Source organism: Tachysurus vachellii, chromosome 10, assembly GCF_030014155.1.
Source record: "Tachysurus vachellii isolate PV-2020 chromosome 10, HZAU_Pvac_v1, whole genome shotgun sequence".
Classification (NCBI taxonomy): domain Eukaryota; kingdom Metazoa; phylum Chordata; class Actinopteri; order Siluriformes; family Bagridae; genus Tachysurus; species Tachysurus vachellii.
The window spans coordinates 28,147,547-28,219,635 of record NC_083469.1 but is presented as its reverse complement, the minus strand read 5'-3'; the positions used below and the strand labels follow the sequence as shown (position 1 = coordinate 28,219,635).

General features: G+C 42.9%; 1 protein-coding gene and 1 pseudogene across 1 annotated transcript; one reads left to right on the top strand and one right to left on the bottom strand.

Moving 5' to 3' along the window:
• Positions 1 to 37,309: 37,309 nt before the first annotated feature.
• Positions 37,310 to 42,439, bottom strand: LOC132851936 (piwi-like protein 1; annotated as a pseudogene).
• Positions 42,440 to 55,610: 13,171 nt separating this feature from the next.
• On the top strand, positions 55,611 to 67,872 carry LOC132851935 (NACHT, LRR and PYD domains-containing protein 3-like). The gene is made up of 8 exons (XM_060878914.1): positions 55,611 to 55,629; positions 56,066 to 57,851; positions 59,893 to 60,066; positions 60,810 to 60,983; positions 66,123 to 66,296; positions 66,635 to 66,808; positions 67,041 to 67,217; positions 67,374 to 67,872. The coding sequence occupies exons 1-8, from the start codon at positions 55,611 to 55,613 to the stop codon at positions 67,408 to 67,410; spliced, it is 2,715 nt and encodes a 904-aa protein (XP_060734897.1). The 3' UTR covers positions 67,411 to 67,872.
• The last annotated feature ends 4,217 nt before the right edge of the window (positions 67,873 to 72,089 follow it).

Genomic DNA, 72,089 nt, shown 5'->3' with positions numbered 1-72,089 from the left:
TCCACTTCACACAGCAGGTGCACTTCATCTACATGCAGCGAAACCACTTGCCTCCGCAGTTCTGCCTCCTCTTTACCAACATCACTCACTTTACTTTGCAGCTGCACCACCTCTGTATGCAGCTCATCTGCTTTACTCCGCAGCTGCCTCTCCTTTTGTTCCAGCTCATCCAATTTACACAGCAGCTGCTCTTCCGTTTTCTTCTTCATACATGCTTGAAACCGCAGCACCACAAAATCTTCATGCAGAGTTTCCCCTTCATTCCGCAGCCGCTGCTCATTTAAACGCAGCGTATCCGCTGTACTTAGCAGCTGCTCCTCCTCTATACGCTGCGTATTCACATCACACAGCAGCTTCACCTTCTCTGTCAGCAAGTCACCCGCTTTGCTCCGCAGGAATGCGACCTTTTGATGCTGCTCATCTGCTTGCATCCGCAGTTCCGCCTTCTTTTCATGGATCTCCTTTTCTTCTCTCTGCAGTTTCACCTTCTCTCTTGCCATCGTGTGACTTGTATTGCAAGAGAATGAGTAACAGCAGCTTAACATTAACATTAAAATTATGTACAAGAGAACAAATGTGTTATTGGTCATAATCCATCTTCCTCCTGCTCCTCCTACACACTTATTGGTTAAGATCCTTGTGACGGAAGAACCAATCCGAAACACGCCGTAAAATTACAGCATCAGTCCGTCATTCTGTTCTACGCCACATAATTATTATTATTAAATAATAATTAAGTGGTAAAGAATCCACTAAAGTGGATTTAGTGGATCATTTTGTTTATCATGTTTATCAGAATAGGAAACAATAGGTTACTTTCGTAACCCCGGTTCTCTGAAACATCGAGTGGAGAGATCCACCTATGGGGAAGGGCATCCGTTCCTGACCTCTACAGAAGCATCCAATTGCACCAAGTCTGGCTTGACAGACAGGAGCACGTGCCAAAGGCAGGTAACGCCCCTTACCCGAGTGCATAATGCACCTGCACGCGCTACCTTTCCTCAGTGAGCATATTCGCTTCTCGTGCAGCAAGCGGGGCAAAGTTGGTGGATCTCTCCACTCGATGTTTCAGAGAACCAGGGTTACGAAAGTAACCTATTGTTCTCTTTCATCTCGTGTTCGAGATCCACCTATGGGAGATATAGACAACTCCCTGGTTGCCCAATACACTCACAGTGAGGCCCTGTAAGCCAGAGGACAGCCAAAAAGGTGGTGCTCGGCACGTCACAAAGCAGCAGACATAACATACTGCGCGGGGTAAACAACCCAGCCAAGGAGAAACACGACATGTGGTAACATGCATGTTAGAACCCCATGTCCAACAAGCGAGCCGCCTGCAGGAAAAAAAACATGTATATAAACATGTGAATGGACCAACCTGGGCGTCAGGAGAGGAGGAGACTACATGCTTGAAACATGCACAACCAGGCCGGGCAGACAGGGTTGAAAGGAGTGCGGGCCTAGTAGCACGTGGCTACGAAGAGCCCACACTTAAGTCCGCATGAGCCACCGTGGTACTGATAACATCAAGCCGGTAGTGCCTGACAAAGGTGTGTGGAGAGGACCAGCTCGCAAGAAGCAGCCAAGCCTCTAGTGGAGTGAGCTCTGAGGCCACCTGGAGGCTGCACACCCCTAGATTCATACGCTAAGGAGATGGCTCCCACAAGCCAGCGAGAGAGGCGTTGCTTAGAGATGGGTTTCCCCGTGTTTGGCGGGGCCCAAGAGACGAAGAGCTGGTCGCTCCTTCGAAAAGAGTTAGTCCTGTCCATATACGCCCGTAGGGCACGCACAGGGCACAAAGCATTCAACCTCTGATTCTCCGGAGAAGAAAAGGGAGGAGGGTGAAAAGCGGAGAGCTCAATCACACCAACAGTGAAGGCTGGAAAGCACTTAGGCATGAAAGCCAGGTTAGGCCTAAGCAAAACCTTATCTCCACAGAGCGAGAATTTGGTGCACGAGGAATGAACCGAGAGCGCATGCAAATCACTGACACGTTTGGCGGAAGCCAAAGCCAGGAGCAGAGCCGTCTTGAAGGACAGCAGATTGAGGGAGATATCCCCCAGTGGCTCAAAAGGCTGTTGGGCCAGCACCTCAAGCACCATGGAGAGATCCCAAGAATAAGATTTATGCTGCCCCACCGTAGTGTTGCCGAAACCGGTGTGACACGCAGCGATAGCTGCCAAGTAGACCTTAATCGTTGGAAAGGTTCTGCCACGATCGATAAGGTCCTACAAAAAAACCCAGAATATCAGCAACGGAGCACAGATACGAAACGAGCTGGCGCTCCTCGCACCACTCCTCAAACACACGCCATTTGCAATCATAGAGCGAACGTGTGGAAGAGGCCCTGGCATTCTGAATAGTGGCAATAACACACGGGGGGAAGCCCCAGAGTGTCTAAATTCACCCTCTCACGGGCCAGGCCCAGAGAGCCACCCTGTCTGGGTGATGATGAAAGATTTCCCCGTTCGCCTGGGCCAGGAGGTCCGTGCACAATGGGAGGCGTCCGTGCACCGTGCACGCCGATAGGTTCCCAACCTCTCCCAAAGCAGCCTCACTATCTGAGGTTGGAGCCGCCACTCTCCGTAGAGCGGGTTCCCCCACGACAAAAGGTCTGCACCCCTGTTCAAAACGCCCGGGACGTGAGTCGCCCGTAACGACAGGAAATGCCGTGCGCTCCACACCAACAGCCTGTGAGCCAGAGCGTGAAGCTTGGAGGAGCGCATGCCGCCTTGGCGGTTGATATGTGCTACAGCTGTCGTATTGTCGCAGCGCACCAGCACATGATGTCCCTGCAGGCAGGGCAAGAAATGCTTTAGAGCCTTCAACACAGTGAGGAGCTCCAGGTAATTTATATGGGCTGAATGAAGTGAGTCCGGCCACACACCGTTCACTGATCTGACCTCTTGAGTGGCTCCCCACCCTGTCAAAGAGGCATCTGTCATTACCACTTTCCGCAGCATGATCGCCCCGAGAGGGGTTCCACGCACGCGCACGCATCGTAACGGAATTCAGCTCCAAGCCCAAGAATATAACTTCCTGAGCGGGAGTGACATTGCTCTTTGACACATGAAACCGAGCGCAGAGATGTGTGAGAATCTCAAATCGGCTATAATAATCCAATCGTCTATATAAGCCAGGATCCTGAGACCCGCTGTTCTCAGCGGTGCAAGCCCCGCCTCCGCACACAGACAGAACGTCCTCGGACAGAGTGAGCCCAAACGGGAGAACCATGAATTCGTAACATACGCCTTGGTGGGCGAAACGAAGGAATTTCATGTGTGGAGGGTAGATGCTTATGTGAAAAAAGCATCGCTCAGATCTACTGAGCAAAACCAATCGTTCTGCTTTATCGAGCGTATGAGAGAGCCGTGTGCTAACATTCTGAAGTTGTATTTACTCACACACACACACAGAATACTCACACACACAGACAGAATACTCACACACAGACAGAATACTCACACACGCACACACACACACGCACACAGACAGAATACTCACACACACAGACAGAATACTCACACACACACACAATACTCTCTCACACACACAGAATACTCACACACAGAATACTCACATACACACACACGGACAGAATACTCATACACACACACACACTCACACACACACACACACAGACAGAATACTCACACACACACAGACAGAATACTCATACACACACACAGAATACTCACACACACAGACAGAATACTCACACACAGACAGAATACTCACACACGCACACACACACACGCACACAGACAGAATACTCACACACACAGACAGAATACTCACACACACACACAATACTCTCTCACACACACAGAATACTCACACACAGAATACTCACATACACACACACGGACAGAATACTCATACACACACACACACTCACACACACACACACACAGACAGAATACTCACACACACACAGACAGAATACTCATACACACACACAGAATACTCACACACACACACACACACACCCGGACAGAATACTCATACACACACACAGACAAAATACTCACACACACACACAATACTCACACTCACACACACACTGAATACTCACACACGCACGCAGAATACACACACAATACACACACTCACACACACACAGAATACTCACACACAGACAGAATAATCACACACACACACACACACAAAATACTCACACACACGTGCACACACACACACACAGAATCCTCACACACACACACAATACTTACACACACATTACTCACACCCACACACACACGGACAGAACACTCATACACTCACACACAGACACACACAGACGGAATACTCACACACACAAACAGAATACTCACACACACAATACTCACACTCACACACACACAGAATACTCTCACACGCACACAATACACTCTCTCTCTCTCTCACACACACACACACACAGAATACTCACACACACACACACACAGAATACTCACACACACACAAACATACACACACACACACTCACACGGACAGAATACTCACACACACACACACAGAATACTCACAAACACACACACAGAATACTCACACACACACACACACGCACAGAATACTCACACACACACACACACACAGAATACACACACAATACAGAATACTCACACACACAGACAGAATAATCACACACACACGCAGAATACACACACAATACTCACATACACAGAATACTCACACACACACACACACAGAATACTCACACACAAAATACTCACACACACACACACGGACAGAATACTCATACTCACACATACAGAACTCATACTCACACAGACAGAATACTCCTACACACAGGCAGAATGCTCACACACACACACACAGAATACTCACACTCACACACAACCAGAATACTCACACACACACAGACATACACACAGAATACTCACACACAGACTTACACACAGAATACTCACACACACAGAATACTCACACACACACAGAATACTCTCACACAAACACACAGAATACTCTCACACACACACAGAATACTCACACACACACAGAATACTCACACACAGACAGAATACTCACACACATACATACGCACACACGCAACACTCACACACAGACACGCACAAAGACGGAATACTCACACACACAGACAGAATACTCACACACACACAGAATACTCACACACACAGAATACTCACACACACACAGAATACTCACACACACACACACACACACACAGAATACTCACACACACAGACACACACACACACAGAATACTCACACACCCACAGAATACTCACAAACACACCCACAGAATACTCACACACACACAGACAGAATACTCACACACACACAGAATACTCACACAAACACACACACACTCACACACACACAGAATACTCACACACACAGACATACACACACAGAGACAGAATACTCTCTCTCACACACACTCACAGAATACTCTCTCTCTCACACACACACACACAGAATACTCACGCACACACAGAATACTCACACACACACAGAATACTCACACACACACAGAATACTCACACACACACACACACACACACACAGAATACTCTCACACACACACAGAATACTCACACCCACACACGGACAGAATACTCATACACACACAGACAGAATACTCACACACACACAGACAGAATACTCACGCACATACATACGCACACACGCAACACTCACACACAGACACGCACACAGACGGAATACTCACACACACAGACAGAATACTCACACACACACAGAATACTCACACACACAGAATACTCATACACACACACAGAATACTCACACACACACACAGAATACTCACACACACACACACACACACACACACACACACAGAATACTCACAAACACACTCACAGAATACTCACAAACACACCCACAGAATACTCACAAACACACAGAATACTCACACACACACAGACAGAATACTCACACACACACAGAATACTCACACAAACACACACACACTCACACACACACACACTCACACACACACAGAATACTCACACACACACAGAATACTCACACACAGACAGAATACTCTCTCTCACACACACTCACAGAATACTCTCTCTCTCTCACACACACACACACACACACACACACAGAATACTCACACACAGAATACTCACACACACACACAGAATACTCACACACAGAATACTCACACCCACAAACACACACACACACACACACGGACAGAATACTCATACATACAGACAGAATACTCACATACGCACACATACACAATACTCACACACACACAGAATACTCACACACACACACACACAGAATACTAACACACACACACAATAGTCACACACACACAGAATACTCACACACGCGCACACACACACACGGACAGAATACTCATACACACACACACACACACACAGACAGAATACTCACACACACAAAATACTCACACACAGAATACTCACATACACACACAGACAGAATACTCACACACACAGAGACAGAATACTCACACACAGACACACACACAGACAGAATACTCACACACACACTGACAGAATACTCACACACACTGACAGAATACTCACACACACACAGAATACTCATACACACACACAGAATACTCACACACACACACACACACACACACACACACCCGGACAGAATACTCACACACACACACACACACACAGAATACTCACACACACACAGACAGAATACTCACACACACACTGACAGAATACTCACACACACACTGACAGAATACTCACACACACACAGACAGAATACTCATACACACACAGACAGAATACTCACACACACACAGACAGAATACTCACACACACACTGACAGAATACTCATACACACACACAGACAGAATAATCACACACACGCAGAATACACACACAATACTCACACACACACAATACTCACACACGCACGCAGAATACACACACAATACACACACTCACACTCACACACACACAGAATACTCACACACACACACACACACACACACATAATACTCACACACACAGACAGAATAATCACACACACGCAGAATACACACACAATATTCACACACACACACACAGAATACTCACACACACACACACACACAGAATACTCACACACACGCACACACACACACATACACACAGAATCCTCACACACACACACACAGAATACTTACACACACAATACTCACACCCACACACACACATGGACAGAACACTCATACACTCACACACAGACACACACACAGACGGAATACTCACACACACAGAATACTCACAAACACACCCACAGAATACTCACAAACACACCCACAGAATACTCACAAACACACCCACAGAATACTCACAAACACACAGAATACTCACACACACACAGAATACTCACACAAACACACACACACTCACACACACACACACACACACACACTCACACACACACAGAATACTCACACACAGACAGAATACTCTCTCTCACACACACTCACAGAATACTCTCACACACACACACACAGAATACTCACACACACAGAATACTCACACACACACACAGAATACTCACACACAGAATACTCACACCCACAAACACACACACGGACAGAATACTCATACACACAGACAGAATACTCACATACGCACACATACACAATACTCACACACACACACACAGAATACTCACACACACACACACACACACACACACACACAGAATACTCACACACACACACACAATAGTCACACACACACAGAATACTCACACACGCGCACACACACACGGACAGAATACTCACACACACACTGACAGAATACTCATACACACACAGAATACTCATACACACACACACACAGAATACTCACACACACACACACCCGGACAGAATACTCACACACACACACACACACACACACACACACACACACACACACACACAGACAGAATACTCACACACACACAGACAGAATACTCACACACACACTGACAGAATACTCACACACACACAGACAGAATACTCATACACACACACAGACAAAATACTCACACACACACAGACAGAATAATCACACACACGCAGAATACACACACAATACTCACACACACACAATACTCACACACGCACGCAGAATACACACACAATACACACACTCACACTCACACACACACAGAATACTCACACACACAGACAGAATAATCACACACACACGCAGAATACACACACAATATTCACACACACACACAGAATACTCACACACACACACACACAGAATACTCACACACACGCACACATACACACAGAATCCTCTCACACACACACAGAATACTTACACACACAATACTCACACCCACACACACACACGGACAGAACACTCATACACTCACACACAGACACACACACACAGACGGAATACTCACACACACAAACAGAATACTCACACACACAATATACACACTCTCTCTCTCACACACACACACACACACACACACACACAGAATACTCACACACACACACTCACAGGGACAGAATACTCATACTCACACAGACAGAATACTCATACACACACACAGACAGAATACTCACAAACACACACACAGAGAATACTCACACACACACACACACACACACACACACGCAGAATACACACACAATACACACACACAATACTCACACTCACACACACACAGAATACTCACACACACAGACAGAATAATCACACACACACGCAGAATACACATACAATACTCACATACACAGAATACTCACACACACACACACACACACACACACAAAATACTCACACACACACAACCAGAATACTCACACACAAACAACCAGAATACTCACACACACACAGACATACACACAGAATACTCACACACACACACACACAGAATACTCTCACACACACACAGAATACTCACACACACACACACACACACAGAATACTCACACACATACATACGCACACACGCAATACTCACACACTCACACACAGACAGAGTACTCACACACACACAATACTCTCACACACACACACACACACACACACACAGAATACTCACACACACACAGAGACATACACACACACAGAATACTCTCTCTCTCACACACACACACACAGAATACTCACACAAACACACACACACTCACACAATACACACACACACACACAGAATACTCACACACACACAGAATACTCACACAAACACACACAGAGACAGAATACTCTCTCTCTCACACACACACAGAATACTCACACACACACAGAATACTCACACAAACACACACACAATCACACACACACAGACACACACACCCGGACAGAATACTCATACACACACAGACAGAATACTCACACACACGCAGAATACACACACACAAACAGAATACTCACACACACACAGAGAATACTCACACACACAGAATACTCACACACACACACACACACACAGAATACTCACACACACACAGAATACTCACAGAGACAGAATACTCACACACACACAGACAGAATACTCACATACACAGAATACTCACACACACACATAGAATACTCACACACAGAATACTCACACCCACACATAGACACAGAATACTCACAAACACACACAATACTCTCACTCACACCCACACACACACACACACACACGGACAGAATACTCATACACACACACACACAGAATACTCACACACACACACAGAATACTCACACACACACATAGAATACTCACACACAGAATACTCACACCCACACATAGACACAGAATACTCACAAACACACACAATACTCTCACTCACACACACAGACACACACAGACGGAATACTCACACGCACACAATACTCACACACACACACACTCACACACAATACACACTCTCTCTCACACACACACACACAGAACATGTACACACACACAGAATACTCTCTCTCACACACACACACACGGACAGAATACTCATACACACACAGACAGAATACTCACACACACACGCAGAATACACACACAATACTCACACACACAATACACACACTCACACACACACTGAATACTCACACACACAGACAGAATAATCAGACACACGCAGAATACTCACACACATACAGAATACTCACACACACACACACACACACACAGAATACTCACACACACAATACTCTCACACACACAGAATACTCACACACACAGAATAATCACACCCACACACACGGACAGAATACTCATATACACACAGACGGAATACTCACACACAGACAGAATACTCACACACAATACTCACACTCACACACACACAGAATACTCTCTCTCTCTCACACACACACACACACACACACACACAGAATACTCACACACACACTCACACACAGAATACTCACACACACACACACACACACAGAATACTCACACACACACAGACAGAATACTCACACACACACAGAATACTCACACACACAGACATACACACACACAGACAGAATACTCTCTCACACATAGACACAGAATACTCACAAACACACACAATACTCTCACTCACACCCAAACACACACACACACACGGACAGAATACTCATACACACACACACACACAGAATACTCACACACACACACAGAATACTCACACACACACATAGAATACTCACACACAGAATACTCACACCCACACATAGACACAGAATACTCACAAACACACACAATACTCTCACTCACACACACAGACACACACAGACGGAATACTCACACGCACACAATACTCACACACACACACACTCACACACAATACACACTCTCTCTCTCACACACACACACACACAGAACATGTACACACACACAGAATACTCTCTCTCACACACACACACGGACAGAATACTCATACACACACAGACAGAATACTCACACACACACGCAGAATACACACACAATACTCACACACACAATACACACACTCACACACACACTGAATACTCACACACACAGACAGAATAATCAGACACACGCAGAATACACACACAGAATAATCACACACATACAGAATACTCACACACACACACACACACACACAGAATACTCACACACACAATACTCTCACACACACAGAATACTCACACACACAGAATAATCACACCCACACACACGGACAGAATACTCATATACACACAGACGGAATACTCACACACAGACAGAATACTCACACACAATACTCACACTCACACACACACAGAATACTCTCTCTCTCTCTCTCTCTCTCACACACACACACACACACAGAATACTCACACACACACAGAATACTCACACACACACTCACACACAGAATACTCACACACACACACACACACACACACACAGACAGAATACTCACACACACACAGACAGAATACTCACACACACACAGAATACTCACACACACAGACATACACACACACAGACAGAATACTCTCACACACACACAGAATACTCACACACACACACACACACACAGACACACACACACAGAATACTCACACTCACACACACACACGGACAGAACACTCATACACTCACACACAGACACACACAGACGGAATACTCACACACACAAACAGAATACTCACACAGACAATACTCACACTAACACACACACAGAATACTCTCTCACACACACACACACACACACAATACACTCTCTCTCTCACACACACACACACACACACAGAATACTCACACACACCCAGAATACTCTCACACACACACAGAATACTCACACACAAAATACTCACACACACACACACGGACAGAATACTCATACACACACAGACAGAATACTCACAAACACACACACACAGAATACTCATACACACACACACACAGAATACTCACACACACACACACAGAATACTCACACACAGACACACACACTGACAGAATACTCATACACACACAGACAGAATACTCATACACACACACAGAATACTCACACACACACACAGAATACTCACACACAGACACACACCCGGACAGAATACTCATACACACACACACAGACAAAATACTCACACACACACAGACAGAATAATCACACACACGCAGAATACACACACAATACTCACACACACAATACTCACACTCACACACACACACAGACAGAACACTCATACACTCACACACAGACGGAATACTCACACACACAAACAGAATACTCACACAGACAATACTCACACTCACACACACACAGAATACTCTCACACACACACACAATACACTCTCTCACACACACACACACACAGAATACTCACACACACACAGAATACTCACACACACACTCACACGGACAGAATACTCATACACACACAGACAGAATACTCAAACACACACACACAGAATACTCATACACACACACACAGAATACTCACACACGCACAGAATACTCACACACGCACGCAGAATACACACAAACAATACTCACACACACACAGAATACTCACACACACACAGAATACTCACACACACACAGTATACTCACACACACACACACACACACACACAGAATACTCACACACACACACAGAATACTCACACACACACACAGAATACTCACACCCACACCCACACACACACACAGACAGAATACTCACACACACACAGACAGAATACTCACGCACACACGCAATACTCACACACTCACACACAGACACAGACACAGACAGAATACTCACACACACACAATACTCACACTCACACACACACAGAATACACTCTCACACACACACACACACACACACACACACACACACACACACACAGGCAGAATACTCACACACACAGACATACACACACACACAGACAGAATACTCTCTCACACACACACAGAATACTCACACACAGACACACACACACACAGAATACTCACACACACACACACACACAGAATACTCACACACACAGAATACTCACACACACACACACACACACACAGAATACTCACACACACACAGACAGAATACTCACACACACACAGAATACTCACACAAACACACACAGAATACTCACACACACAGAATACTCACACACACACACACACTCACACACACACACACACACTCACACACACACTCACACACTCACACTCACACACACACACACAGAATACTCACACACACACAGACAGAATACTCACACACACACAGAATACTCACACACACAGACATACACACACACAGACAGACTACTCTCTCACACATAGACACAGAATACTCACAAACACACACAATACTCTCACTCACACCCAAACACACACACACACACGGACAGAATACTCATACACACACACACACAGAATACTCACACACACACACAGAATACTCACACACACACATAGAATGCTCACACACAGAATACTCACACCCACACATAGACACAGAATACTCACAAACACACACAATACTCTCACTCACACACACAGACACACACAGACGGAATACTCACACGCACACAATACTCACACACACACACACTCACACACAATACACACTCTCTCTCACACACACACACAGAACATGTACACACACACAGAATACTCTCTCTCACACACACACACGGACAGAATACTCATACACACACAGACAGAATACTCACACACACACGCAGAATACACACACAATACTCACACACACAATACACACACTCACACACACACTGAATACTCACACACACAGACAGAATAATCAGACACACGCAGAATACACACACAGAATAATCACACACATACAGAATACTCACACACACACACACACACACACACACAGAATACTCACACACACAATACTCTCACACACACAGAATACTCACACACACAGAATAATCACACCCACACACACGGACAGAATACTCATATACACACAGACGGAATACTCACACACAGACAGAATACTCACACACAATACTCACACTCACACACACACAGAATACTCTCTCTCTCTCTCTCTCTCTCTCTCTCTCTCTCTCTCTCTCTCTCTCACACACACACACACACACAGAATACTCACACACACACAGAATACTCACACACACACTCACACACAGAATACTCACACACACACACACACACACACAGACAGAATACTCACACACACACAGACAGAATACTCACACAGAATACTCACACACACAGACATACACACACACAGACAGAATACTCTCACACACACACAGAATACTCACACACACACACACACACAGACACACACACACAGAATACTCACACTCACACACACACACGGACAGAACACTCATACACTCACACACAGACACACACAGACGGAATACTCACACACACAAACAGAATACTCACACAGACAATACTCACACTAACACACACACAGAATACTCTCTCACACACACACACACACACAATACACTCTCTCTCTCACACACACACACACACACACACAGAATACTCACACACACCCAGAATACTCTCACACACACACAGAATACTCACACACAAAATACTCACACACACACACACGGACAGAATACTCATACACACACAGACAGAATACTCACAAACACACACACACAGAATACTCATACACACACACACACAGAATACTCACACACACACACAGAATACTCACACACAGACACACACACTGACAGAATACTCATACACACACAGACAGAATACTCATACACACACACACAGAATACTCACACACAGACACACACCCGGACAGAATACTCATACACACACACACAGACAAAATACTCACACACACACAGACAGAATAATCACACACACGCAGAATACACACACAATACTCACACTCACACACACACACAGACAGAACACTCATACACTCACACACAGACGGAATACTCACACACACAAACAGAATACTCACACAGACAATACTCACACTCACACACACACAGAATACACACACACACAATACACTCTCTCTCACACACACACACAGAATACTCACACACACACAGAATACTCACACACACACTCACACGGACAGAATACTCATACACACACAGACAGAATACTCAAACACACACACACAGAATACTCATACACACACACACACAGAATACTCACACACGCACAGAATACTCACACACGCACGCAGAATACACACAAACAATACTCACACACACACAGAATACTCACACACACACAGAATACTCACACACACACAGTATACTCACACACACACACACACACACAGAATACTCACACACACACACAGAATACTCACACACACACACAGAATACTCACACCCACACACACACACACACACAGACAGAATACTCACACACACACAGACAGAATACTCACGCACACACGCAATACTCACACACTCACACACAGACACAGACACAGACGGAATACTCACACACAGACAGAATGCTCACACACACACAATACTCACACTCACACACAAACAGAATACACTCTCTCACACACACACACACACACACACACACACACACACACACACACACACACACAGGCAGAATACTCACACACACAGACATACACACACACACAGACAGAATACTCTCTCACACACACACAGAATACTCACACAGACACACACACACACAGAATACTCACACACACACACACACACACACACAGAATACTCACACACACACAGAATACTCACACACACACACACACACACAGAATACTCACACACACACAGACAGAATACTCACACACACACAGAATACTCACACAAACACACACAGAATACTCACACACACAGAATACTCACACACACACACACACACTCACACACACACACACACTCACACACACACACACACACACTCACACACACACACACACACACACACAGAATACTCACACACACACAGAATACTCACACAAACACACACAGAATACTCACACACACAGAATACTCACACACACAGACACACACACACAGACAGAATACTCTCTCTCACACACACACACACAGAATACTCTCTCTCTCACACACACACAGACATACACACACAGACAGAATACTCTCTCACACACACACACAGAATACTCACACACAGACACACACACACACACACACACACACACACACAGAATACTCACACACAAACACAGAATACTCACACACACACAGAATACTCACACACACACACACACACACACACACAGAATACTCACACACACACAGACAGAAAACTCACACACACACAGAATACTCACACTCACACACACAGAATACTCACACACACACAGACAGAATACTCTCTCTCACACACACACACACAGAATACTCTCTCTCTCACACACACACACAGAATACTCACACACACACACAGAATACTCACACACACAGAATACTCACACACACACAGAGAATACTCACACACACACCGACTACTCACACACACACACACACACACACACACACTCACACAAACACAGAATACACACATACACACACACACACACAGACACACACAGACACACACACCCGGACAGAATATTCATACACACACAGACAGAATACTCACACACACGCAGAATACTCACACACTCTCACACACACACACACACACACACACACAGAATACCCACACCCACACACGGACAGAATACTCATACACACACAGACAGAATACTCTCACACACACATATACGCACACATACACAATACTCTCACACACACACTCACACACAGACACACACACAGACGGAATACTCACACACACAGACGGAATACTCACACACAGACAGAATACTCACACACACACACAATACTCACTGTTGCGTCCCATATTAATTGTTTCCAGGAATGGTATTTTGTTTTTGTTTTCTTCCCTTTTGTTTGTTCTGTGCCTTTAACTTTTGTTTTAGCAGGGCGATGCGACTACCTGCATGGTCAATATGTTTGCCAATCACCAACGCGCGGATCCACCAATGAGGGCGCCCTACTGCTGATTTAAAGGCGCACCTGTTCAGGAGGCGGAAAGCTCTCTCTGGCATGCCACAATTGTTTTAGTGGTTGTTTGGTCGTTGTTCTGCCCTGTACCATCCTTGCATTAATTTTTTGTTAAGTCAGTGTTCTTTGGTGAGTCAGTAACTCGTGGCTCAGTTTTGGGTCTTGTCTCTCTGATGTTTCCTGCGGTTTGTTCTCTGGTTGATCAAATGACAGTACTAAACGGGGGAAGAGACAAAGACCAGGTAGGAAGTCACGTGACATACATGTGCACCACTGAGCCATTAATTGCTGTCTAGTACACTAGGTTAGTGACACGTGCCACTCTTTGTATTTTTGTTTTTAGTAAGTGTAGTGTTTTTGTTTAATGGATGGGTTATCGTAGTGGTTGAGTTAGCGTAGAAGTTTTGTTTCCTGTTTAGTGAGTTTGGTTATGTTTTGTTTGTTTCTTTGATTTGGCACGGTCTTGTTCTTTTCTCTTGTCCCCGTTCTTATTGGCTGTATATAGTTTCATGTACACTGTGTGTTGGGGTAATTTGTAATGGTTCACCAAAATAAAAGACGTCAAGGTTGACTTTATGGTTTCCAGTAATTTTTTCCAGTACACGTTCAATGTTTTAATGTTGCACCCTTGTTCCCTAGACAACTAAAAAAATAGGGTTTGTAACACTCACACACACACAATACACTCTCTCTCTCTCACACACACACACAGAATACTCACACACACACACAGAATACTCACACACACACACAGAATACTCACACACACACAGACATACACACACAGACAGAATACTCTCTCTCTCTCACACACACACAGAATACTCTCTCTCACACACACTCACACACACACACACACACACACACACACACAGAATACTCACACAAACACACACTCACACACACAGAATACTCACACACACAGAATACTCACACACACACACACACATGAACAGAATACTCATACACACACACGGACAGAATACTCATACACACACAGACAGAATACTCACACACACACAGACAGAATAATCACACACACGCAGAATACACACACAATACTCACACACACACAATACTCACACTCACACACACACACACAATACTCACACACACAGAATACTCACACACACACACACACACATAGAATACTCACACACACAGAATACTCACACCCACACATACACATGGACAGAATACTCATACACACACAGACAGAATACTCACACACACATACACACAGAATACTCACACACACACACACACTGACACAGACACACAGACAGAATACTCACACACACACAGAATACTCACACACACACACACACACACACATAGAATACTCACACACACAGAATACTCACACCCACACATACACACAGAATACTCACACACACACACACACTGACACAGACACACAGACAGAATACTCACACACACACAGAATACTCACACACACACAGACAGACACAGACACACTCACACACACTCGCACACACACTCACACACACACACAGCAGCTACTAGAATTAAATGTTGGTATGTCTGGTGAGGAAAAATGTTAAAAGTACATGCATGTGAGTGAGATAATGATCTCTTCGGGGGGTGTGTGTGTGTGTGTGTGTGTGTGTGTGTGTGTGTGTGTGTGTGTGTGTGTGTGTATGTGTTTGTCTCACAAATCTCCAGCTGTCTCTGGATCCTGCCCTTGCTGCGCTCTCTGAAGGAGATGAGAGAGAAAGAGAGAGAGAACACAGTCAGCTTCAAACCAATGAAAACACTGAAACAATGGGTTCACACTGCACCACTTAATTTTAACTCTGAGACATGAGAGATATTGCATTATTCATAAAAATGCTTTTATGTCGATATTAATTTACTCATTCATCACAACAAGTGCTTTATCCTGGTCAGGGACGTGGCTGAGGACAGGGACAGTCTACTGCAGGGCAGCATGCTCACGTTTGACCATTCACAAAAAATGGTTCTTTTTTCTCATTTAAAACCTTGCTTTAGTTCCAGAAATGCATCAGAATTTAACTAAATTTCTTTCACATCAGTGTTGAGATTGAGGTTTGAACAATAGTGTGCAAACCCTACACAATTCTCTGATTCCTTCATAACCGCAATTCCCCATGGATCACAACTGTGTCCTGTTCACTATTTAGTGCACTACAGATCAAAAATGTCCGTCGTTTGGGCTTTATAGCTGACCTGACGATAGCATCCGAAAAACAGTTTAAACCCGGTGTTACACCAAAATCTGTGACCCATTGTATGTTGTGACCATAGAGGGCGCTGTTGCTAAAATGCAACAGATAGAGATATACTGTTTGTTTTTTGATTATCATAAACAGCTGTAAAAATGTTATAAAATAAAAATGTAAAAATGATATAAAATAAATATCTCTAAAATAAATGATTAAAGTAACTTAATAAAATCTCTTAATTTGTCATTTTTTCATTTTTGTTTCTCTGTTCTGATTATATCACTGACTCTTTAAAATATTTACCAAAAGGGCATTTGTTTTGAAAAAGGGAAAAAAAAGGTACAAAGATGATTTATTTGCATGTCTATTTAACTCGATCAATTACATTTTTTAAATTTTTAAGTATAAGTATTTTCATAAAATTAGTTTTTACATTTTTTTTCTGAATGATTCACAAATTACAATGTCATAAAACATTTATTTTATTGACCCTTTCCAACCGTTTACCATTCACCATTTGTTTCAACGTTGTATCATACAAGTTAAAAAAGATATTTACAGCATTTTAAAAAGAGGAAAACTTACAGTAATCGCTTCTTAATCGCTCAAACAAAATGATGACATTGCTGAGGGACATTGCTGTGATGTGTTGGACATAATAGAAGCTGATTCTTGAACAGATGAATAGTTGTAATCAAGCATCGACAGTTGGTGGTTTAAGTAAGTGGAGTCCTCCGTTATATCTGCCGGACGAGTGCGTTTTTTTAAAAACAAATTTATAAATGAATATATTACGAGTGTAGGGGCATCTGTATTCGGTCTGAACGTAATGAAACAGGCGTATTGTTTACATGTATTTGACTGCATGCAGCACTGCGCAGACAAATCAATCTATGACATCAAAGTTCCGCGAGAGCCATTCAAAAGCTTATCACTCTCGCGTTACATTGATCTCATGTGTCAATCCATCTGCGCCGCGCAGGTTGCAGTCAGTCTACATGAAGCCTAGCCTACAAACAGCCTACATGAAACATGACTGCCCTCTACAGGTTTTGTATTTCCTGCGCCGAACATTTGACCCCCCTTTGATAGACTGACGCAGAATGCCGGAAGTCCTCACGACATTCTTCTCTCCGAGACGGGCTTTTTTAAAGGCCACATCTGTACATCATGGGTAAAATGCTGTTGAAATAAGGCAGTTAATGACAGTGTTCTGACCATTCTGAACCCCTTGTACATGGCATCTGTCTTAAAATAGAATATGTTGTATGTGGATCCCAGGTCAGATGTTTCAGATATTTACCTTGAAATGTTTCCTTTGTTGTTACAGATTCAGTGTGACGTGTGTGACCGTTGGTTTCATACACAGTGTGTTCAGGAGCCCGATCCCATCAAGTCCTACAGCTGTGCGGCATGCACATTTTAAGAATCTCCTCCCTTCCCCTGTTATTATTTACTATTTATATTTTAGTATTAAAGTTACCATTAAAAAAATAAGTTTTAAAAATGTGTCATTTTTTTATGATTATCATTTTTAGCACAAATTAGACATATAAAAAAATCTTTGATAGATTACATGTATATTACACTTAACAATAGTATTAAATGGGATATATGATTTACATTTGTGGTTAAAATTAGTGGTTACATACATGAGACACTTGAGGACACTTAATCAGATTTAAATAATCTGGTGTGTTAGACTGTTGACCCGGTGCAGGACAAAGGCGAGTGAGGATCCAAATGCAGATTTTCAAGTTTTAATAGTCCAAAACACAAGAAACAGATGAACAGACAGGCAGACAGAACAAGGCAGCAAACAGGGCTAACAGGACACAGGAACAGGCACACCAACATCCAACATGAGACACAATGAAATAACGACCAATAAAAGGGAAGTGAACACACAGAGTATAAATATCAAACAGGAACCAATCACAGCGCAGAGACAATCAGAGACTAAGACAACACACCTGAGGGAGAGAAGGAGTACAATTAATGTCCATGGAAACCAAAGAGTGGGTGGAGCAAACAATTAGACAGGGAAAGACAGCAGACAGAAACAGGACAGAAACACAGACAGACTCATTACAGAGCCCCCCCCCAGGAGTGGATTCCAGACACTCCAACGCAGAACCGGAGGGCGGTGGAGCGGAGGCGGAACAGGGGGCGGGAAGGCGGGCCAGGTCCACGTGGCGGAGCAGGAGGCCAGGGCGGAGCCGGCAGAGCAGGAGGCCAGGGCGGAGCAGGAGGCCAGAGCAGGACCGGAGACCAGGGTGGCGCCGCAGGCAGAGCCAGCGACCAGAGCAGGACCGGAGACCAGGGTGGCGCCGCAGGCAGAGCCAGCGACCAGAGCAGGACCGGAGACCAGGGTGGCGCCGCAGGCAGAGCCAGCGACCAGAGCAGGACCGGAGACCAGGGTGGCGCCGCAGGCAGAGCCAGCGACCAGAGCAGGACCGGAGACCAGGGTGGCGCCGCAGGCAGAGCCAGCGACCAGAGCAGGACCGGAGACCAGGGTGGCGCCGCAGGCAGAGCCAGCGACCAGAGCAGGACCGGAGACCAGGGTGGCGCCGCAGGCAGAGCCAGCGACCAGAGCAGGACCGGAGACCAGGGTGGCGCCGCAGGCAGAGTCAGCGACCAGAGCAGGACCGGAGACCAGGGTGGCGCCGCAGGCAGAGCCAGCGACCAGAGCAGGACCGGAGACCAGGGTGGCGCTGCAGGTCGGGCCAGAGACCATAACGGCGTTGGCGGCCAGGGTGGTGCTGGAGGCGCTTTGAACCTGTAAAGACGGACAGGAAAGGGAGAGACTGACAGAGACAGGGAGACAAAGCTGGGGACCGCTGGTTCCGTCGACCCGGTCGGTTCGGCTGGTTCTGTCGACCTGGTAGGCCCGGCTGGTTCTGTTGACCCGGTCGGTTCCGTTGACCCGGTCGGTCCGGCTGGCTCGGTTAACCCGGTCGGTCCGGCTGGTTCTGTCGACCTGGTCGGTTCCGTCGACCCGGTTGGATCCGGTGTTTCAGCGGGTTCAGCAGGTTCGGGCGTTTCAGCAGGTTCATGCGCTTCGGCGGGTTCATGCGCTTCGGCGGGTTCGGGCGCTTTGGCGGGTTTGGGCGCTTCGGCAGGTTCGGGAACCTCAACAGGTTCATGTGCTTCAGCAGGCTCGGGCGCTTCAGCAGGTTCGGGCGCTTCAGCAGGTTCGGATGCTTCAGCAGGTTCGGCCACGTCGGCGGGTTCATGTGCTTCAGCAGGTTCGGGCGCTTCGGCGGGTTCGGGCGCGTCGGCGGGTTCGGGCGCATCGGCGGGTTCGGGCGCGTCGGGTGCCTTAGGTGCTCCAGCCGGTGCCGTAGGGATGCCGGCCGCCCGAACCGACGCCATCGGGGTGTCCGCCAGCTTGGCGATCAGCCGGTTCCCCCGGGCCTTGCCCGAGCTTTCCGGTCTGGCACCCATGTGGACGGGTTCGGTCACTGGTGTGCACAGGTCTAGGTCGGACCGAGGTACTGTAGGGGCCTCGGGCGTCCGTGGCTGGCCTGGCTCCGCAGCCCACGGACCCCGACGCCTACCGCCCCCCCCAAAAAAATATTTAGGGCCGGTGTCTGACTCTGTCCTGTGCACGGTTAGGGAGGACCCGCCCAGGAGCAACGCTACGTTGGCCAGGTCCGTGAAGGGCCCCACCTCTCGGCCCAATGGCACTAGGTAGCGCAGCCCGTCCTTCAATCCATGCTGGAAGATGTCCTTAAGGGCCCTCTCCCCAAAATCCACCTGATTGCATAAGTCCAGGAATACCTCCGTATACTCCTCAATTGGGGAATCCCCCTGATACAAACAAAACAAAATTTCTGCTGGATCCATGTGGTTGGTCGTTCTGTTGACCCGGTGCAGGACAAAGGCGAGTGAGGATCCAAATGCAGATTTTCAAGTTTTAATAGTCCAAAACACAAGAAACAGATGAACAGACAGGCAGACAGAACAAGGCAGCAAACAGGGCTAACAGGACACAGGAACAGGCACACCAACATCCAACATGAGACACAATGAAATAACGACCAATAAAAGGGAAGTGAACACACAGAGTATAAATATCAAACAGGAACCAATCACAGCGCAGAGACAATCAGAGACTAAGACAACACACCTGAGGGAGAGAAGGAGTACAATTAATGTCCATGGAAACCAAAGAGTGGGCGGAGCAAACAATTAGACAGGGAAAGACAGCAGACAGAAACAGGACAGAAACACAGACAGACTCATTACATAGACATTATCAACCACATAACAGTATGGTCATTATTTTAATGGCTTTGTGGAGAACATTCAATTCAATTTGGTGTGAAACAGAGGGAGGTAACGGATCCTGATAACCTGTAATAGGGCATTATCATATTTGGTGACCGTGCTGTAAGTTTGTTTCTGTTGACATGAGACCCAAATCATTTTCATATGGAGAACAATAACGAATTCCAGTATTTTATTCTGCACTTTATTACCGAATAACAATAATTCAAATGTTTTCAAATTTGTTTAATTCAAATTTGGAATAATAATAATAATAATAATCTTATTGTTATATATTTAATTCATATAATTAATTATTTAATTATAATTAATATATATAATTAACAGTCTAAAGCATCCGCATCTGACTACATTTTTTTAGCCTTAATTAATAAATGACTTTCAGGGTAGTTAAAAAAAGCAGTCATGAAAACAGAGAATGCAAAAGCATTTGAATAGCTTTTTTTTAAGTACTGTAAATGAGTCTTTAGTTCATGGTGCTTGCAACTGTTTCTTTGCAGCACGACGGCACTATTGTGCACGCGCGTTGAATGTAACGTGCACGTTGCTTGGCACGTTCTCGCAACAAAGATTTATGCAAGATTTTGCATTTACGCTGTTTGTGTAGCGAACGACCCATTTTAAGCTGCATTTTAGCAACAGCGCCCTCTAAGGTCACAACATACGATGGTAGGGTTGCCACCTTCAATACAGAAAAATAAGGGACGCCTGCCCACACCCCTCAGGGCCACGATGACCACAGTCCCGATGGCGTGCCAGTGGTGGTATATCATAACTTAAAACATGTATTCATAAAAATATTAAGATTGATACCAATGGACATTATAATAAGATATCTGCTATTGAAATCAGTGTGAACAGATGCACTCAGTCTCTCACTATCACAACTTAAGTGGTCATATTGAATACAAAGCTATGACAATAATAAATATACGTGTGGAGTCACAACAAAGTGTGACTGAGAACACAAAAAATAAGCTTTTGGAGGAACTTGTGAGATGTGAACCATATTTTATTAACTTATTAATTATTTATTTATATAATAATAATAAATAATAATTTATTATTAAATGAACAGATCCATAACTTAGTAATTACTTGCAAACTTGCAAAAAAAGGACTTCCATTCATCCTCTGCATCTCTAAGCCCCTTCAGAATGCTATTTGCTGTGGTGCATTCATCATAAAGTTCATCCATGCTGACTTTTTGGATGAGGTTCAGCTTCATATGGATTTTCTGTCACTCTGACTCTGTCAAAAGAACCGGCGAGGCGGCGTCCCGCCCTCCTCTGACTCTGATTGGCCGTGATTCACGGCCCGTAGCCCTAAAACAAACCAATCAAACCAACGATGGCAACGAGTATTACCCAATCAGGGGCAGAATAGGACGCGTCTCCACACAATGCGGGTGGGGTGATTTGCATGGGATGCTGTATAATGTGGACCTACTGTATGTAAAATACGGGACAAATCGCGTCCCGTATTGATTTGATACGGGACGCGTCATTTTGCCTGTAAATACGGGACGATTCCGTATTTCACGGGATGGGTGACAACCCTATACGATGGGTCACAGATTTCGGTGTCACACCGGCTTTAAACAATAAAAAAAACTGTTGCATTTCATATTACTTCACTTACCGACTTCAGCTCAGCCAGACTTTCCCTTATTTTCCAAAATAAGCGAACAAATAAACAAAAGTTGGTTAGCTTCCTGCTAATAAGATGTACCGGTCCGTTTCTATCCCAACTCCGAGTCACACATCAACAAGCGGGTTGTAAGTAAAAAAAAAAAACATTTAAATAAATTCTATTTGATGGCAGTTAATAGGAAAATTAGCCGATAAAAAGTGTTGTAAAGTAACGGAGAGAACAGCAGCCGCCTCAGTGACAATTCCTGTCAGAGTGAGAGCGCGCGCACAAACACCACTGCTCTCGAGACCAAGGCGGAATGAGCGCGCGCGTGTGGTGAGGTGGGATGGGTTGGAGGGGGGTGTGAGATAAATAAATAAATAAATGAAAGAACCACAAATAAGTTTTGTTCAAGTCTGTAGTCGTATTATTAAATTATATATTTTTTTAAAAATATATTTTTTTTAAATCTATTAATATTATTTATATCCATATTATCTCTCTAATATGGATATAAATAATAATAGATTAAAAATTCTCTCTCTATAGTGAATATATATATATATATATATATATATATATATTCACTCAATCATCTTCTACCGCTTATCCGAACTACCTCGGGTCACCGGGAGCCTGTGCCTATCTCAGGCGTCATCGGGCATCAAGGCAGGATACACCATGGACGGAGTGCCAACCCATCACAGGGCACACACACACACACACACACACACACACACACACACACACACACACAGAATACTCACACACACACAGAATACTCACACACACACAGAATACTCATACTCACACACACAGAATACTCACACACACAGACAGAATACTCTCTCTCACACACACACACAGAATACTCTCTCTCTCACACACACACAGACATACACACACAGACAGAATACTCTCTCACACACACACACAGAATACTCACACACAGACACACACACACACACACACACACAGAATACTCACACACAAACACAGAATACTCACACACACACAGAATACTCACACACACACACACACAGAGAATACTCACACACACACAGACAGAATACTCACACACACACAGAATACTCACACTCACACACACAGAATACTCACACACACACAGACAGAATACTCTCTCTCACACACACACACAGAATACTCTCTCTCTCACACACACACACACACACAGAATACTCACACACACACACAGAATACTCACACACACAGAATACTCACACACACACAGAGAATACTCACACACACACCGACTACTCACACACACACACACACACACACACACTCACACAAACACAGAATACACACATACACACACACACACAGACACACACAGACACACACACCCGGACAGAATATTCATACACACACAGACAGAATACTCACACACACGCAGAATACTCACACACTCTCACACACACACACACACACACACAGAATACCCACACCCACACACGGACAGAATACTCATACACACACAGACAGAATACTCTCACACACACATATACGCACACATACACAATACTCTCACACACACACTCACACACAGACACACACACAGACGGAATACTCACACACACAGACGGAATACTCACACACAGACAGAATACTCACACACACACACAATACTCACTGTTGCGTCCCATATTAATTGTTTCCAGGAATGGTATTTTGTTTTTGTTTTCTTCCCTTTTGTTTGTTCTGTGCCTTTAACTTTTGTTTTAGCAGGGCGATGCGACTACCTGCATGGTCAATATGTTTGCCAATCACCAACGCGCGGATCCACCAATGAGGGCGCCCTACTGCTGATTTAAAGGCGCACCTGTTCAGGAGGCGGAAAGCTCTCTCTGGCATGCCACAATTGTTTTAGTGGTTGTTTGGTCGTTGTTCTGCCCTGTACCATCCTTGCATTAATTTTTTGTTAAGTCAGTGTTCTTTGGTGAGTCAGTAACTCGTGGCTCAGTTTTGGGTCTTGTCTCTCTGATGTTTCCTGCGGTTTGTTCTCTGGTTGATCAAATGACAGTACTAAACGGGGGAAGAGACAAAGACCAGGTAGGAAGTCACGTGACATACATGTGCACCACTGAGCCATTAATTGCTGTCTAGTACACTAGGTTAGTGACACGTGCCACTCTTTGTATTTTTGTTTTTAGTAAGTGTAGTGTTTTTGTTTAATGGATGGGTTATCGTAGTGGTTGAGTTAGCGTAGAAGTTTTGTTTCCTGTTTAGTGAGTTTGGTTATGTTTTGTTTGTTTCTTTGATTTGGCACGGTCTTGTTCTTTTCTCTTGTCCCCGTTCTTATTGGCTGTATATAGTTTCATGTACACTGTGTGTTGGGGTAATTTGTAATGGTTCACCAAAATAAAAGACGTCAAGGTTGACTTTATGGTTTCCAGTAATTTTTTCCAGTACACGTTCAATGTTTTAATGTTGCACCCTTGTTCCCTAGACAACTAAAAAAATAGGGTTTGTAACACTCACACACACACAATACACTCTCTCTCTCTCACACACACACACAGAATACTCACACACACACACAGAATACTCACACACACACACAGAATACTCACACACACACAGACATACACACACAGACAGAATACTCTCTCTCTCTCACACACACACAGAATACTCTCTCTCACACACACTCACACACACACACACACACACACACACACACACAGAATACTCACACAAACACACACTCACACACACAGAATACTCACACACACAGAATACTCACACACACACACACACATGAACAGAATACTCATACACACACACGGACAGAATACTCATACACACACAGACAGAATACTCACACACACACAGACAGAATAATCACACACACGCAGAATACACACACAATACTCACACACACACAATACTCACACTCACACACACACACACAATACTCACACACACAGAATACTCACACACACACACACACACATAGAATACTCACACACACAGAATACTCACACCCACACATACACATGGACAGAATACTCATACACACACAGACAGAATACTCACACACACATACACACAGAATACTCACACACACACACACACTGACACAGACACACAGACAGAATACTCACACACACACAGAATACTCACACACACACACACACACACATAGAATACTCACACACACAGAATACTCACACCCACACATACACACAGAATACTCACACACACACACACACTGACACAGACACACAGACAGAATACTCACACACACACAGAATACTCACACACACACAGACAGACACAGACACACTCACACACACTCGCACACACACTCACACACACACACAGCAGCTACTAGAATTAAATGTTGGTATGTCTGGTGAGGAAAAATGTTAAAAGTACATGCATGTGAGTGAGATAATGATCTCTTCGGGGGGTGTGTGTGTGTGTGTGTGTGTGTGTGTGTGTGTGTGTGTGTGTGTGTGTATGTGTTTGTCTCACAAATCTCCAGCTGTCTCTGGATCCTGCCCTTGCTGCGCTCTCTGAAGGAGATGAGAGAGAAAGAGAGAGAGAACACAGTCAGCTTCAAACCAATGAAAACACTGAAACAATGGGTTCACACTGCACCACTTAATTTTAACTCTGAGACATGAGAGATATTGCATTATTCATAAAAATGCTTTTATGTCGATATTAATTTACTCATTCATCACAACAAGTGCTTTATCCTGGTCAGGGACGTGGCTGAGGACAGGGACAGTCTACTGCAGGGCAGCATGCTCACGTTTGACCATTCACAAAAAATGGTTCTTTTTTCTCATTTAAAACCTTGCTTTAGTTCCAGAAATGCATCAGAATTTAACTAAATTTCTTTCACATCAGTGTTGAGATTGAGGTTTGAACAATAGTGTGCAAACCCTACACAATTCTCTGATTCCTTCATAACCGCAATTCCCCATGGATCACAACTGTGTCCTGTTCACTATTTAGTGCACTACAGATCAAAAATGTCCGTCGTTTGGGCTTTATAGCTGACCTGACGATAGCATCCGAAAAACAGTTTAAACCCGGTGTTACACCAAAATCTGTGACCCATTGTATGTTGTGACCATAGAGGGCGCTGTTGCTAAAATGCAACAGATAGAGATATACTGTTTGTTTTTTGATTATCATAAACAGCTGTAAAAATGTTATAAAATAAAAATGTAAAAATGATATAAAATAAATATCTCTAAAATAAATGATTAAAGTAACTTAATAAAATCTCTTAATTTGTCATTTTTTCATTTTTGTTTCTCTGTTCTGATTATATCACTGACTCTTTAAAATATTTACCAAAAGGGCATTTGTTTTGAAAAAGGGAAAAAAAAGGTACAAAGATGATTTATTTGCATGTCTATTTAACTCGATCAATTACATTTTTTAAATTTTTAAGTATAAGTATTTTCATAAAATTAGTTTTTACATTTTTTTTCTGAATGATTCACAAATTACAATGTCATAAAACATTTATTTTATTGACCCTTTCCAACCGTTTACCATTCACCATTTGTTTCAACGTTGTATCATACAAGTTAAAAAAGATATTTACAGCATTTTAAAAAGAGGAAAACTTACAGTAATCGCTTCTTAATCGCTCAAACAAAATGATGACATTGCTGAGGGACATTGCTGTGATGTGTTGGACATAATAGAAGCTGATTCTTGAACAGATGAATAGTTGTAATCAAGCATCGACAGTTGGTGGTTTAAGTAAGTGGAGTCCTCCGTTATATCTGCCGGACGAGTGCGTTTTTTTAAAAACAAATTTATAAATGAATATATTACGAGTGTAGGGGCATCTGTATTCGGTCTGAACGTAATGAAACAGGCGTATTGTTTACATGTATTTGACTGCATGCAGCACTGCGCAGACAAATCAATCTATGACATCAAAGTTCCGCGAGAGCCATTCAAAAGCTTATCACTCTCGCGTTACATTGATCTCATGTGTCAATCCATCTGCGCCGCGCAGGTTGCAGTCAGTCTACATGAAGCCTAGCCTACAAACAGCCTACATGAAACATGACTGCCCTCTACAGGTTTTGTATTTCCTGCGCCGAACATTTGACCCCCCTTTGATAGACTGACGCAGAATGCCGGAAGTCCTCACGACATTCTTCTCTCCGAGACGGGCTTTTTTAAAGGCCACATCTGTACATCATGGGTAAAATGCTGTTGAAATAAGGCAGTTAATGACAGTGTTCTGACCATTCTGAACCCCTTGTACATGGCATCTGTCTTAAAATAGAATATGTTGTATGTGGATCCCAGGTCAGATGTTTCAGATATTTACCTTGAAATGTTTCCTTTGTTGTTACAGATTCAGTGTGACGTGTGTGACCGTTGGTTTCATACACAGTGTGTTCAGGAGCCCGATCCCATCAAGTCCTACAGCTGTGCGGCATGCACATTTTAAGAATCTCCTCCCTTCCCCTGTTATTATTTACTATTTATATTTTAGTATTAAAGTTACCATTAAAAAAATAAGTTTTAAAAATGTGTCATTTTTTTATGATTATCATTTTTAGCACAAATTAGACATATAAAAAAATCTTTGATAGATTACATGTATATTACACTTAACAATAGTATTAAATGGGATATATGATTTACATTTGTGGTTAAAATTAGTGGTTACATACATGAGACACTTGAGGACACTTAATCAGATTTAAATAATCTGGTGTGTTAGACTGTTGACCCGGTGCAGGACAAAGGCGAGTGAGGATCCAAATGCAGATTTTCAAGTTTTAATAGTCCAAAACACAAGAAACAGATGAACAGACAGGCAGACAGAACAAGGCAGCAAACAGGGCTAACAGGACACAGGAACAGGCACACCAACATCCAACATGAGACACAATGAAATAACGACCAATAAAAGGGAAGTGAACACACAGAGTATAAATATCAAACAGGAACCAATCACAGCGCAGAGACAATCAGAGACTAAGACAACACACCTGAGGGAGAGAAGGAGTACAATTAATGTCCATGGAAACCAAAGAGTGGGTGGAGCAAACAATTAGACAGGGAAAGACAGCAGACAGAAACAGGACAGAAACACAGACAGACTCATTACAGAGCCCCCCCCCCAGGAGTGGATTCCAGACACTCCAACGCAGAACCGGAGGGCGGTGGAGCGGAGGCGGAACAGGGGGCGGGAAGGCGGGCCAGGTCCACGTGGCGGAGCAGGAGGCCAGGGCGGAGCCGGCAGAGCAGGAGGCCAGGGCGGAGCAGGAGGCCAGAGCAGGACCGGAGACCAGGGTGGCGCCGCAGGCAGAGCCAGCGACCAGAGCAGGACCGGAGACCAGGGTGGCGCCGCAGGCAGAGCCAGCGACCAGAGCAGGACCGGAGACCAGGGTGGCGCCGCAGGCAGAGCCAGCGACCAGAGCAGGACCGGAGACCAGGGTGGCGCCGCAGGCAGAGCCAGCGACCAGAGCAGGACCGGAGACCAGGGTGGCGCCGCAGGCAGAGCCAGCGACCAGAGCAGGACCGGAGACCAGGGTGGCGCTGCAGGTCGGGCCAGAGACCATAACGGCGTTGGCGGCCAGGGTGGTGCTGGAGGCGCTTTGAACCTGTAAAGACGGACAGGAAAGGGAGAGACTGACAGGAAAGGGAGAGACTGACAGAGACAGGGAGACAAAGCTGGGGACCGCTGGTTCCGTCGACCCGGGCGCTTCGGCGGGTTTGGGCGCTTCGGCGGGTTCGGGCTCTTCGGCGGGTTCGGGAACCTCAACAGGTTCATGTGCTTCAGCAGGCTCGGGCGTTTCGGCAGGTTCATGCGCTTCGGCAGGTTCCTGCGCTTCGGCGGGTTCGGGCGCTTCGGCGGGTTCGGGCGCTTCGGGAACCTCAACAGGTTCATGTGCTTCAGCAGGCTCGGGCGCTTCAGCAGGTTCGGGCGCTTCAGCGGGTTCGGATGCTTCGGCGGGTTCGGGCGCGTCGGCGGGTTCGGATGCTTCGGGTGCCTTAGGTGCTCCGGCCGGTGCCGTAGGGATGCCGGCCGCCCGAACCGACGCCATCGGGGTGTTCGCCAGCTTGGCGATCAGCCGGTTCCCCCGGGCCTTGCCCGAGCTTTCCGGTCTGGCACCCATGTGGACGGGTTCGGTCACTGGTGTGCACAGCAGCCCACGGACCCCGACGCCTACCGCCCCCCCCAAAAAAATATTTAGGGCCGGTGTCTGACTCTGTCCTGTGCACGGTTAGGGAGGACCCGCCCAGGAGCAACGCTGCGTTGGCCAGGTCCGTGAAGGGCCCCACCTCTCGGCCCAATGGCACTAGGTAGCGCAGCCCGTCCTTCAATCCATGCTGGAAGATGTCCTTAAGGGCCCTCTCCCCAAAATCCACCTGATTGCATAAGTCCAGGAATACCTCCGTATACTCCTCAATTGGGGAATCCCCCTGATACAAACAAAACAAAATTTCTGCTGGATCCATGTGGTTGGTCATTCTGTTGACCCGGTGCAGGACAAAGGCGAGTGAGGATCCAAATGCAGATTTTCAAGTTTTAATAGTCCAAAACACAAGAAACAGATGAACAGACAGGCAGACAGAACAAGGCAGCAAACAGGGCTAACAGGACACAGGAACAGGCACACCAACATCCAACATGAGACACAATGAAATAACGACCAATAAAAGGGAAGTGAACACACAGAGTATAAATATCAAACAGGAACCAATCACAGCGCAGAGACAATCAGAGACTAAGACAACACACCTGAGGGAGAGAAGGAGTACAATTAATGTCCATGGAAACCAAAGAGTGGGCGGAGCAAACAATTAGACAGGGAAAGACAGCAGACAGAAACAGGACAGAAACACAGACAGACTCATTACATAGACATTATCAACCACATAACAGTATGGTCATTATTTTAATGGCTTTGTGGAGAACATTCAATTCAATTTGGTGTGAAACAGAGGGAGGTAACGGATCCTGATAACCTGTAATAGGGCATTATCATATTTGGTGACCGTGCTGTAAGTTTGTTTCTGTTGACATGAGACCCAAATCATTTTCATATGGAGAACAATAACGAATTCCAGTATTTTATTCTGCACTTTATTACCGAATAACAATAATTCAAATGTTTTCAAATTTGTTTAATTCAAATTTGGAATAATAATAATAATAATAATCTTATTGTTATATATTTAATTCATATAATTAATTATTTAATTATAATTAATATATATAATTAACAGTCTAAAGCATCCGCATCTGACTACATTTTTTTAGCCTTAATTAATAAATGACTTTCAGGGTAGTTAAAAAAAGCAGTCATGAAAACAGAGAATGCAAAAGCATTTGAATAGCTTTTTTTTAAGTACTGTAAATGAGTCTTTAGTTCATGGTGCTTGCAACTGTTTCTTTGCAGCACGACGGCACTATTGTGCACGCGCGTTGAATGTAACGTGCACGTTGCTTGGCACGTTCTCGCAACAAAGATTTATGCAAGATTTTGCATTTACGCTGTTTGTGTAGCGAACGACCCATTTTAAGCTGCATTTTAGCAACAGCGCCCTCTAAGGTCACAACATACGATGGTAGGGTTGCCACCTTCAATACAGAAAAATAAGGGACGCCTGCCCACACCCCTCAGGGCCACGATGACCACAGTCCCGATGGCGTGCCAGTGGTGGTATATCATAACTTAAAACATGTATTCATAAAAATATTAAGATTGATACCAATGGACATTATAATAAGATATCTGCTATTGAAATCAGTGTGAACAGATGCACTCAGTCTCTCACTATCACAACTTAAGTGGTCATATTGAATACAAAGCTATGACAATAATAAATATACGTGTGGAGTCACAACAAAGTGTGACTGAGAACACAAAAAATAAGCTTTTGGAGGAACTTGTGAGATGTGAACCATATTTTATTAACTTATTAATTATTTATTTATATAATAATAATAAATAATAATTTATTATTAAATGAACAGATCCATAACTTAGTAATTACTTGCAAACTTGCAAAAAAAGGACTTCCATTCATCCTCTGCATCTCTAAGCCCCTTCAGAATGCTATTTGCTGTGGTGCATTCATCATAAAGTTCATCCATGCTGACTTTTTGGATGAGGTTCAGCTTCATATGGATTTTCTGTCACTCTGACTCTGTCAAAAGAACCGGCGAGGCGGCGTCCCGCCCTCCTCTGACTCTGATTGGCCGTGATTCACGGCCCGTAGCCCTAAAACAAACCAATCAAACCAACGATGGCAACGAGTATTACCCAATCAGGGGCAGAATAGGACGCGTCTCCACACAATGCGGGTGGGGTGATTTGCATGGGATGCTGTATAATGTGGACCTACTGTATGTAAAATACGGGACAAATCGCGTCCCGTATTGATTTGATACGGGACGCGTCATTTTGCCTGTAAATACGGGACGATTCCGTATTTCACGGGATGGGTGACAACCCTATACGATGGGTCACAGATTTCGGTGTCACACCGGCTTTAAACAATAAAAAAAACTGTTGCATTTCATATTACTTCACTTACCGACTTCAGCTCAGCCAGACTTTCCCTTATTTTCCAAAATAAGCGAACAAATAAACAAAAGTTGGTTAGCTTCCTGCTAATAAGATGTACCGGTCCGTTTCTATCCCAACTCCGAGTCACACATCAACAAGCGGGTTGTAAGTAAAAAAAAAAAACATTTAAATAAATTCTATTTGATGGCAGTTAATAGGAAAATTAGCCGATAAAAAGTGTTGTAAAGTAACGGAGAGAACAGCAGCCGCCTCAGTGACAATTCCTGTCAGAGTGAGAGCGCGCGCACAAACACCACTGCTCTCGAGACCAAGGCGGAATGAGCGCGCGCGTGTGGTGAGGTGGGATGGGTTGGAGGGGGGTGTGAGATAAATAAATAAATAAATGAAAGAACCACAAATAAGTTTTGTTCAAGTCTGTAGTCGTATTATTAAATTATATATATTTTTTTAAATCTATTAATATTATTTATATCCATATTATCTCTCTAATATGGATATAAATAATAATAGATTAAAAATTCTCTCTCTCTCTCTCTCTATATATATATATATATATATATATATATATATATATATTCACTCATTCATCTTCTACCGCTTATCCGAACTACCTCGGGTCACGGGGAGCCTGTGCCTATATCAGGCGTCATCGGGCATCAAGGCAGGATACACCCTGGACGGAGTGCCAACCCATCGCAGGGCACACACACACACACACACACACACACACACACACACACACACACTCTCATTCACTCACACAATCACACACTACGGACAATTTTCCAGAGATGCCAATCAACCTACCATGCATGTCTTTGGACCGGGGGAGGAAACCGGAGTACCCGGAGGAAACCCCTCTCTCTCTCTCTCTCTCTCTCTCTCTCTCTCTCTATATACATATATATATATTAAATTTCTCCCAGAATTCCACTTTGGCTTTTAATCAAAAATAAGCATAAACACACATAATCATTGCTGCTTTTTTCTCTTTTGTGAATTTATTTCAATTAATTGATAATTAATTTATTTAATTTGCTCGCATTTATTGGTAAATTAAAACGTTGGTTAAATGACAGAAATAAAGCAATTCATTAGGCAATTATGCCAATACTTGATACATTTTAATGAGAATAAAACTGATTTATAGTATTTTCCCCCAGAATTCCACTTGTTATTGTTTTTCTTTTATATAAATTATACATGTTTTGTTGTCTAATTATTGGACTCTGAATCAGAATCAGGTTTATTGGCCAAGTGTGTTCACACACAAGGAAGTTGGTTCCAGCTGTTTGTGACTCTCAAAAGTACAGACATATATACAGTAACATTATACTACACAAACTGTACAAGACAATGTAGACGATGTCATACAATATAGACAAAATGAGTATTAAATATGAATATAGAATACATGACTGATCAGTTATGTGTATAAAGTGTGTAACAATATTGTGTAATATGCTTTTGAACAATATACAGCAGCAGTGTGTGTAACATATACGGATGATGTGATGACTGACAGCTCTGATAATGCAGTACTTATAGATATGAAGCAGAGAATATTAGTATGGTGGGTTGTTAATCAGGGTGATAAGGTGCCTGGGGAAAGAAACTGTTCCTGTGTCTGGCAGTAAGCAAAGCTCTGTAGTGTCTGAGAGAAGGAAAGAGCTTAAAGAGGTTGTGTCCAGGGTGATAAGGGTCAGTAGTGATTTTACCTGCCCGGTTTCTGGTTCTTATACAAGTCCTGGGGAGTGGGCAGGGAGGCACCAATTATTTTTTCTGCTATTTTTACAGTGTGTTGCAGTTTGTTTCTGTCCTGTTTAATTGCTGCTCCAAACCAGATGGTTATGGATGTATTTGCACAGGACAGATTCAATGACTGCAGTGTAGAACTGCATCAACAGCTCCTGTGGCAGACCGAACTTCCTTAATTGGCGTAGAAAGTTAAATGGATCTGTTAAAGATATGGGCGAAGATAGGAGCCAGTTGGTCAGCACATGCTTTGAGACAGGAGGGGGAGACCCCGTCTGGGCCAGGAGCGTTCTTTGTCTTCTGTCTCTGAAGGAGCCGATTCATATCCTCTTCACAAATAGAGTGTAACTTGAGTGCTAGGAGTAGTAGTCAAAGGGGTTCCCAGAGGTGTAATGGGGAAGTCAGTATATATAAATTTATTAATAATTTCATCACACATTTATGTGAATAATTGAGCGTTTGTTGAGTTATATTTTTAACAGAACACTGAAACTGAATCTGCGGTCCTCATTTCACTTTGTCATTGTAAACTTTCTGGTTACTTTATTAGACAAAGTTTATTACAGCAGCTCCATCTAAAACTCATACGATCCTAAAAGCTGTGAAAGAACACCATCAACTGGACATGCAATAAAACAACCAGAAACAACATGTTTTTATTCACCACTAAATAGTCTTAAATAATTAAGAACTGCAGAATAAATGTTGGAGGCAATTATCTAGAATTATTTTATATGATCAGTTTTATGTTTTAAGTAATGGCACTTCAATGACCACAAAAGTGCAAAGAGTGGGCATGTTCAGGCAATCAGCAGGCAAAGGGCTTTTATTTTAGTACAAGAAAAAACAAATCAAGTTAGGAACGCAAAATTGTTCTTGAAACAAACAAGCTTCAGTCTCGAAGACTGCGTTTTACTTTTAACCTACAACAAATTTTACAAATTGCAAATAAATTCTTAACAAGAATTCTTCTCTTGATCAACACAGAACACCTTTTACAAATAGTAAAGCAAGTCGTCCAGGTTGACGTTGGGCTCTCTGTGGATGCTCTGACCGACCAGGAAGGCCAGTTTGTGGGCGTACTGACACGGTGCAGGAACTCGCACAATTCCCTTAATGGGGAAGAAGAAAAAACAACAGATATATAGCAAGAGAGGTAGAGAAACTAAACTAATTGAGTAAACACCACTTTCAAAAACTGTTTCAAAACGAACGTTATATATTTACCTACACAGAATAAATGTGTGTAAACACTGCGTGTAAAGATGAACAACCACTACCATTAACACCATGGCAACCAGTGGAAAACATGCCAGAAATACCTACTAGCGAGTAGTTATGGCTAATCTTTAACTCTGCATTTACTTTATTTATTTATTTATTTTTTAGACTTTTTGACTTCAGCCATCATGCACTAGATTATTATTTGTCTCGATTTACAAAACATTCCCATAAAATCTTGGTAGAAGTCTGTAACAATGCAATATGATGCGTTCTCCCATTTAGATCAGACGATGCGAATAGACCTGCGATCAAAGAAAATGTCTACATCCTGCTTACTTCGTCAATCAGCATGATAAACAAGAATTATAAACATATGAACACAAACGTGCATGTAGCTTTTACCTGCCAGTTATAATACAGGTGACAAAGCTTGTAGGTGAGTCTCTGCATGTGGTCTGGTTTGAGGCCACTGCTGTCGTACACCACGTTGTAGTGAGTAGGGGTGAGGCTGCCCATGCGCACGGCCTGACTCACAATGAAGAAGTCGTAACTGACAAATCAAGCCATCGGCATTTTAAAACACAAACTGCAACTGGAAACTGGGAACAGAATGACAGCTGACAGCCAGAGAAAGAAAAAAAAACATCAATTCACTCACATCTAAACATTTAAGATCAATTAAAAATCTAAACGCAGCACGCAGGCCGCGTTACTTCGGTGTCGATGACCGTCCCAGGAGGAGGGTTGAACAGTCTGGAATCAAGGAGAGTGAAAAATCTGGAAGCAATTCGTTTTTTCACCACCACCATGGTCAGCTTGGGCCTGAACACAGAAACAATAGTGGGTGAAATTATTGTAAGTCAATTGTAAATGACTGACTTTTACTGCTAAATATAACTACACTGCAGTCACAGTGCCATATGCCATATTCCATATAGATATCCGGAGTTTAGCAAAAAGTAAAGCAAAAAGACTGCAGTGTAACAAGATACATGATGAGCATGTTCGGCACAGAGGACGTCACACACCCTGCAGAGTCCATCGACGATCTCTTGACCACGGCTTTGTAAGACACACTTTGAAAACCACCTGAGAGAAGGACAGTTACTTGTGTCATTACAGAGCAGTGCCACATACTTCCAGAACATTTATATCAAATTAAAGCAACCGTGACATGGAAGCAACCTTAGAAGAAATTGGGAATACACAGGACAACATCCCATGAGATTAACAGATAAAATTCTGGTCTGCTGGAAGAAACCGGAGATACACAAACTAAAATCTAAAAGCCTTGTTCAGTACAACCTTTTTTTTTTTAAATTGTTTAGGGTGTCATTTCATTCATTAATTAATTACCTGGACATGCCCTGGTTGAGGTTGGCCACCAGTGCACCGATGGATCTCTTTCCTGCAGTGGTGTTGTGGTACTGTAGCAGTCGATAACCACGATCATCGAGTGCTTCAACTGAAAGGGGAAGAGAAGTCAAAAAATGTTTCAATAGAATACCTTTACAGTTAGGAGACACCACTGAGACATGCCCAGTGCTTGAGGAACAGAACAGTACCGGGATCTCGACGCTCCACAGCTCTCCTCCCATCTTGCAGTTCATCTTCAGGGAGATTTTTGTGGCTATGGTCATGAGGGCCTGAGGTCTGGTGAGGGTGCGTGCAACCACACACTGGCTTGGAGTGGGACAATCCACACACAGGTACTTCTTCACACAATCATATTTATACTTATGGTTAGTGGGCAGGATGACAACCACCTTACAGACACATACATGATTTATAAAGACTACAGACTAGACATGTTACTCTCTCTTTGTAGTCATATGTAGTTTTACACAAATAAGTGTCATACTTGATTTTACAAAGCAAAACCCACTATTTAAACCTGTTGCCCCACATTCTGCTGCAGAGCTCTCAGAAGAGCCTCCTGTCGATCATCGTACTCGATCCTGCTCAGAAAAATGAGTTAAAAAGGAAAATGTGTGAATGTTGCACTGCTTTTTTAACAGTTAGGACATGATACAGATTACGTTGGATAAAATAGATGCTCTTGACACTCTACTAACATACGCTATGACTGAATGAAACAAGCTTGTAAATAGCTCATTCATTCATTCATCTTCTACCGCTTATCCGAACTACTCGGGTCACGGGGAGCCTGTGCCTATCTCAGGCGTCATCGGGCATCAAGGCAGGATACACCCTGGACGGAGTGCCAACCCATCGCAGAGCACACACACACACACACACACACACACACTCTCATTCACTCACACACTAGGGACAATTTTTCCAGAGATGCCAATCAACCTACCATGCATGTCTTTGGACCGGGGGAGGAAACCGGAGTACCCGGAGGAAACCCCCGAGGCACGGGGAGAACATGCAAACGCCACACACACAAGGTGGAGGCGGGAATCGAACCCCCAACCCTGGAGGTGTGAGGCAAACGTGCTAACCACTAAGCCACCGTGCCCCCCTTGCGGTGTAGTCGCACAAGTTAAATTTTTTAACGGATCCAACGCTTAAAACGGATCCGGGTGTTTTAATACCATATATTTAAGACAATTGTTAGGGTTGTTTGTTATTGTTGTGTTTGTGTTTTCTTCATTTGAAATATTTTTTGTACATATTTTGGAACTATTTAGTAACTTTATATATATAAAAAGGGTTAACATGTCTATTTTTACATTCTCTCTTTTTGCATTTGTAATATTTTTTTGACCCCTTAACAGATCTTGTATCAATTAATTAACTTTAGATTTGATAAATAGGGGCAATTCTTTTAAACCAACTATTTACATCAACTAGAACAAATTTGTTACAAACTAAAAATGTTAATTTTATCTGAAATGCTTTTTTTCTTAAGAACTATTCTCACATCTGTTAATATAGCATAACATTACAAATTTTTGGCCATTGTTATTGTGTATATATTTTTTATTTTTTTATTTATATTTATTTACAATCTTATGTAGGCCTATATTTAGGATTTTTTTTAACCACACAATAGATCTTGAATCAGTTTAGTGACTTGTAGATTTGAGGAAAACATGGCAGGTCTGGAAAAAGATCTACTTTTATCACTATAATATTTACAGCATTAGCTTTCTACTCATTTTAGAGAATTATGTTACAAACTCATCCATGTCCAGTTCATGTGTTATTGCTTTTTCATGAGCTAAAAACACAAGGTTTTTTTTCTCTCATGAAACATTGTTCGGCAGAATGGTGTCAAAATTCTTGCCAAAGTAGAGAATGAGCTCTCACATGAAGCAGTAGAGACACCCATGACCATAGCAGATACATACAATTTATGAAGACCTGCAAATGCATCTTTGTATTCCTGCAAGAGTTTGCAAACAGCAGAACATTCAGCATCAGATGGAAGTTTTTTGGACAGCATTGGTCTGGCAACAAGAATTTCATTTTGGAGTTCAGTTTTTGCAACCCTTGCAAGACTACAGAGAGGTTCAAGCAACTGGATGTCAAGAAATTTGTTGGATTTTGGCATTAAACCTGAGAGGGCTTGCATCAGCTGTAAATTCTTTGTGGAAAACCTGTTTTCTATCTCTGATACAGCTGTATCTAGTATGTTCAACATCTGTCTTCTTAGAGCTGCAGTGGCACATTCAGAACAGACTGCCCTTCTTGCCCTAAAGGTGAAAAAATGACAGAGTCACCATAGGAGGGATTCACAGTCCTTAGACGTTTTGGTGAGGGCTCATCAGTAGACATGTCAGCGCAGTACTGCTGAAATTCACTGTCATTTTCTCTGAGATTTTTCAGTGCACTAAGACATCCCTGCACAACTTCAGCTGCACTGCACAAATCAACATGGTGAGACTGTAGGATGGCATTAGCTGGTTTTAAAATGGCGAGAAGATGTATCAGAAATTTGCCAATTTAAAAAAAAAATGGCGTAGCTTCAGCTGAGAGAGAAGCCCGGATGATTCTTTTGCAAGGTCAACTGATGCATTGTCATCATTGGAAACCTTAAATAGAATGTTAAGAATGACTTCCTCATTATCCACCACACATTTTGGGACTTCATAATGACTTGTCCAGTGGATTTCCAACAGTCTTCTGAGATACGGGCAATTGTATCTCTGAGAGACAAAATGATGCCTGAAAAAAGAGTGCAGGGAGCCTGACAAGTCAAAGAATCTTTTAGCACAAGGTTCACTTTGAATCGCATGTATGACAGTGAGGTGAAGCTGGTGGTTATAGCAGTGGATGTAGGGGATATGCCTGCCCAACCTTTGTTGTAATAAAGCCTGAACACCACCTCGTACCCCACTCATCACTGATGCTCCATCATAACACTGGCTCATTATATTATCAGCACTGTATCCTGTTTCAGACAAGTGTTGTAATATTTCAGTAGTGATGTAATCTGCATGAAGCTGCTGGAGTTCTAACAAGCCAATGAGATGTTCCTCTGGCACACCATTGCACACAAAACGAATTATAATGGACAAATTTTCAGTGTTGCACCGATCCCTTGTGCCATCACTTTTCAAACAGAATGCAGCTTAATCACCAGTGTCATATTTCTGTTTTATTTTTTTCAGAACCATGGATGCCAAAATTTCAATCACTTCATTCTGGATGGTTTTGGAAGTGTACTTTGCATTTTGTGGGATACCTGATGTAATGTCAGCCAGGTATTTATCTTTTTCCAACGTGTTTTTAAACAACTTGGCAAAAAGCCCAGCAGCTACGCAATCTTCCTCACTGTCACGTGTTTCACAATCCCCGCGTAGTGAAAACTCATTGACTGCTAAAAACTTAACAACACCTGCCATGCTTTTTATGTAATAGCGATTCTTTTCTATCTGTTGGGGGCCGAGCAAACATGCTACGGTCTCCCCCGACACCGATCGCCGGCAAAACTCTGTCCATGAGGTCGAGGATTGTAAATGAGCTTGGCTGCACGCATGTTTTTGAAGACCGCGGTCACGTTCTAATGCTGCTTTCCAGTTTCGAAAACCTGTCAAAACAAACGTGTCATTTTCAGAGAAAGCAACACCGAACACTCAACACGGAAAACAAAAGCATGCATCGTGATCGTGATCTACAGAATATTCAAGCCACGGCCGTGACTGATACCAAGCGGCCGAAAAACATCTCTCTCTCTCTCCAAAAAGAGTTCGGGGGTATGATTTCAGAACCGGCTCGTAAGGATTCGCCCTGTTTAAATCATTCGGGACAGAATTGCTGCATCTTTGATTGGGTGTATTTGTGCTTTTGACCCCACGGAAGCTGCAGATGAACTCGACTCATCCATTTCTCCGACCTCATTGCCGCAAATAGATGAGGGGGTGGTAGCTGTGTCCTGGAGAGCTAAAGTGGTTTTCTTTTGTCCTTTCGGAACAAGAAATCTGTACATGTTGTATTTTATTAGGCTATATATAGTGTGTTAATCAAGTTCACTAACAGTTCTAATAAAGTTACTGTGACTGTCTTTTATTGCTTTATAAGCACGTCCGTTTACCTCAAAGGTTGCGTGAATGTGAATAAATGAGCTAAGTCTGTCTGTCTGTCTAGGAGGGGAAAAAAGGGGCTTGGGCAGAAATTAGGAAATAACGTATCTCGAGCTGAATTGAATATCGCACCAATTTTGTGATTGTCTGTCTCATCTGATCCCGGAAGCTAAGCAGAGTCGGGCCTGGTTAGTACTTGGATGGGTGACTGCCTGGGAATACCAGGTGCTGTAAGCTTTTGACATACTGTAGGCATTCATTTACTTTACTATTTGAATTCTCTAACAACATCTTAATATTCATACCCTGTAGCTAAAGTTTTGATAGAAAACAACAACAAAAAAATAAAAAAAAAAAGAAAAAAGAAAAAACAAACAATTTATAAATGGGTTCCATTCCAACTATCCTCTCGCTTACGGCCATTCCACTCTGAGAACTCCCGATCTCGTCTGATCTTGGAAGATAAGCAGAGTCGCGCCTGGTTAGTACTTGGATTGGCGACTGCTTGGGAATAACAGGGGCCTGTTTCAGAAAGGTGGCTCAACAAACTGTGAGTTTAAACTTGAACTCTGAGTTGACAAACCCTGAGATGGGAAACTCTGAGTTTTTGGTTACAGAACAGCTGAAAAGAGTTAGTTTTATTAACTCTAAATTGACTGACTCTAAGTTAAGCGCGTAAACTTTAAAAAGCCATTATCAGTGGAGCGCAGATACTGTATAACGAGTCACCATGGCAACAGCGTCACACAAAAGAAAAGTGGAAGTGCTTATGCAAGCATATGGAAAATTTTAACACATATTTAAAAAAAAAAAAAAAATATATATATATATATATATATATATATATTTATATATATATATAGATTCGTAATATATTTTTAAAATACACCTTTTAAAATCTGATGCTAAATCCACTATTGTTTTATACAGTGTTGCTTTTTTTTTTTAATACATGTTCATATTCTCCATACACTTGCATAAGCACTTCCAGTTCTGCTGGTGACAAATATGCAGACTTTTCTTTTGTCTGACACTGTTGCCATGGTGACTCGTTATATCTGCACTCCATTGATAATGGCTTTTTATAGTTGTGGTGCACGTGCTTAACTGTCAGTCAGTCAATTTAGAGTTGATAAAACTAACTCTTTTCAGCTGTTCTGTAACCAAAAACTCAGAGTTTCCCATCTCAGGGTTTGTCAACTCAGAGTTCAAGTTTAAACTCACAGTTTGTTGAACCACTTTTCTGAAACAGGCCCCTGGGAGATGATCACCACTCTCAAATGTGAATGGCGATGCAGACTAACAAAATGTAGTTTAGGATTTTTACAAACCAAGCAAGTCCATAAATCAGATATTCATTCTGACAACAGTATAATCCCAATCCAAGTTAAGTGTTTTCAGTGGGAGGCCAGCCCAGGTCCTTAATCTGCCTAATTTTCTCCCTGAGGATGAATTTTCATTTTATATTGTAATGTATTCATTATGTTATAACTAACATGCCGCAAAAAACACTTTTTCTCTATCTTTTGTCATTCTGGAGTTATTAGTTAAAATGTACTCCAAAAATGACTTCCCATGATTCCATGGGGCGGAGTTATTTAAAATATAGGTCTAAAACCTCTTAACCACCATTTAACTGGTTGGAATTGGGTCAAATCACGTCTAACGTTGAATTTAATGAGATTTTGGATCGCTGCTAAGGTAAGAGTTTAATAATTTAAATTAAAATAGCTGATAAACGCCTCTAATTTAAAGTTCGGGTCAAAGTTTCCGGTCTAAACATTATTTTAGCAGGATGGAGCATAGTTACGATCTCTCCCTTATTTTTAATCTAATCCGTGATTATTAACCTATTTAGAAAACTAATTAAGTTATTCTAATTAAATTTAATATAATTTTAATTTAATTTTTAACTTAAAAATGTACTACTTTAATTCCTGACTGATTGTGTCATTGTGTTGCTCAAATGATTTGTAAAAGTTTTAAAAGTTTTAAAAGGATTAAAAATATTAAAAGGAATCCACTGTAGGAGTCACATTAGAATTCATATGAGGAGTTCATTACAGGAATCACAAGCAGACAATCCAAACATAAAAAAAGAACTGAAAGGTCAAAACAGACAGAGGTCCAAACATAGATAAGATAAGATAAGATTTACCTTTATTTATTCCCAGTGGGAAAATTCTATGTTACAGCAGCAAAGGAAAGAAAAAATATGGAAGCTTGTTTCCCCCTCATTTAAAATAATAATAATAATTAAAGCTGCAAGCAGCATTTTCCGGGTTCAAGATTTTCACATACACAAAGTGACTCGCAAGTTATAGAGGGTGCCACAATATATGTCATGTCATGCTACATATGTCATGCTACTGAGGGTGCCACAACATATGTCATGTGAAGTACTCACCCGTCAAGTTTTCCCTAAAATAAACAAAGTCATATCCATTAGAGATGAGCCGGATACTTGGCTGAAACGAGTATCCGGTACGGATAAAGCACTTCTGCCGAGTACGAGTATTATACGAGTAATACGAGTCAATATCTGTGCTCGGATTTAATGAAAACCATCATTGGGTAGCTGATTGTGTCAGCGTTCTGTGATAGGCTAGTCACAGCGCCCCTCCCCTACAGTGATAGGCTAGTCACAGCACCCCTCCCCTACAGTGATAGGCTAGTCACAGCGCCCCTCCCCTACAGTGATAGGCTAGTCACAGCGCCCCTCCCCTACAGTGATAGGCTAGTCACAGCGCCCCTCCCCTACAGTGATAGGCTAGTCACAGCGCCCCTCCCCTACAGTGATAGGCTAGTCACAGCGCCCCTCCCCTACAGTGATAGGCTAGTCACAGCGCCCCTCCCCTACAGTGATAGGCTAGTCACAGCGCCCCTCCCCTACAGTGATAGGCTAGTCACAGCGCCCCTCCCCTACTGTGATAGGCTAGTCACAGCGCCCCTCCCCTACTGTGATAGGCTAGTCACAGCGCCCCTCCCCTACAGTGATAGGCTAGTCACAGCGCCCCTCCCCTACACACATACAGATGTATTGTGTTGCTGTGTCTCGCTCTGCTCACTCACAGTCACACACAGAACAGCTCTCTGTCTCTCCCTCAGTCACTCGGGTTCGTGGGTCTTTTCCGTTAACGTTTAGGGTTTCTTCAGCTTTTTACTTCGGGTTGTAACGTTAATAATACGTACTTACTAGCCAGTAGAGTTCTGGTAAACGTGGGTTCGTTCAGACGTGGTGCTTGCTTGGTAGAATGCGACTCGCATTGCGTCTCTGCCTGTCGGAGATTTTTTTTCTTTTTTAAACCTTCAGCTGTCTCTAACCAGTAACCAGACACTGTGTGTCTGACACGTTTTTGCTGTATTTCATAAAAACATAAAGGTAGTAAGCTAGTGTTATAAATATTACAAATTAATTATTACCGGTTAAAGCCCCGCCCATTTCAAGACAAGTCCCGCCTACTTCCTGGTAAGGCCCCACCCACTCCGAGTCAGAACCAGAATAAGAATCTTTGCCTTACAAGTCAGCACAAAATTTTTTTTAGACTGTTGGGGGCGCTAGAGAGCTTTTTTTTTTTTTAAATGGCTGTTTTTAGTGATTTTTCTGTTATAGCGCCACGAAGTGGCCAATCGCCATGATTTTTGACCTGTGACCTCAGTTTGACCTCTTTCACGTGTGTCCCAAGTTTGGTGTTGATAGCTCATTTAATTCTTGAGTTATTGACATATTAGTAAAACTGGCTCCTCACAGTCCAAACGTTTTGGGGCCCCTTAAGGACCCTGAATCAAAATTTTGACTTTTTTTTCGAGAATTATTGTCTTTGAGACTCCAGAGAATATTACTGCACTGGATTGGTCTTGATCAGGCGAAAAACCTAGGACTAGTTCGCAAAAGTAGGTTTCGGATAAAATGCGCAATAGCGAAATAATTTAATGGCAGAAATGAAATCGGAGATATACGTTTTTTAAGTCATGAGCCAAGGATTCCAATGATATAAAGCACTTGAGATTTGGACATAGGGGTTTTAGGATTTTGGGGGTTATGGGGACAAACACATTTTGGGGCGCTGAAGCGCCCCAAATTGTCCGATTCCGCTGAGATTTTGGCCCTGAGTAACTGTGACCAGTACTACCATCTGACCAAGTTTGAGCTCTCTAGGCCTTACGGTTTGGGCTGCACGACCGTTTCTAGGGCGGAATAATAATAATAATAATAATAATAATAATAATAATTAAAGCTGCAAGCAGCATTTCCCAGGTTCAAGCGTTTAAGGCCTTTGGATTGACATGACAATATATGTCATGTCATGCTACATATGTCATGCTACAGAGGGTGCCACAACATATCAAGTCAAGTCAAGTCAAGTCAAGAAGCTTTTATTGTCATTTCAACCATATATAGCTGTTGCAGTACATAGTGAAATGAGACAACGTTTCTCCAGGATCAAGGTGCTACATAAAACAAATACAGGGCTAAAGACTTGTAAGTAGTCTTAGCCACATAAAGTGCAACTGTGCAACTGGTGCAAACAGTGCAGGACAAGACAAACAAGACAGACAAGACAGTGCAGGACAAAAGACAGTGCAGGACAAAAGACAGTGCAGACACAAAGTTACAAGACAATACAAAAAGTACAAAAAATGCAGTACACAAAAGACAATAAATAGTAAACAGTAACAGAAACAGCGCCGACCGACCAGTGTTAATGCTGTATGTGAATACTGAATGTCCAAACAATATTTCATGCAGTAACATTAGAATGAACACAGTTTCTTAGCAGCAGGTCCTTGGGATAATATATAGAATTGTGCAAAAAAACGAGCAAATGTCTGAAATATTATATAGTATGTGCGAAATGGCTGAGATATTGTACAATATGTGCAAAAACGGCTGAAATGTTGGGACAGTTTGTGCAAAAACAGCAGAAAAGGTGTGCAAAACAGCATGTAAACAGTTTGCTGGATTGTAAGCAGCATGTAAACAGTTTGATGTGTCAGTGTGTGTGTTTTGTGTAGGTCTGTGCAGTCCATACAGATGATGTGTGTGTATGTTGTGCTCAGTGCAGTACAGTTCAGTTGTTGAGGAGTCTGATGGCTTGTGGGAAGAAACTGTTACACAGTCTGGTCGTGAGGGCCCGAATGCTTCGGTACCTTTTTCCAGATGGCAGGAGGGTGAAGAGTGTGTGTGAGGGGTGTGTGGGGTCATCCACAATGCTGTTGGCTTTGCGGATGCAGCGTGTGGTGTAAGTGTCTGTGATAGAGGGAAGAGAGACCCCAATGATCTTCTCCGCTGTCCTCACTATCCGCTGCAGGGTCTTGCGATCTGAGATGGTGCAGTTCCCGAACCAGACAGTGATGCAGCTGCTCAGGATGCTCTCAATGGTCCCTCTGTAGAACATGGTCAGGATGGGGGGAGGGAGATGTGCCTTTCTCAGCCTTCGTAGGAAGTAGACGCTGCTGGGCTTTCTTGGTGATGGCGCTGGTGTTGAGTGACCAGGTGAGGTTCTCCGCTAGATGAACACCAAGAAATTTGGTGCTCTTGACAATCTCTACAGGTGATCCGTCGATGTTCAGCGGAGAGTAGTCACTCTGTGCTCTCCTGAAGTCCACAACCATCTCTTTAGTTTTATCCACATTCAGAGAAAGGTTGTTGGCTCTACACCAGGCAGTTAGTTGTTGCACCTCCTCCCTGTATGCTGACTCGTCGTTCTTGTTGATGAGACCCACCACGGTCGTGTCATCGGCGAACTTGATGATATGATTCGATCTGTGCGTTGCTGCACAGTCGTGAGTCAGCAGAGTGAACAGCAGTGGACTGAGCACACAGCCTTGAGGAGCTCCAGTGTTCAGTGTGGTGGTGCTGGAGATGCTGTTCCCGATCCGGACTGACTGAGGTCTCCCAGTCAGGAAGTCCAGGATCCAGTTGCAGAGGGAGGTGTTTAGTCCCAGCAGGCTCAGCTTCCCAATCAGGTGCTGAGGGATGATTGTATTGAATGCTGAACTAAAGTATATGAACAGCATTCGTACATAAGTGTCTTTACTGTCCAGGTGGGTGAGGGCTAAGTGGAGAGCTGTGGCAATGGCATCGTCTGTGGAGCGGTTTGGACGATACGCGAACTGTAGGGGGTCCAGTGAGGGTGGTAGCTGGGTCTTGATGTGCCTCATGACGAGCTTCTCGAAGCACTTCATAACTATGGGTGTGAGTGCAACGGGACGATAGTCATTGAGGCAGGACACTGTAGACTTCTTTGGGACAGGAACGATGGTGGTAGTTTTGAGGCACGTAGGAACAACGGCGCTGCTCAGGGAAATGTTGAAGATGTCCGTAAAGACATCCGCTAGCTGTTCTGCACATTCTCTGAGCACCCTGCCAGGAATGTTGTCTGGTCCAGCAGCCTTCCGTGGGTTAACTCTGCATAGAGATTTCCTCACGTCGGCCGTGGATAGACAGAGTACCTGTTCGTCGGGGGGAGGGATGGACTTCCTCGGCGTTACGTTGTTCTGTACCTCGAAACGAGCGTAGAAATCGTTCAACGCGTCTGGGAGGGAGGCGTCGCTATCACAAGCAGGTGAAGCTGTCTTGTAGTTAGTGATCGCCTGTATGCCCTGCCACATGCGCCGGGTGTCTCCGCTGTCCTGGAAGTGGCTGTGGATTGTCTGGGCGTGTGCGCGCTTTGCCTCTCTGATGGCTCGGGACAGTTTGGCCCTTGCTGTTCTTAGGGCCGCCCTGTCCCCTGTTCTGAAGGCTAGGTCTCTAGTCCTCAGCAGAGCACGCACATTAGCAGTCATCCACGGCTTCTGGTTGGAGCGTGTAGTGATGGTCTTGGAGATGGTCACGTCATCAATGCACTTGCCGATGTAACTGGTCACTGATGATGCGTACTCCTCCAAGTTGACAGAGTCACCGTTGGTTGCAGCCTCCCTGAAGATATTCCAGTCAGTGCACTCAAAGCAGTCCTGAAGAGCAGAGGTGGCTCCTGCTGGCCAGGTTTTCACCTGCTTCATAACCGGTTTTGAGCGTCTGACGAGTGGTCTGTATGCTGGAATTAGCATAACAGTGATGTGGTCTGAGTAGCCGAGGTGGGGGCGGGGCTCCGCACGGTATGCGCCGGGAATGTTTGTGTAAACAAGATCCAGCGTGTTTTCACCTCTCGTAGCAAAGTCCACATGTTGATGGAATTTAGGGAGCACTGACTTGAGATTTGCATGGTTGAAATCTCCGGCGATGATAAAAAGTCCGTCGGGGTGAACATTCTGTAGGTCGCTAATAGCTCCATATAGCTCACTTAGCGCCTCTTTAGCATTAGCGCTAGGAGGAATGTAAACTCCGACAGTGTAAACAGTAGTAAATTCCCGTGGTAAATAAAATGGTCTGCATCTAACAGTCACAAACTCCACTGACGATGAGCAGTAACTAGAAACAAGCACAGAGTTCTTGCACCAATCCGTGTTGATATAAACACACACACCACCACCGCGAGTCTTACCGCACAGAGCTGCATTTCTGTCGGCTCTAAATGAAGTTAGCCCGTCCAGTTGAATGGCGGCGTCCGGAACTCTGTCGCTGAGCCACGTCTCCGTGAAAACAAACACGCAGCAGTTTCTAATCTCTCTCCGTGTAGAGCGTTCGAGTCGGATGTAGTCCAGTTTATTGTCCAGGGAGCAAACGTTGGCTAGTAGAATGGACGGGAGAGCCGGCCGGCTAGGGTTTGTTTTTAGCCTAGCACGGACCCCCGCCCGCTTACCGCGCTTCCGCTTCCTCGCGCACCGCTTTCGGCGTCCCCTCTCCTGGTCTCTGGTATCAGGCAGTACCGGGGACTGGAGGCCTGGTCTCCGCAGCAAGCCGAGGTCACGTAGCCTATACAGTACATCATCGTGCAGGTTGGTTGTTACACGATTTCTGTACTTTATTAGGTCCTGATGGTTGTATACATGAACACCGCTGTGCCTGGCATCCATGTAGAAGCAATGGTCGGGCTAAAAAACCGTGAGTAAAAACTTAGAAAATATAAATAGCACCGTATTGAATCCGGAGAGGCCGCTGCGTGCTACTGCCGCGCCGCTTGATTTTAAGTGCACTTGACTTTAAGTGCACTTGATATGAAGTGCACTTGATTAGAAGTGCACTCGATTCAAAGTGCACTTGATTTAAAGTGCATTTGAATTTAAGTCAAGATATCTATCTATCTATCTATCTATCATCTATCTATCTATCTAGCTCTGAGCATTTCTATCTATCTATCTATCTATCTATCTGTCTATTTATGACAATTTCTATCTATCTATCTATCTATGGCAATTTCTATCTATCTATCTATCTATCTATCTATCTATCTATCTATGAGTGGCTCTGAACCAGCACTCAAACTGCCTCTTCATATGAAGTGCACTTGATTCGAAGTGCACTTGATTTTAAGTGCACTTGATATGAAGTGCACTCGATTCGAAGTGCACTCGATTTTAAGTGCATTTGATATGAAGGGCACTTAATATGAAGTGCACTTGATTTTAAGTGCACTTGATTTTAAGTCAAGATATCTATCTATCTATCTATCTATCTATCTGAGTGGCTCTGAACCAGCACTCAAACTGCCTCTTGATATGAAGTGCACTTGATTCAAAGTGCACTTGATTTTAAGTGCACTTGACTCGAAGTGCACTTGACTCGAAGTGCACTTGACTCGAAGTGCACTTGACTCGAAGTGCACTTGACTCGAAGTGCACTTGACTCGAAGTGCACTTGACTCGAAGTGCACTTGACTCGAAGTGCACTTGACTCGAAGTGCACTTGACTCGAAGTGCACTTGACTCGAAGTGCACTTGATTTTAGATAGATAGATAGATAGAAATTGCCATAGATAGATAGATAGATAGATAGATAGATAGATAGATAGACAGAAATTGCCATAGATAGATAGATAGATAGATAGATAGATAGATAGATAGATAGATAGATAGTTAGATAGATAGATAGATAGATAGATAGATAGATAGGAATGCACAGAGATAGATAGATAGATAGATAGATAGATAGATAGATAGATAGATAGATAGAAATTGCCATAGATAGATAGATAGATAGATAGATAGATAGATAGATAGATAGAAATTGTCATAGATAGATAGATAGATAGATAGATAGATAGATAGATAGATAGATAGATAGATAGGAATGCTCAGAGATTTGATAAATAGATAGATAGATAGATAGATGATAGATAGATAGATAGATAGATAGATAGATAGATAGGAATGCTCAGAGATAGATAGATAGATAGATAGATAGATAGATAGATAGATAGATAGATAGATAGTCTGACACGTTTTTGCTGTATTTCATAAAAACATAAAGGTAGTAAGCTAATGTTATAAATATTACAAATTAATTATTACCGGTTAAAGCCCCGCCCATTTCAAGACAAGCCCCATTTCAAGATTTTGGCCCTGAGTAACTGTGACCAGTACTACCATCTGACCAAGTTTGAGCTCTCTAGGCCTTACGGTTTGGGTTGCACGACCGTTTCTAGGGCGGAATAATAATAATAATAATAATAATAATTAAAGCTGCAAGCAGCATTTCCCGGGTTCAAGCGTTTATGGCCTTTGGATTGACATGACAATATATGTCATGTCATGCTACATATGTCATGCTACAGAGGGTGCCACAACATATGCACTTGATATGAAGTGCACTTGATTCGAAGTGCACTTAAAATCAAGTGCACTTTGAATCAAGTTATCAAGTGCACTTCGAATCAAGTGCACTTCATATCAAGAGGCAGTTTGAGTGCTGGTTCAGAGCCACTCATAGATAGATAGATAGATAGATAGATAGATAGATAGATAGATAGATAGATAGATAGATAGATAGAAATTCTCAGAGATAGATAGATAGATAGATAGATAGATAGATAGAAATTCTCAGAGATAGATAGATAGATAGATAGATAGATAGATAGATAGATAGATAGATAGATAGATAGATAGATAGGAATGCTCAGAGATATGATAGATAGATAGATAGATAGATAGATAGATAGATAGATAGATAGATAGATAGATAGATAGGAATGCTCAGAGATAGATAGATAGATAGATAGATAGATAGATAGATAGATAGATAGATAGATAGATAGATAGATAGGAATGCTCAGAGATAGATAGATAGATAGATAGATAGATAGATAGATAGATAGATAGATAGATAGGAATGCTCAGAGATATGATAGATAGATAGATAGATAGATAGATAGATAGATAGATAGGAATGCTCAGAGATAGATAGATAGATAGATAGGAATGCTCAGAGATAGATAGATAGATAGATAGGAATGCTCAGAGATAGATAGATAGATAGATAGATAGATAGATAGATAGATAGATAGATAGATAGTCTGACACGTTTTTGCTGTATTTCATAAAAACATAAGGGTAGTAAGCTAATGTTATAAATATTACAAATTAATTATTATCGGTTAAAGCCCCGCCCATTTCAAGACAAACTACTTCCGGGTTAGGCCCCACCCACTCAGAGAATCAGAATCAGAATCTTTGCCTTACAAATTGGGTTTTTAGACTGTTGGGGGCGCTAGAGAGCTTTTTTTTTTTTTTTAATGGCTGTTTTTAGTGATTTTTCTGTTATAGCGCCACGAAGTGGCCAATCGCCACGATTTTTGACCTGTGACCTCAGTTTGACCTCTTTCACGTGTGTCCCAAGTTTGGTGTTGATAGCTCATTTAATTCTTGAGTTATTGACATTTTAGTAAAACTGGCTCCTCACAGTCCAAACGTTTTGGGGCCCCTTAAGGACCCTGAATCAAAATTTTGACTTTTTTTCGAGAATTATTGTCATTCAGACTCCAGAGAATATTACTGCACTGGATTGGTCTTGATCAGGCGAAAAACCTAGGACTAGTTCGCAAAAGTAGGTTTCGGATAAAATGCGCGATAGCGAAAAAATTTAATGGCAGAAATGAAATCGGAGATATACGTTTTTTAAGTCATGAGCCAAGGATTCCAATGATATAAAGCACTTGAGATTTGGACATAGGGGTTTTAGGGGTTTAGGGGTTATGGGGACAAACGCGTTGAGGGGCGCTGAAGCGCCCCAAATTGTCCGATTCCGCTGAAACTTTGGCCCTGAGTAACTGTGACCAGTACTACCATCTGACCAAGTTTGAGCTCTCTAGGCCTTACGGTTTGGGCTGCACGACCGTTTCTAGGGCGGAATAATAATAATAATAATAATAATAATAAAATTCCTAACAAAAACAATAGGTTTCCAGCGCTTCGCGTTTGAACCCTAAATATACTAATATTAATGCTGCTATATTAGACGCGTACTGCCTACTGGGGCCGGTGTAGAAGAGTCTGTTGTCTGTTTATAGAGGGAATAAAGAAAAGATTAAAAAGATCATATTAGTAACTAGTATCTGACTAAAAAATAAACTACATTACGGTCAATTATGTATTAATACTCTGCTGGAAAAACAATAAAAACATCACATAAATTCTTCAGATTTTATAAACTGATTTGTTATTATAATGGAAATTGTATTGATTGTAATGGAAACTATTCTGTGGGTCTTTACTGGTATGTGATGGGATCGTTGGGTGAGATGTTATCTGGCAGATGTGAACCAATATAACCCCAATTAAACAGAAATAATGCCCAAAACACACCACAAAAATGAATGTTACTTGTTTTATTGGTAAAGGCTAATGGTTTCTAATTGTATTTTAATTGAAACCATTAGAATCTCGAAGGTTCCTATTGTTTTTTTTTCCATCAGGATACCCAAATATGTGAACTGAAAAATTGGTTAACGTGTCTTAATATTTTTAAAATAATGTTGTAAATTAAACACATGACCCATGCTGTACACATGAGTTAGTTTACTTTATTCATTATAAAATCTATCTGTACTTTTAAATTAGTAATAATTACCTTTGATGGTAAAATTGGAAGACGCACGTTTCACCTTCCGAAACTCTGTAGGAGTGTCAGGAATTTCTCTCTTTAAAAGAAAGTTTTGAAGCTGTACATAAAATTGAAAGGAATCCATACTGCTATCACAAATCCAGCACATGCGCAGAAAAAAACTGATCCCAGGCAAACAGACTGTCGTAAAACGTCGGCGATGACAGGAAGTGACGTCATTTAGCACATGCGCGGAACCGATCGTGTTGCTGTACGGATTGAGTAGCGACTTGGCCAATACATCTGATTCTGATTCTGATTCCCTTTCTTTCCTTTCACCGAAGCATTAGTCATTTCTGTAGAGTGAACTTCTTTCTCCTTGCGCTCACGTCTCTTTCTCCTTCCGTTTGAAGAATTGTGAGCGACTGTAACGGAGTTCAAAAGAACATTAATAATAATTATATTCATGGTGTTGAATTACATGAAATTAGAGGATAAATTAAGTCAAATGGTGTTTTGGCGCCCCTAGTGGTTAATGCATTGCAGACGTTTATTATTTTGTCCTTGCAGAAAATGGCTGACACTGCCGCAGGTAAGCTTGTTTCTCTTCTCTCTGTTTATGGTGCTTTTATAAAGGCGACAATAACGTGTTTAATATGAATTTTTCCAATATAAAGACTTGTAGTAATTATATCAACAAATGTACAGGAGTTGGATGGGTTTATATGTCTGATGGAAACTTTGTTGACTAATTATTGTGGTGCCTCAGAGCTCTGAGTCATGACTTTATTCCATCAGCTTCACTTTAGAGAGAGGAAATAGTTTTAGATATGAACACTTTTAGTTTTAAATGTAATTTTAATATCATGTTGTATCTGTTCATGGTACAGCTTCTGGTTACTCTGTACAATGATCCTGTTCCTTCAGTAATATTTAATACATTAATCAGGAATGAACAGCAGCAACTAAAATAAATGTACATTTTATATTGAGCTCAGTGATTCTGCATTAAAACATATTATTACTTTGTTTATTAGAACTCGACTCTGTGTATCAGACAAAGTTGAAGTCCAATCTGAGAGAGAAGTTTAAAAGAATTAATGAAGGAATCTCACAGCATGGAAGCTCAGCACTTCTGAATGAGATCTACACTGAGCTCTACATCACAGAGGGTTGGAGTGGAGACGTCAATAATGAACATGAGGTGAGACAGATTGAGGCAGCGTCCAGGAGACCAGCAACACAGGAGAAACCCATCAAATGTAATGAGATCTTTAAAGACAAGTCCATCAGAACTGTGCTGACTAAAGGAGTTGCTGGAATTGGAAAAACAGTCTCTGTGCAGAAGTTCATTCTGGACTGGGCTGAAGGAGAAGTAAATCAGGACGTCTTCTTCATGTTTCCACTTCCCTTTAGAGAGCTGAATCTGATGAAGCAGAAAAATCTCAGTCTGATGAAACTTCTTCATCACTTTTTCCCAGAAATAAGAAAACTAGAATCAATAGACTGTGACTCCTACAAAGTGGTGTTGATCTTTGATGGTCTGGATGAGTGTCGACTTCCTCTAAATTTCCAGAAGAATGAGATATTGTGTGATGTGACAGAGTCAGCCTCAGTGGATGTGCTGCTGACGAACCTCATCAAGGGGAATCTGCTTCCCTCTGCTCTCCTCTGGATAACCACAAGACCAGGAGCAGCCAATCAGATCCCTCCTGAGTGTGTAGACCAGGTAACAGAGGTACGAGGCTTCAGTGATCCTCAGAAAGAGGAGTACTTCAGGAAGAGGATCAGTGATCAGAGCCTGGCCAATAACATCATCACTCACCTGAAGTCTTCAAGAAGCCTCTACATCATGTGTCACATCCCAGTCTTCTGCTGGATCTCAGCCACTGTTCTAGAGAGAATGTTGGGTGAAGCAGAGGGTGGAGAGATCCCCAAGACTCTGACTCAAATGTTCACACACTTCCTGATCTTTCAGATCAAACACAAGGACCAAAAGTACCATCAGAAATGTGACCCTGATCCTCAGCAGACCAGAGAGAGTATCATGGCACTGGGAAAACTGGCTTTCCACCAGCTGGAGAAAGGAAACCTGATCTTCTATGAGGAAGACCTGAGAGAGTGTGGCATTGATGTCAGAGAAGTGTCAGTGTACTCAGGAGTGTGTACCCAGATCTTCAGAGAGGAGTTTGGGCTTCACCTGGGGAAGGTGTTCAGCTTCGTACATCTGAGTGTTCAGGAGTTTCTGGCTGCTTTATATGTATTTTTCTGCTTTATTTTAAGAAATACAAATGTGCTTGTGGGGCAAAGCACTGGACTTTTTAATTTCTTCAGAAATCCAAACCTGTCTGATCTCCTCAGGAGTGCAGTGGACAAGGCCTTACAGAGTGAGAATGGACACCTGGACCTGTTCCTCCGCTTCCTTCTGGGTCTCTCACTGGAGACCAATCAAACTCTTTTACGAGACTTAATGCCACAGACAGGAAGCAGATCTCACAGCAAACAGGAAACAGTGAAGTACATCAAGGAGAAGATCAGGGAGAATCCATCTCCAGAGAAATCCATCAATCTGTTCCACTGTCTGAATGAACTGAATGATGATTCTCTACTGCAGGAAGTACAAACATACTTGAACAGAGGAGGTAACAGTCGTCTCAGTAGAATCAGACTCTCTCCTGCTCAGTGGTCAGCTCTGGTGTTTGTGTTACTGACCTCAGAACAGAAGCTGGATGTGTTTGATTTGAGGAAATATGATCCATCACATGAAGGTCTTCTGAGGCTGCTGCCAGTGGTCAAAGCCTCCAGAAAAGCTGAGTGAGTATTTTTATTTATAACTGTATTACTGCATGGTTTATTATTTTAATGTAACACTGAACTGCACTGTTTGGATTAATGTTAGTTAATAGTTCCTCTAATCATCTTTAAACAAACCTCTGGTACTTTTACAGAAGATTGTTTCACTTTTTACACTAACATGTTATATCTGAACTGAGGGCTGGGCCACATGGACAAAATCTTATAACATCAAATGAGTCATTTTATAGCTTTTATATATGAATCATGAAAAATTTAGTGTTCTCTAAAATTTATGTAAAAATATCTCTACAAAATAACTGCATGCATTTAAGAACTAAAGACATTTCTGAACTAAACACCAGTGAAAGACTTTTTCTTTTCTGTTTATATTGAAAGTGACATTTAACAAAAGTCTCACAGATGAGAAAAACATCAGACTGACAAAATGGGATCAATATGGAGAGAAAATATAAAAAGTAAATATTAAAACACTCTGATGTCCTTCAAGTATCTCTTTATGTTGAAGTTCCTCATCTTTTGTTGTGTGTGACACAGTGTTGTGGGGAGATTCACTCTGTCATGGCTTTTTTCCTCAATTGTTCTTTCTAATAAAAATAAAACATAAATGCTTTTTAAAAATTTAACCCAATATGAAGGAAAAACAAAAGTCTCCTTCAGTCTGCACTACTGCTAAACTTTACCAAGGACTGAGCTCGTGGTAAATAAAACATCAATCATCATTTTGGACCTCGACACATTGGACAGACGAAGTGGGAAAATGTTCAGCTTTATCTTCTTATTATGTTAGAAACAAGCTAGGCAGCTAACTCAGATGTGTGATGAAGATTTTCTTTCTCTAACACTGAACTGTTTGTAGAGGATGGAGTTGAAATATGAAGACTTTTATTTTGATGGGGTTCTTTTTTCTTTGCTTATCAAGTGTACAAGCAGGTAAAAAGAGAGAGGATGAATAATGTGTCACAGGTGAGTGTAGTGTCGTGACCGCTGTTATTAAAAAGTCCTGTTTTGTTCTACTTGGAGCTCGACAAAGACACCAAACTGTTAATGACCGATCACATTCTTGTTCTTGGGTCGTGATTGTTGTTAATCTGTTGTGGTTGAATTATAGACACAGTTTTTTGTCTGGTTCACTGCATCAGAAGATGGTGGATGTGGTAAAAACAGACGGTGAACACAAAGACGGTTGCACGTGATGGTCGGTCAGGTTTATCACCGTTACTGTTGAAGAGACGTCAGGTTTCGTTCTTTAGAAACTTTCTGTGTATTTTGGAGATTTTAAGCTGTGGACTGTGTTTGTATTTATAAGCAGCTGTAGTGAATCTATATTTTTGTTGTACAACGTTGTAACAGACTGGTTTTGTTCTCTGTTCATCATTATGTACTGATAAAATATTACACATTGGTACACTACATTCTACCATGTCACTTATAGCCACCTGAAGCCCACCTACACAAATCCTTTAGTGTAACACACAGTAGTGTTGTGTTAGATTTTTACCTACAAGGTGGGTTAGATTTCCTGCTATGTGTATAGTCAGTGTTTTAGATTTAACAAACGAATGTCTGTGTGTTGATCCATCTAAAGCTAATACTTGTGTATATACAGTGTCACTCATTTAAAGGTAAGAAGTTTGACTTTGTTTATTTCTGATGCTGTGTGCAGTCGTGCTGATGTTTAACTGGTAGTGTACAGCTGTATAATTCTTTATGTTCTGTAATAAAATGCACTGTATCTGCAGTGTTGGTTGCAGAAACTTGAACACAGATCAGAGTGTAGTGTTTGTAGGCTGCTCGCTCTCACATGTGTGTGTTATGTACATGACCTAATGGTCTTATAATAAACTGTAGCTGAGAGATTGTGGAGTGCAGAAAGACGTCCCTGCTCCTGTAAATGTGCTGATGTGGTGTCCTGTCCTCTGATTTGTGTGTGTGACACAAACACACTGACATTTCTGTTACATCTTCAACTTTAGCTGGATTATGGCTGTGTTTGTGTGTTTGAGATCAGTGTTCTGATATTTCATCATTTCTCTTCCAGTCTGCGTCACTGTAATCTGATAGGGGAAAGCTGTAGAGTTCTGTCCTCAGTTCTCAGCTCAAACTCCTCCAGTCTGAGAGAACTGAACCTGTGTTACAGTAAACTGCAGGATTCAGGAGTGAAGCTGCTCTCTGATGGACTGAAGAATCCACACTCTACACTGGAGATACTGTGGTACACACACACACACACACACACACACACACACACACACCAACACATACACACACACATACAAACACACACACCAACACATACACACACCAACACATACACACACCAACACATACACACACCAACACATACACACACCAACACACACTCTCTCTCTCACACACACACACACACACACACACACACACAGTGTTTAAGCTGCTTTGTAAATGTATTTAGTGAAGGTGACTGATGGATAAACACTGAGAGTGAGATCCACATCCTGGGAGCAGCGACACTAAAAGCAGTTTGACTGAAGCTTCTTCTTATTAAAATTCACCTTAAGGAAGTCAGCATTTGTTGATGATAAATAAATATTTGAGATGATATTAAAATGATTGTGGATGTCACAGGTAACCAGTACAGTTCCTGTACAATAGGAGTGATTTGGTTACTAACTGTAATGTATAAAGGGTTTTTTAGTGAAATACATAAAAGAGCGTTACATTAATCTAATCTACTTGGAATGATTGAATGTAGAAAAAGTTTTTCTGTTTATTCTTTACATTAAAATGGACAAATGATAAAATGTGACTTTAGAGATATTATTGATGTGAGGAACAAAGCTGAGGTCAGAGTCGACTATTACACCCAGATTTCTAACCTGTATCCCAGCTCATTGTGTTCAGGTAGACACTTTATTTCTCACTGATGGAAACACCTCATTTCACTATAAATCAAACACTTCATCATTTCTCTTCCAGGCTGTGTGAGTGTAATCTGACAGAGGAAAGCTGTAGAGTTCTGTCCTCAGTTCTCAGCTCAAACTCCTCCAGTCTGAGAGAACTGGACCTGAGTAACAATAAACTGCAGGATTCAGGAGTGAAGCTGCTCTCTGATGGACTGAAGGATCCACACTGTATACTGGAGAAACTGTGGTACACACACACACATACCATACAAGCACATCACACACACACACACACACACACAGTGTTTAAGCTGCTTTGTAAGTATTTAGTGAAGGTGACTGATGGATAAACACTGAGAGTGAGATCCACATCCTGGGAGCAGTGACAATAAAAGCAGTTTGACTGAAGCTTCTTCTTATTAAAATTCACCTTAAGGAAGTCAGCATTTGTTGATAAATAAATATTTGAGATGATATTAAAATGATTGTGGATGTCACAGGTAACCAGTACAGTTCCTGTACAATAGGAGTGATTTGGTTACTAACTGTAATGTATAAAGGGTTTTTTTGTGAAATACATAAAAGAGCGTTACATTAATCTAATCTACTTGGAATGATTGAAGGTAGAAAAAGTTTTTCTGTTTCTTCTTTACATTAAAATGGACAAATTCTTTCAGTGTTCCTCAAATGATAAAATGTGACTTTATGCCCCTTTTCCACCAAAAAGACCCGGGTGCTGGTTCAGAGCTAGTGCTGGTGCCTGTTCAAAGTTAGTTCCACTAGCGAACCTTCTAAGAACCGGTTTGTCTTTCCACCGGCTAGAGAGCATCACAGAGCCGAGTCTGACGTCACTGTATACGTGTCACATGTCCCAGCGCAGCAACTTTAGCGCAGCAGCGGCAAACACATCAACAATGGCGGATGTTGCTTTACTGTTAATGCTCATGGCTTTGTGAACCTACATTAACACCCAAACGTGACGAATCCAACGTGTACGTGCAGCTCCATGTAATCTGTATAAACGGAGGTTGTTATGGAGAAAGTACATAACGTTATTTTATCATTAACACAGAAAAAAGTTAGCCTTAGCATGTAGCTACTTACTATCATGTGTGCTGATAATGTATCATATCGCGGTAAAGTAAAAGTGTATTAAACCGAGTCTGAAATAAGCGTAACAAACAGTCCATGAGGAGAACAAATCACATGCAAATCTGAAGAAGCAATAATCCAAAGAGCAAAAACAGGGTCAATAGTGATAAATATCAACATCAGAAACAAAGCTAATTCACACCATGTAGAAACCCCCCCCCCCCCCTTAATCCTCTTACCGGGACTGATTACTCCGCCACCTGCTTCCAATCACCCACTTCCTATATAAACTGCACTTGAACTTGACCTCAGTGCGAAGATTTGCCATGGCTGTCAGTCTGAGCGTTCTCTGTCCTGTGATTACCCGGTTTATTACTTTTTGTTTTCCCTGTCTGTCGTTTGTTTGCCGCCTGCCCTGAACTACTGCCTGTACTTCGATTGCCTGTACTACACATTGCAAGGCATCTCTGTGGCCCCGAACCCAACACCGCCGGTGTCGTCACCAGCAACCTCCTACGCAGTCTTCTCGGCCGCTAACCCACGGCTCGTCTTCCCGGACAAGTTCAACGGAGATCCAGAGAAATGCAAGGGCTTCCTGATGCAGTGCTCGCCCTTTGTCATGCAACAGACTGATGAGACTGCCTACAGGGAGGAGATCCAGCAACTAGCCACATGGTGCAATGACAATTGCTTGCTCCTGAATCAGAATCAGAAAGAGCTTTATTACCAAGGTTCATTACCAAGGACGTTGAATTACAAGTGGGCGCACGACACAGCGAGCTACTCCGGTTCCACGTCGTAACCTCTCCTCGCCATCCTCTCATCTTGGGACTGCCATGGCTGAAACTTCACAATCCGGTCATCTCATGGAGAGAGCCACGAATAATTAACTGGGATGAAGCCTGCTCTCAACACTACCAGCCCTCTAAAACACGCCTCCAAATTAACTCCGTGATTACCACTCCTGTTGTTCCCGGCCTCCCTGTTGAATATCACGACCTCGCAGAAGCCTTCAGCAAGGGCAAAGCCCCCGAGCTTCCACCACATTGACCCAGCGACTGCTGTATTGAGCTCCTGCCCAACACCACTCCACCCAAGGGGAGAATTTTCCCACTGTCACAACCTGAATCTGAGGCTATGAATAAGTATATTGAGGAGGAGTTAAAGAAGGGGTTCATCTGACATTCTGTGTCTCCAGCATCATCGGGGTTCTTCTTTGTGAAGAAGGAGGATGGAGGGCTCCTTCTGATGCGGAGATGAATGGAAAACCGCCTTTTCTACCCAGTCCGGGCAATACAAATATTTGGTCATGCCGTTCTGCCTTTCTAACAGTGTTCCAGTCCTTTATCATCGATGTTTTCCGTGATATGCTGGACCACTGGGTTATTGTCTACATTGACGACATCCTCGTTTACTCAGACGCAAGAAGAACACATCCAACACGTAAGGGCCATGCTGAGACGTTTTTCATAAAACCTCAACATCGTTCTTGGGTTACGTCATTTCTGCCAAGGGGGTCGCGATGGACGATTCAAAAGTACAAGTGGTGTTGAATTGGCCTCGACCTCAAACCATCAATGAACTGCAAAGTTTCCTTGGGTTTGCAAACTTTTACCGCCCCTTCATCCGTGGGTTCAGCACTATAGCCGCACCTCTCACATCCATGACCAAAAAGGCACCGTCTTGCCTTGCCTGGTCACCCGAGGCCATTATAGCCTTCCAGCTGCTGAAGGAGAGTTTCCCATTCTCCATCACCCTGATCCTACCCGGCCATTTATTGTCGAAGTTATTGTCGGGGCGATCCTTTCTCAGCATCAGGGTCCGGCTAATAAGATGTATCCGTGTGCGTACTTTTCCTGAAAACTGTCACCCACAGAGCGTAACTACGATGTTTATTATGTTTATCAAATTATTGGCCATGAAGACAGCATTCGAGGAATGGCGGTTTACACCTGTTTACAGTCCTCACTGACCACAAGAATCTAGAATATTTACGCTCGGCCAAACAAATGAACCTCTGCCAAGCACAATGGGAAATGTTCTTCACCCGTTTCCAGTTTCCAGTCACTTACAGACCGGGATCCAAAAACACTAAAGCTGACGCACTTTCTCGTCTGTACAATGAGCCGAACCAGGACACTCTTACGGAAACCATCATCCCTGAAACCCAGGTCGTCGCTCCTATTCAGTGGGACATTATGACTGAGATCTCTCAAGCTAATGCACTGTCTCCTCCTCCTGAAGACTGTCCTCCCACCAAAACGTATGTGTCCGAAGATTTACGTTCTGCCCTCCTCGAACTACTGCACACCTCACCCAGTTCCGGTCATCCCGGCATTACGGCCACCATTTACTTTGCTCGGAATAAGTTTTGGTGGCCCTCTCTGTCCGAAGATGCAAGGAACTTTGAAAAGAACTGCGCCGTCTGTAACACCTCCAAAGCCTCACATGAACTCCCGGCCGGCCTGCTGCAGCCCTTACCTATCCCACAACGACCCTGGTCCCACATAGCCGTCGACTTCATCACCGACTGGCCTAAATCCAATGGCTGCACCGTAATCCTCACCGTTTCTCAAAAGCTTTCCGTCTGATACCACTCCAGAAACTTCCCACAGCATTCGAAACAGCTGAAACCCTCTGCAACTACATGTTTCGTTTCTACGGCTTAACCGAAGACATTGTTTCCGACAGAGGGCCACAATTCACATCATGTGTGGTCATCCTTCTTCAAGCAGCTGAACGTTAACATCAGTCTCACCTCTGGATACCACCCACAGGCCAACGGGCAGACGGAACGTATGAACCAAGAACTCACTCGCTTCCTCCGCTCCTACTGCCAAAACAACCAAGCTGATTGGAGCAGGTACTTCATGTGGGCAGAATATGCTCAAAACCCGCTCATCAAACCAGCCACGGGCATCACACCCTTTCAGTGCATACTCGGATATCAGCCACCCTTGTTCCCGTGGTCCGGGGAGCCCTCTGATCTACCAGCAGTTCCAATAATCTACACACACAATAATCTACTTGGAATGATTGTAGAAAAAGTTTCTGTATCTTCTTTACATTAAAATGGACAACTTCTTTCAGTGTTCCTCAAATGATAAAATGTAACTTTAGAGATATTATTGATGTGAGGAACAAAGCTGAGGTCAGAGTTGACTATTACACGCACAGGGTTCCCTGGAAAACCTGGAAATCCTGGAAAATTAATGACCAATGTTCCAGTCCTTGAAAACTCATTGGAAAATTAGAGAAAACATAAATTGTCCTGGAAAAAATCTTGTCCTGGAAAATTATTATTTTTAAATGTTCTTGTTCATTTAAAGAACAGTTTACAACTGGTCGAAACAATTAACGTTAGTAACAGAAAGCACTCTGTTCAGGGACGCTGAGTTTTGACTGGTTTGTTATGCTGTTTAATCTCGCTGTGACGGATGACGCTGTCTTGTGTTGGCGGTTTCAGCTGCTAGGAATGGTTTAAGTGCTCGCATGTTTTCAGCAAATGGTGAAGCAGGTTATATTAACCTTGTTAATCTGAATATCATGTGCAAGGGGAATGCACAGCAAACTAAAGCATGCATGAAGGCATTGGCCTGAGAAAGGAAAGGGTATTAATATGTGCGGTCTTTTTATTTTATAAATGTTAAAATTTCATTCACATGACAAATTCTGTTTAAAAGTAATCCATCCACACAGTCCCCAAACCTGTTTTATGAGTGATATAAGAAGTCATAACTAGATATTCTACTGACACGATGCACAGAAAATCATACATTGAACAATTATTTGCATGCTCAAAGTGCAGCACAGACTAGTGTTGTAAACATAAGGCGAAGGCCGGTAACATAATAGGTTTACTTATATAAACCTAAAAAGAGTTTAACTTCAGAAGCTTTGTGTGTGTGTATCTGGTGTTTTTCTAATTTTATAGTTAAGTAATAGCCATAAAGTGCACGTTGTTTTTAAGACTTCTGGAGAGAAGAACATATTACTTTAGGCCGTGAATCTGTGATCCTTGTCTTTTTTCCCCTAAATTTGAAATGTCCTGAAAAAGTCCTGGAAAATGATCTCTGAAAAAGAGTGGGAACCCAGATTTCTAACCTGTATTAGAGGCTGACATTTTTTCGGTATTCCCGCGGGTCACAGGAATCCCACGGAGGGGTTTGAAAATCTCTCATGTCACCCTATAACCTGTATCCAAGCTCATTGTGTTCAGGTAGACACTTTATTTCTCACTGATGGAAACACCTCAATTCACTATAAATCAAACACTTTATCATTTCTCTTCCAGTCTGTGTGAGTGTAATCTGACAGAGGAAAGCTGTAGAGTTCTGTCTTCAGTTCTCAGCTCAAACTCCTCCAGTCTGAGAAAACTGGACCTGAGTAACAATAAACTGCAGGATTCAGGAGTGAAGCTGCTCTCTGATGGACTGAAGGATCCACACTGTACACTGGAGATACTGTGGTACACACACACACACACACACACGTATAAAGGGTTTTTAGTGAAATACATAAGTGTTACATTAATCTAATCTACTTGGAATGATTGAATGTAGAAAAAGTTTTTCTGTTTCTTCTTTACATTAAAATGGACAAATTCTTTCAGTGTTCCTCAAATGATAAAATGTGACTTTAGAGATATTATTGATGTGAGGAACAAAGCTGAGGTCAGAGTCGACTATTACACCCAGATTTCTAACCTGTATCCCAGCTCATTGTGTTCAGGTAGACACTTTATTTCTCACTGATGGAAACACCTCATTTCACTATAAATCAAACACTTCATCATTTCTCTTCCAGGCTGTTTCAGTGTAATCTGACAGAGAAAAGCTGTAGAGTTCTGTCCTCAGTTCTCAGCTCAAACTCCTCCAGTCTGAGAGAACTGGACCTGAGTTACAATAAACTGCAGGATTCAGGAGTGAAGCTGCTCTCTGATGGACTGAAGAATCCACACTGTACACTGGAGATACTGAGGTACACACACACACACACACACACACACACACACACACACACACAGTTTTAATAAACACTACAACATCCAGTTCTCCTCTGTGGTAACTGTAATTGTAGTGATCTGATATATTGTCATTGTTGTGTGTGTGAGATGGAGAGTAAATGTACTGTATATAAAGATTTTGTGTAGTTCATGTTTTCAATACTAAAACTGAGTGTGTTAAGTGTGAGAAGGTTTTCTTTCTTGCAGGATGATTAACTGCAGTATTACAGATGAAGGTTGTGCTGCTCTGGCTTCAGCTCTGAGGTCAAACTCCTCATCACACCTGAGAGAACTGAATCTGTACAATAATAAACCAGGAGAATCAGGAGTGAAGCTGCTCTCTGATCTACTGAAGGATCCACACTGTAAACTGGAGACACTACAGTGAGTTACTGACTTACTGTCTCTTTACTGTATGATATTGAGTAATATTCACTGTGTGCTGTAAAATGTCACATCTAATGTGTGTATTTATGCTTCTGTTGTTCATAAGCAATGTGTTTAAATGTGTCTGTAATTCTGTCCTGTTGTGTTTTTCAGCATTAAGTATAAGACACTCACCAGGTCTGGTGTATGACAGGAGTCTCTCCTCAGACCTTTTTTCCAGAATAAATCAGTTATGGTGGTGAAGCGTTAGAACACGTCCCACATTTCCAGCAGTTTGGGAGCTGAATCATTCATATTCAGATGTAGAAGATCCATAACATTAACTGTGACTGATCACATCCTTTTATCCTCTCAGCTACAACTTCACACTTTAACATCTTTTACAATCCAAAGTCAAATCCTTCAGCATCTACACACAACACAGAGATATCATCACATCATCACACTGATTACACAAACACACATCCATGTGTTACAGATGTTTAGAGATTATTTTTATCTCTTTAATTGGATCTCAAATTAGTTTCTCCACAGATGATTGACTCACAGTTGTGATCTTGATTTATTTATTTTCCTTTAAAAGTGTCTTCTTTTCAAACCCTTTTCACCAAACACTTTTAAAATCTTTATTAAAATTCCTTTAAACATTAAAGGAATCTTTTTTTTGTAGTTGATCTATTTTTCTATATTTCAATTTCTTCTTTCTTAATTTCCTCATGACATTTTTTATCTTGGTTGCATCTTGTTTTTATATAATTTAACTTCTTATTTTTTCCTCTTTCCACCATATATTTTGCTTTATTTCTTCATTTTGCCCCCTCGAGTTCTTTCTCCTCCCTTTTTTATATTTTTGTTCTCTTCAATTCATGCTCAAATTTTTTAAAATGTACTTTACTTGTTATTTCTCTTTTCTTTCTTTCTTTCTTTCTTTCTTTCTCCCATTCTACAATATTTAATTACAACTGTTTAATTAAAAATCTAACATTATCTTCCTCATTCATTTCATTTCCTTTTTCTTTTTATATAATTTCTCAACTTAAAATCTTTTTTTTTTTTTTTTTTAACTTTCTGTATTTAGAATCCATACACTTTGTCCCCTTTCTACATTATTCCAGTCTTAAAAAATAAAAACTCATGATACTCAAACTTGTTTCCTTATATCTGATTTTGTCTGTAAAGTTTCCCTTTCGAGGGAACGAGACGCTGCATCAGTGCTGACGCTATGGGAACGCTTCTGTGAGGAAGTTGTGTCTGAAGCTCTGTGTGCACACACACCATTTTAATGGCTCGGGAAGGACACATGATGGAGTGATTACGCGCCAGCAAGTGCATATACTGTAAGGGCATTTACGTCACACTACTCCAGCTTCTTTGTCTTCAGGAAGCGCTCTGTGTATCTGTGTCAATTGTTTGTCCTGTCTGTCTAGTACAGGGTGAGAAAAATATATATTTTAGGGAAAGCTAGGCGAGGAAAAAATATGTTGCAAACTAAGCATTTTAAGGAATGAGTGCATCTGTGGCCCTGCTTTATCACAGGGGACAACACGCACTCTCTTTGTGTTTGGGAGAGGCGCATGCCCGGTCGGCTCTCGAGGGAGCCGGCTGCGTGCATTGTGAGGGATTCCCTCTATGTACTCTCCGATCCCGCCTGGCTGTATTTTTCGGTCAGATGCGCCTCGTTGTTCGGGTCCTGCGTCCGCCGAGGCGGTGCAGTGGCTTCGATCACGGGGTTTGCAGGTTGAGTTGGCGGAAATGGAGCAAGAGACGGGTTTTTCCCCTTTCTCTTCCCCTCTCCCCTAACTCCATTCGCTCGATTTCGGTTTTGGGAGCTTGCGCTGCGATTTCTCCCAACCCGGAAGAGAGCATGCTGCTTTCCGCGTCGTGCTCTGAGGAGCTCGATATGGGCGGGGAGAGGCTTCCCACTATGAACAGCCGAACACAATCAGCGGCGTTCGGGGAGCTCCTCGAGGCGGTGACACGCGGTGTCTAGGCTAAAATTAGATTGGCCTGAAGAGGAAGTAAGTGTCGTCTGTTATAAGCTTTATGATTTCAGGCCGCAAACCACTTTCATGTGGGCGGCTGCCATTTTTCCCAGACCTCCATGCCGAAAAATAGAAAAAAGAGGTGTCAAGGTCTTGGAGAAATCCATTTTCAGCGTGTATTTTTTCTCCTGCCATGTCTGACTATTCAGCCATTATAGGGCTTGAAAGCCATGGTATGGGGCGATGCCTGGGATTGAAGAGATGCTTAAGGGCTATCTCTCACCTACATCGCCTGCATGGAGAAAACCTGCCTTCCACCCAAGCCTTGTAGTACTACTTCAGCCCTTGTGGGTAAGCCCTACACGGCATCAGGCCAAGGAGGTGTGGCCCTGCACACCATGGCAATTTTGCAGGCCTACCAGGCTGACCTGCTGACAGAGTTCAACGGTGGCCAGGGATTGGGAGCTCCACCGAGCCACTGACTTTGCGCTCCATGCCACAAAGCAGACGGCCCGCTCCATAGGCCGTGCAATGGCTGCGCTGGTTGCCACAGAGAGGCATCTGTGGCTTAATTTAACTAATACTAAAGATAAGGATAAGGCTTGTTCGGTGGTGCAGTGGGTACTGTCATCGACAGGCCGGCCGCCTCCGGCGTTTCAGGGAGCAGTAGGGTCTGTGCCTGCTCCTCTTCCTTGCACGGATGTCCCTGGGTTGGCACCTGCCAGTTTCAGGGCACCAGGGAGGTCTGTGCGAGGTTGACACCACTATCAGACAGCCAGGCAGCGTGGTAACTTCTGCCAAGTGTGTCTCAGTGGGTCCTGGATACCGTAGGCTACATGATCCAGTTCTCCTCCCGTCCGCCTCGATTCCAGGGAGTGCTGCCCACGATTTTTGGCAGACATCAGACGGTGTTCTTCCAAGAGGAACTTCTCTCACTTCTTTGGAAAGGGGCCATAGAGATGTTCCCCTCCCAGATCGGGACCCCGGCTTTTACAGCCGATATTTTGTTGTCCCCAAGAAGTTGGCACTGCTCCTAGCCTTGGCCTCTCTCAAGAGAATGGGGGATTTGCAGGCATTGTCGATCGCCCCCCCCTGCCTGCCTAGAATTTTTTCCCCTGGCATGTCCAAGGCTTTTCTGCACCTCGGGGCAGGATATGTTCCTAAGGTGCCCAGGATGGCTGGCTGTCCAGTCATACTGTGGGCCTACTGTTCCCCGCCGTATGAGTTGGCGGAACAGGAAAGGCTGCATTTGCTTTGCCCACTGAGGGCCTTGAGGACTTATGTCCACCGCTCTAGCTCGTGGAGTAACTCCACCATTTTTGTCTGTCTTGGGCCGGAATAAGGGTAATCCGGTTTCCAAGCAGCGCCTGGCGCACTGGGTAGTGGAGGCCGTTAGCTCAGGCCTATGAGGTGCGCGGTCTTGCCTCGCCTCTCGGCATCAGGGCTCACTTCTCTAGGGGTATTGCCTCGTCCAGTGCCTTGGCCAGGGGTGTTCCCCTTGATGATGTTTGTGTTGCGGCAGGCTGGTCCTCCCCGCACACCTTTATCAGGTTCTATAACCTGGACTTGGACCCCACTCCAGGGTCCCAGGTCCTGCAGGGCCTTTGATGGTTTGTTTCCAGTCTGCTCGTGCTCTCTCACGGCCTCTGGCACAGTCATCGGCCGGTGCGTGGCGACGTGGGTATTGGCATTCCCATAGCGTCAGCACTGACACAGCGTCGAGTTACCTCGAAAGGGAACTACACCAGGTTACGTATGTAACCCGGTTCCCTGAGAAGGGAACGAGACGCTGCGTCGTTGGCCACGCCCCGGGCATTCTCTCGCGCTTCCTTCAGACAAATAGAAGCTGGAGTAGTGTGACGTAGATGCCCTTATATGGACTTTGAAGTAATTATACTGACATAGGTGTCCTTTAGTGACACATGTTTTCGGATTTCGTAGGAAACCCTTCCACAATCCCACTAAAGGATGTGTCCTAGTTTGCACGGGTTAGTATTGAAAACACAAGATCAACAATTAGAGTTGCTCTTACCTTGAACGCAGGTATCCTTCGAAGTCCCTCAGTCTTCTAACAAAGGTTCTGCTCCAAGTTCTACCTATTCTATTGATTGAATCTTTAGATGAAAGAGGCAGACATAGACCTTTTTGTCTTTTCAGGACCCTCACAATGGGAGGCCTTGTTTTTATTAAAAGTAGTGAAATACAAATAGATGTGTGTAATATATGTAAAGTAAAAGAAAAGAAAATTACAAACAAAATCTTCAAATAGTCAAACAATTCTAGCGTAAGTAGAAATAAGTAAATTGCAAAGATAAAACAAACCAGGAAACACTCTCCTAGTGTAAGCCTGCGTTTGTTCTCCTGATGCACCCTCTATAAGCAATAACAGAGTATAGTACACTGAGCTTGCCTCAAGGTGAATGCACACCGATAACTGGTTCTAAAACCCTATTTATAACCTTTTATTAGTATGAACTCATAATGGTCATTCTGCTTCTGTCAGCATTCTGTCAGGTCTCTCATGATCTCATGCTTCTGCAGAACATCCTGAGAAGACTCCTCAGCTGCACGGCTGACTGTGTGTTATTATTTGGCTGACACAAAGCTGCTGACACAAAACTTGTGATTTCTTTTTTAAGCTTTCACTGTTACTTTCTATCTAAACATACTAATGAAAATTATATAATTTCTTAATCACACAATGGTTACATAAATTCATATATAAAGGTAAATGAAACATAACAATTCTATAATCTTTCAGCAAGATGATGGGTCTATGTGAACCATTTTCACTAGGACGGTAGAAATTTAGAATTTCTTGTGCCCTTTTAATTTTGACGTCTTCTGAAAGAAGAGATTAAGCAAAAAAAAAAAAAAACAGCATGTC

What these genes read in the sequence shown, in the direction of transcription:
- LOC132851935 (XM_060878914.1), top strand. An exon ending in TGTATACTGGAGAAACTGTG is followed by an intron (nt 60,984 to 66,122) that starts GTACACACACAC and finishes TTTCTCTTCCAG; the next exon opens with TCTGTGTGAGTGTAATCTGA. An exon ending in TGTACACTGGAGATACTGAG is followed by an intron (nt 66,809 to 67,040) that starts GTACACACACAC and finishes TCTTTCTTGCAG; the next exon opens with GATGATTAACTGCAGTATTA.